This window comes from Haliotis asinina, chromosome 2 (genome assembly GCF_037392515.1).
Source record: "Haliotis asinina isolate JCU_RB_2024 chromosome 2, JCU_Hal_asi_v2, whole genome shotgun sequence".
NCBI lineage: Eukaryota > Metazoa > Mollusca > Gastropoda > Lepetellida > Haliotidae > Haliotis > Haliotis asinina.
In genome coordinates, this window is record NC_090281.1 from 45,257,889 (window position 1) to 45,329,977 (window position 72,089).

Below are 72,089 nucleotides of genomic sequence, written 5' to 3' on the forward strand. Positions count from 1 at the left end.
AATCAGGCTTGATTTACTAAAGTGCTCCTATCCATATCTGTGTTGATAACGGAGTGCCGTCTGTCATGTTCTGGACGTGTTCTGTTCGGTATATTGCTCTGGCCAGCTGGGAACCCATCCTGTCTGTGTCCAGAAGATGGATGTGCTTGCTCTGGGATGTTCCCCTCAGAAAGAGCCATCGCAAACATCAGGATTAATCTCTTAATGACTACTTGTGCCCATCGGAACAATGACATTATTCGACCGTAGACAAAAGCGTTAATTATTATCAGTTTGTAGTAAAAACAACATAAACAAAGCAATAAAAAATATGCTATTACGTATATTGCAGAAGGATACCCGTTGACCTGATAACGCAATGTATTTCTTCTGATTATATTTTAAGTTTCTTAAGAAAAAAGGATGAGCCCAGTGACGTCGAAGCGCCGTCATTAATACTATAAATCACCCACGATTTGTCTTCATAGTTTTCAGGAAAATATCATATAAACGTGCTCAATTCTAGTTTCACCAGGTTACCGAACAACTAATAAATTAATTCAAACAAGTCTACAAAAATAAGGCAATCAGGCATTTGATAAGTTTAAATAGGCTTTATACAGTTTCTACATGAAGCCAACCTGATAGACCCTTGTATCATGACGCAAATGGTCTCCACCATTAAAACAATAGTTGATTATAGTTTGCTGAAAATAACACGTCTTAGGAAAGTACGTAAGTGAATGGTGCATAATCTCCCATCCACGAAGGAACAGACTCATGTATTTCCAAATCGCCTCCGTATAGCTGGAATATTGCTTAGTACGTCCTTGCACACCAACTGACTACTAGTTAACGGACGTATTAAGGTGTGGATGAGTTACTATAGTTTTACGCCGCTTTTAGCCATATTTAAGCAGTAGTAAAACAGTTGGTTAATCCGACGTAGTTACGGTGATTTCAAAACTTGGTAGAAAATGTCAGTTTTTTTCCACTCAGCAACATTATAGTTATATGACGGTGGTCTTTATTTAATCTGGGACCAGACAATCTCGTGATTGACGTCGTGAACATCGATATACGAAAGTGGGATCGCAAGATACGTATGAACCATTTATAAGTCCCGTCAGTCGCCTCTTTCGACAAACAAGAGTTGATGGAGACAAATTCTAGTACGATACAAGTGTGTGGATAAAATCATAACAAAAATGTTAATTCCAACACTGCATTAGTTTTTTTTGCCCGGCGCGACGATCACTGCAGAAGCAATATTCAAATGCATGCATGACAGTTTTTCGTTTTTTGACACGGACGATGTATTTTGCAAAGCAGGTCAATAGCTCGCGAAAACTCTCATCACTATTTGTAGGCGAGGAAGCTTGTTCCAACGCCCATGAGATACGTATTGTGTCATATTCGACCTTTTTTGCGAACACCTTTACTGCAATCGGTTATTGTCAGCAATCATATCGGTATACAGATTGTGATGACATTTAATGTCGTCATACCCATCAAGCTTAAAAATGCTTCATGAGGAGCACGACACTTAGCAGGATATTCTTACTTCTTCATCAGATGAAGAAGCAAATCGGAAGCAGAGAGCTATATACGTATATATGAAACAACTGCTGTGATCAGACAAGAATGCTGGACATTTCACAAGAGAAGCTGGTAGTTAAGGGGCGCTGATTGGTAATAGCAATGTACAAATAGAAGCCAGGAATATTGACAACATTTTCAGGGCTAATGTGCCTTTTGGGTACAATTGAATTTGTTTCATGGTATTATCGGGAGAGACTATGCACTGGTGTTGACATTTTGAGGCGCGTCCACTTGGTACCGTCGACGTAGATGTCAGTGATCATGGTGCAGATGTGGATATTGATTCAGATGGGCGGCAGTTACATCTTTGTGCCACCATTTACCAAACTAATTACTGCTTGTATTAGATGAAGATGTGCGTGTTGACGTAGATATAGAATCTGGTGTTGATGTAGATATAGAATCTGGTGTTGATGTAGATATAGAATCTGGTGTTGATGTAGATATAAAATCTGGTGTTGATGTCGTTTTAGCTTTCTATAAACAATTCAAGGGGAACTAACTACCATTAAGATTGAGACAGCGTAATTTCTCTCGCCATCTTGTAGATATTCGGGTCAACAGACATGGCAAACCGCGGGCTGACACAGTAAGAAACGATCCTTATTTTCAATCAAAGCGAGTCCACGATGTATCCATTCAGTTTGCCGACAGTTCCTCCTTGTATCCACCAGATCTGCAGTCGGTCCCTCATTGTATCCACCAGATCTGCAGACAGTTAATAATTTTATCCGTCCTATCTGCAGGCAGTTAATCATTTGTTCGAAATGTGGCCAATCCTTCATGGCATCCACTCGATCTACAGAGAGATCTCCTTTGTATTCGCCCGATCTGCCGTCAGTTCCTCATTGTAGCCACCCGATCTACAAACAGACCCTTATTGTAGCCACCCGATCTACAAACAGACCCTTATTGTAGCCACCCGAGTCAGACAATCCTTATTGTAGCATGATTCAAACCACTCTGGTCAGACAGAAATGTGTAAGAAGGACGCCTGTATATTTCAGTGCTATAAAGTACGGAAACTCAAAACTGACTACTAAATTAATTCATTAAATTATACAAAAAACGACTTCACCGAAAGACAGTGAAAACTGGCATTTCGAACTTCCGTCGGAAACTGTTTATTACAGAGACAATCCCAAGAACAATGTAGAGATTTAATCATTGCCTATAACAGGTCGTAGGCTGGACGAGTCTCTCGATCCGCACTTCGTGTCGCCAGTTACTCAACACCATGACATGTATTTCATCAAGGGCACTAGACCGTTGGAATCATCCAAAATATCTGTGGAGTTATTCCCCTTGTTATTGAGGCCATGTACCTGTCACTATGTCCGTGAGAGACCGTGTACTTGCCACGGTGCACCCTTCAAGTCTGACTTGAAAACCGCGTCCGTGTCATGCCGTAGCAGACGTTGGCGATAGCTTCATTGTCCACTACTTGAATCCGTCGAGCAACGAGGCGGGAAAAGAGAGTTAAAAATATTAGACTCTGCTCAAACCACCTGGGTTCGGCCATTCAATTCGTCTGCAATCCGAATTTGATCAGCTTAATATCAGGAGCGTAATGAAATTTAACGTACTATTCAGGACCCTCTGGTTTGTAAAAAGCTCCGGCACGGAGGCCAATCAAGCTAATGCGTTTAAACTATCACCCTGGGACTTCGAATTCCCCTGCGCTGCCAGCAGTCTTCGCGAGCCGCCATCTTGAGAAAAGTTCCCGCCAAATTTAGCAAGAAAGGCGGGAGATGTTTCACGTGCGAAGCAGACGTCACGAATTTTCATCAAATATCTTCTTCCTGGCCATCGAAGCGTAATTGTAAATTTATGACCAGCTCTCAATTTTTGACGGCACGCTTTTGACGTGATAATTATATTGGACTCGCGACACCTCGGATTTCTCGTCCTCGCTCTTATCTAGGGAGCCTGTCCTTTGACCTTTCATTCTACCAGCTTTGCGAATCAATGGTAGCAAATGAGGCAGGGTTGGAGTTTATGGCCTTTACATTGTGAGGATATGTTGTACAGTGAGTACAGATGTAGACCACTGGCGAAGTCCGTTAATCGCGGCTCTGGTCGAGTCAAGCTTCTTCTGGCCATTAAGTGCAAGTGTGGTCATAGGCTCATACATGCTTCTAAATTCGTACCTACATATCTTCCGTGAGATTCGAATTCAGATGCCTTTGCTCTTGTAGTGAGTGAGTGGAGTAGGGGTTTAATGAGTGAGTCAGTGAGTTGTTGTACGAGAGTCTGATTTATATTTTATTTATAATAATTCGAACATTCTAGGTCCTTTTATGAAACCACATCCGAAAAGAGATCCGAAAGGTTGCTTAAGAAATAAAATGTCACGACATTTTCCCGAAATGTGGCACGCGTTTTCAAACAGAGAATTTACAAGGGTTTTGAATGAGGAAATGTGCACGTTTAAAGTTATTTTAATTGTAGATGACGCCATTATTTGAATTTAACAAATTGTGAATTTTATAACGCCACTATAAGGAGCTATCTTCGCTCGATCGTCTAGCTGACAGTACGTTTACATAACCTCAATATTCCTTGATTTAGTTACACAACACGAGGAATATTTAACCTGGGGAAATTATATTCACTTCATAATAAGCATGATTAGATTTGCTGCTACACGAGACTTCATCGAATGTTGCTTTAAAATACCCATGGAATGCTCGACCAATGATAATTAATGTAACACAGTCCATCTTATGCGTCGTATTTCGTATGCTATGACTCTCTTACCCATGCCATTAAGTCGCGAATATGCGATTGCAGCGCCATCTAGAACCAGGTGTGACTTTACAGGGCCTTAGTCCGACATAAATTATGTATGTGTGAAATGATTTCGTGCAATAAAGACTTCAAACCACTTTATCGCTTATTAAAATGCCGTATTGATTATATATATGAGGTAGTTAGAAACAGCTTCAGATAATAAACGTACTCTAATGACAGTCATCTTTCGAAAGAGGAATCATTAAGTTTGAGCGATGATTGTAGATCTCAAGTAATACGATTGACCTTTAGATTTTTTCAAAAGAATTATTCTATTTACTTTTGAGAAAACAGCTGATAAAAATATCTGTCATCATCATCATCATCATCATCATCATCATCATCATCCTTGACGTCGTCGTCATCATGTTCTTTGGCCAACACTGTTTGATTGTCATTCTAAAAGTACAAAGTAAAGAATAAGATTTCAGATGTACACTTAATTCCAACGGCATAGAGCGGCGTTTTGGTGCAGATTCTTATATATACATACTGTCCTAAATCGTTTGCCATTTGTTAGTTTAAAATAATTCCATCAAGAAATCATCACCATCGCTTCCGATAACGACAGATCAGATGTCGCAACATTATTGGTTTTGAATTTTAGAATGTAAACAATGAAATGGGAACGAAAGATATCTGACTACCCTATCGAACTAACACATAACACTGTATCACCTAAACAATGATATATTTACATTAAAGATTGTAATTTGAAGTAAAAAGCCGTAATCGATCGTGACAAGCGTGAGAATCTGTAGACAGACAAGCGTGAGAATCTGTAGACTGCGACAAGCGTGAGAATCTGTAGACAGACAAGCGTGAGAATCTGTAGACAGACATGCATGAGAATCTGTAGACAGACAAGCGTGAGAATCTGTAGACAGACAAGCGTGAGAATCTGTAGACACACATGCATGAGAATCTGTAGACAGACAAGCGTGAGAATCTGTAGACAAACAAGCGTGAGAATCTGTAGACAGACAAGCGTGAGAATCTGTAGACAGACAAGCGTGAGAATCTGTAGACAGAGACAAGCGGTTAGACGTGAGAATATGTAGACAGCGACAAGTGGGAGAAACTAAACACACAAGCGGGCGAATCTGTAGATAGAGCCAGGCAGGAGAATCTGTAAAGACAAGCATGAGAATCTGTAGACAGACAAGAGGGAGTATTTTTAGACTAAGACAAACCGGGGAATCTGTAGACAGAGACAGGCAGAAGAATCTGTAAACAGAGACAAGCGCAAGAATCTGCAGACAGACACGCGTGAGAATCTGTAGACAGAGAGAGAGGTGAGAATGTGTAGATAGACAAGATTGCGAATCTTTAGGCAGAGACAGGCGTGAGAATCTGTAGACAGAGACAGAGGTGAGAATCTGTAGATAGAGATAAGTTTGAGAATCTGTAGACAGAGACAGGCGGGAGAATCTGTAGACAGGGACAGGCGGGAGAATCTGTAGACAGGGACAGGCGGGAGAATCTGTAGACAGGGACCACCGGGTAGACGTGAGAATCTGTAGACAGGGACCACCGGGTAGACGTGAGAATAAAGAACTTGAGACAAGCGCAGTGACGCCATTCACTACAGTTCTTATATTCGTGTTCAGGATCATCTCAGTTTAAGTAAACTTAGTCTCAGTGCTATTCGTTACACTCCTACACTGGATCTAACAAAAACCTCGTAGGAGGTCGCGAAAGGTAACCTTTGAGCGACCTATGACCGGCGTCAAATGCGAAACGGATAAACGGATGTAACCAATCAGACAACGGCTGCTGTTTTGGGTTTGGTGGGACTTACAAAATACACCGGTCACTGACAATGATCTCTCAACAAACGAAAAATCCGCATATAACACTATATTTGACCTGCAGTATACACGCTTTTTTCGGTTTCTGTTGACATGCTTACCATTAGCTAATATTTCCGCAAGCTGACATCTTTGAACATTGCCAAAAACACTATTTTCAGCGACTGTTTATTATTCGCTTTGTGGTGTGCTCCATGTACATCGTCCGGAAGCACAAACCGTAGAGTGGGTAAACGTTCAAAAGGTATGTGCGAGTGTCCACTTTCGTGATTTAGTCACATTGTACACATGTGTGGAATCAAACCTGGGTCTTCGGGAGTGACTAGCGAACGCTTTAACCACTAGGCTACTCCACCGCGCTGGGTAACAGAGAAACTCTTATGTTTATATTCTATAGATTGTTTAACAGGACATAGCTCCTCTGTGTATGGTTTCAATAATGATACTGTTTACACTTATACACTAGTTAAGTCTGAACACCATGAACACTGGATACATCCTGACTTCGGAAAATCACGAACAAAGTTTATAAAAAAAATTATTATTCTAATTTGAGCGAAATAACGTTCTATCTTCCTTTTAGCATTTTCATCAAAGGTACTTCTCGTAACGAACGTTTTAGCTTTTATTGAACCCAAAGTCTTTAAACCGCGAGAAACGAAAATGGCCGCTGTAAAGCTGATCTTAGATTCAGACTGTGCTTTCGTATTCACTGCGGGAATCTGAGGAAACCCCTTTAAGTACTTTTCCATATAACACCGACAACATTGATCGTCAGGTCTCGGAGGGGTAAGAATTATCAGAATATGCTATTATCCTAACACCTATTACAGTCTCTTCAACACGTGTTAGCAAACCTCTGTTGCTCGTCTAGGATATATAACATAATGGCTTTGGTTTGATCACTGACGGGAAAACTAATTTGCACGTAGCTTATTATTACTTGATAAATGATTGACAGGGCTTCAAGTGAATTTTTGCCAATCAATAAAATCTGAGTGTGTTAGTGTTCTGTCGTTTGTTTCTTTCAGGTAAACACCCCATCTCATTAATTAAATGGACTGTATTGGTAATAGCTATTATCGTTTCTTGACAGAAAGGGGAGATAACCTTATCTGAAACATTATTTAGGACGGAGACCCTAAGCTGTTGTTATCCAACCTTTCTCGACAGCATCCTTTCATCAGTTTTGATTTTAAAAATTCAATTTTTTAAATATTACGACAATGCCATAGCTCAACGTGGGTGAGGGTTTGTGAAATTTCTGTGACCATTCTTGAATTTAAGAAACTTCATAATCTCTAGCACATTAGCAACTTCAAAGTTAAAAATAAAAAGGCCCTGATAACTCTGGAAGATATGAATACACAATGTCATTTAGAAAGTGGTTAAATGTTACAAATAGTATGTTTGAGATTAGACTTTCTCAGTAAACCACAGGTCAAATGATGTCGAGTTTCATATTTACGTGTTGATATCCGCTGATGTTGAGTTTCATATTTATGTGTTGGTATAATCTGACGTCGAGTTTCATATGTACGTGTTGGTATCAACTGATGTCGAGTTTAATACCTACGTGTTGGTTTCAACTGATGTCGAGTGTAACATTTACGTGCTGGTATCAACTGATGTCTCGTTTCACACATTTGGGTTGGTATCAACCAATGTCGAATTTCACATTTACATTGACATATTCAGTCGAGGTTTATCTTTTCATAAATCCACACTCTCGAGCGCGCCATTGTAGCACAAGTTCGGGTTCATTTGAATAAGAAAAGCAATATCTGGGGATTTAAATTTTATATGTTCAACTGTAAAATATTTCAAGGCTAAAATTATTACCAAGGAAATTGTTTGTGAAAGGGGATTGGTAACTACCAGCGTATTCTTCAGCAGATGCTAAAACTAAATGCATGATTTTATAGTTCCCCGTGTCCCAATCTAGGCAACTTGAAGCCATCATTCAGCTCCTCATTCCTTTGATTTAAAAACTTCATCTGAATTAATTATAACCTTATGGTATTAAAGGCGTAAAATAAAGATTTTAGTGATTTCTCTTATACCTTCCCAATTGCCCAACTCCGTCGTGTAAACCATCAGGGGGGACATGCCACATACACGGCTGACTGGAGGGGAGGCGTGTGGTTGAGGGTGGTCGCTGTTGGAGATGTGGGGTGAGGAGTGATATGAATATGGTGGTGAGGTGGGGTTGATGATTGTATATGGAATGGTGGCCAGTGCTGGGGGGAGAGTTGAAGGTTGATGGAGGTGCGTTGGAGTTGATGAGCGTGTGTGTGTGTGTTGGGGGGGGGGGGGGGTTGAGGTGGGAGGGTGGTCTGTTCTGGGTTAGTTGTTGAAGTGTATATTTAGGTGGGTACATAACAATCAAATCCCTGGTCCCACATCGCCAAGAGATGAGGATTCCGTCTAAACGGGCACTGGAGTATCAAGGCTGAAATATTTTCCGACTGTAGCTCCGAGATTACCATGGCGTGAATTATTCTACTGTATTCAAGGGCGGTTGCATATTTGGAATTATTTTAATTCATGAAAGAATTCAAATTGATTGGAAAGACAGTTACCCATAGGTTCTCGTATCCTCCACTCAACCGTGCGTTAACACACTATCAAGCGTAAACACACTATCAAGCGTAAACATAGCATCAAGTGTAAACATACTATCTAGCGTAAACACACTATCAAGCGTGAACGTACTATCAATCGTACACATACTGTCAAGCACTCAACATGTCAGATACTAGCCTGTAACACAAGACAGTCATCGTCAACAACAGATATATCCTCAATAAAACGTAACGCTTCATAACACTAGTCACCTAACACACCAAACACACCAGACGATCTTCCAGCACACCAGACAGTCACCCAACACAACAGGCAGTCACTCAACACAACAGGCAGTCATTCAACACACCAGACAGTCACCCAACACAACAGGCAGTCACTCAACACACCAGACAGTCTCTAACCACACCAGACAGTTAGCCAACACACCAGGCAGACACCCAACACATCAGACAGTCTTGCAAACACACCAGACAGGCACCCAACACACCAGACAGTCACCAATACATTAGACAGTCATGCAACACACACGACAGTTATCCAACAAATCAGACAGTCTTCCAACACACCAGGCAGTCACCCAACACACCAGACAGTCACCCACCATATCAGACAGTCTCCCAAAGCACCGGAGAGTCTCCCAACACACCAGACAGTCCAACAACGGTCACTCAACACAGCAGACAGTTACCCAGCACACCAGGCAGACAGTCAGCACATGCGACAGTCACTCAGCAGTTCCCCAACAAACCAGACAGGTACCGAATACACCAGGTTGTTACTCAACAGCCATCTAACACATCAGACTGTCACCCTACACACCACAGTTCCCCAGCACACCAGACAGGTACCGAATACATCAGGTTGTTACTCAACAGCCATCTAACACATCAGACTGTCACCCTACACACCACATTTCCCCAGCACACCAGACAGGTACCGAATACACCAGGTTGTTACTCAACAGCCAACTAACACATCAGACTGTCACCCTACACACCACAGTTCCCCAGCACACCAGACAGGTACCGAATACACCAGGTTGTTACTCAACAGCCATCTGACACATCAGACTGTCACCCTACACACCACAGTTCCCCAGCACACCAGACAGGTACCGAATACACCAGGTTGTTACTCAACAGCCAACTAACACATCAGACTGTCACCCTACACACCACAGTTCCCCAGCACACCAGACAGGTACCGAATACACCAGGTTGTTACTCAACAGCCATCTGACACATCAGACTGTCACCCTACACACCACAGTTCCCCAGCACACCAGACAGGTACCGAATACACCAGGTTGTTACTCAACAGCCATCTAACACATCAGACTGTCACCCTACACACCACAGTTCCCCAGCACACCAGACAGGTACAGAATACACCAGGTTGTTACTCAACAGCCATCTGACACATCAGACTGTCACCCTACACACCACAGTTCCCCAACAAACCAGACAGGTGCCGAATACATCAGGTTGTTACTCAACAGCCATCTAACACATCAGACTGTCACCCTACACACCACAGTTCCCCAACACACCAGACAGGTACCGAATACAAAAGGTTGTTACTCAACAGCCATCTAACACATCAGACTGTCACCCTACACACCACAGTTCCCCAGCACACCAGACAGGTACCGAATACACCAGGTTGTTACTCAACAGCCATCTAACACATCAGACTGTCACCCTACACACCACAGTTCCCCAGCACACCAGACAGGTACCGAATACACCAGGTTGTTACTCAACAGCCATCTAACACATCAGACTGTCACCCTACACACCACAGTTCCCCAACAAACCAGACGGGTACCGAATACACCAGGTTGTTCCTCAACAGCCAACTAACACATCAGACTGTCACCCTACACACCACAGTTCCCCAACAAACCAGACAGGTACCTAATACACCAGGTTGTTCCTCAACAGCCATCTAACACATCAGACTGTCACCCTACACACCACAGTTCCCCAGCACACCAGACAGGTACCGAATACACCAGGTTGTTCCTCAACATCCATCTAACACATCAGACTGTCACCCTACACACCACAGTTCCCCAGCACACCAGGCACCCATGTAAATAACCGCACAATCCACTTATCACATTACGTCAACCACAGAAACAGGCAACCCCCATATGTTTGCTTTAGTGTATCTGTGGCCCAGGAAATGGTCGCTTCCTCGTAGAGGGGTCCGGGCGATAAAAAAGGCACGCGTAAAACTCCCCACCCCGGGACGATCACCACGAAGGATTGTGGGTAAACTAGTCGAGAGGGAGGGATGCCTACCGCTCATGTACCGCTTTATCGCTCAGTCGATTAACTCGATTGACTAGATTTTTATTTCGTTTCGTGCGTTAGAACTTTTCATTCTTTCCAATTTACTGATTTCCCAGGGTGATACTTTCCCTTTGAAGGGAACGATCGGATCTCGCTCTACCAGCAGCGCATCTCGGTGCTGGGATAAATAATTCAAGACAGGAGACGGAGATAGGAACGCGAAACACTCTGAATAACGGAGGAGAAGAGAAGAGCGTATTTCTCATGTTCCAGATTAAAGCCACCCAGCTGCATTCTGGTTTTGGTCTGAGGGAGGACGTTTGTTCGTTCATTCTAAGACAACTGACAGAAAACTTACTTCGATCGATCGCTCTCTCTCTCTCTCTCTCTCTCTCTCTCTCTCTCTCTCTCTCGCTCGCTCGCTCGCTCTCTGTTTTGTGTAGACATTGAACACCCTTTATGAATTACACTTCTCTGTTTCGTTGAGCTGTCAATTGTCAAATAACCATACCAACCTGAAGGAAATCGTCAAAAACTGCATTGACAACGGACTCAATATATCTAATAATATATCTCGTATACACCATATAAGCTATCTGATCTCGCTAAAGATACGATGTTGACGAACCTAATACATCCAGTTGCATTCATTGTATAACACGTCATGCGTCCTAATAAGCTTTAGAAAGGAAAACCTATTTTCATTTTCATTTATGAAGAAACACGTACTCGTTATGCACTTTTTCCATGTTTCAAAACATAATTTTCCAAGAAATCGAAATGTCAAATAGTTACAACGGCATCACCGTTCTCTTGCTGAGACCTGTGTTCATCACAACGGTGAAACAGCGTTAAAATCGAATAATTCCAAACCTGATGCTTTCATTAGGCAGTAATCAATTACATATTAAACTAATTATTGAAATTACTCGAATCGCTAATTAGATCATTGACATGTAACGTACAAAAGAGTGTAGCGATTTGTGTACACCGTCGATTAAGCTTTCATCTCGCAGAGGACGGTACATACGATTCACATGTATTCCCCGTGAGTACGATAGAAAATCATCCAGTTGATGCCGCTTGGAGGTCATAGGTCGGAGTGCTACAAACAATATCCTTCAGATGGTTTTAAACGGCAACCGATGACACTAACGACTGGCGGTACAATGGTTTAATATGTAAATAAATAGTAATTTATTGTAGTATCACTCTATGTAGCGGAAAAAATCGGGCTAATTAACTATACTAACTATACTAACTATACTAACTAATTATACCAATAATGATGTAAATAACAAGTATGATTGTGTAGTTATTACTTTACAAACTATAGAGGTTATTAATCCATCTTATATCTCATGATGTTAATAGTTAAACCCCTCATGAAATACGAAATACGTATTAAGTATTATTTCATAGCTATTTCCATGCAAAATATCGGGGTAATTAATTTGTCTTAAAAGTGATGTTAATAGTTAAACTAATGAAATAACGGTTATTTCATAGTTATTACTAGATGTCGCAGTTCAGTTATAAATTTTACTTCAAGCGTAAACCAAAATTTGACCATGCAATTGAGAAGAAATAAGAAAACAGGCATATTTATGTTTTCTTGAGCTGAACGATTAATATTTTTCTCTTTGTTTTTTTATCCTTGGTAGAATAATGATCTTTGTCAAACTGTCCAATGTTTTCACTGTTATTCGTTTGTGGCCTGTTTGTAATATAAGTAAGTTTTATAAAACATCAACACATACATTTCCAAACGATCCACTTGTGCAATAAATATGACATTAAATAGAAATAAATATTTCACATGTGCCACTTAAAAATAACAATCCTCAACAAAAATAAATGATATATAGCTAAAAGAATGGCTCAAAACATAAAAGCATAATTTATAGAGGGAAAAAAGACAACAACAGGAAAACCACAATCCAAATCGATTCGGAAAACGTGAATGTTATATTGTGTTAAAGTCCCAATACTTTGCTCTGTTAGCTATGTGGTAAATATTCTCCGTTTGAAACCTGTCACCTAAGTCAATACATTGCTGCATTCAAACTAGGCAATAATGCCTCTTGCTTTTCAAGACCTCTTTCGGTGAACTAGCTGCGCAGCGAAACAATAACAAAATCGATTTTTGACATTTAAAAAGAAAACCAATACTCACTCTTCATAACGATGCAGTGAAGTATCAGCTCAGAAATAAGTTGGAAAGAGAGCGAATTCATATGGCAAAACCACTTTAATAGATTAATCCAATCCATAACACTAGCATGTCGTTTGTGAAAATTTCATGAAATTCAAATTTACTGTAGTATTTCGAATAAAGATTATCAATGTTATGAAATGAAAAGCGGGCCGAAAGCAACATCCCTACTTGCAGTTGATGGAGGAGATATTTAGGTGATTGAAATTGAATTTCGGATTATTTTTTTCTCCAAATGTTTCAAACGGGTTCGGAAGGGAAAGGCATTTTTTTAAAAATGGGATGCTACGGGACATATGTTTAAAATGTCTTTCATGTGAGCTGATCAGTGAATTGACTCAACAGTGCAATGTAACTTTTGAATGAAGTTACCCGTCTGTGCCATAAATACCTCATGTGAATATCATGTTGAGTGTAATTCATTCTGTTTCCTGAACGTCCATTGTTTCTGGTGTTTGAAAAATACGAACACATTCAATTTCCGTTCTAATGGAGAAAACACGACACAGTGGGTCTGGTTTTCATAAGTGAGAAAGTTAGAATTTATTATAAACATATTTTTGTGCATCGGTAAGAATATTCCTTATGGTTATTTAACACTTCCTTTGTGGATATGGTAATTATACTACTACTACTACTACTACAACTACTACTACTACTACTACTACTACTACTACTACTACTACTGCTGCTGCTGCTGCTGCTGCTGCAGCTGTTCTTATCACTACTGGACAGTATCAACAATAACAAAAGTTGCATTGACATGTCATAAACGAAAAATATTCATGTTTTTTAGATGGAATAAAACAGCGTTACTTACATAGTGAACACACTCAACCACAACTATTCGGCATTTTGAAACAGATCGTGTGTTTGTATTAAAAGAAAAAATCTTCATTTTGGGATTTAAACAAAGGTAGTGTGATGGCTTTATACAATTCTGACGTTGCAGTTTATGATGGTGATAATAATGAAAGATTCATTAGTCACTGTGCTGATTAAAACAACAACAATAATAATAATGATGATGATGATGATGATGATGATGATGATGATGATGATGATGTTGTTGTTGTTGTTGTTGTTGTTGTTGTTGTTGTTGATGATGATGATGACGACGACGATGCTGATAATGATGATATATTTGCGTTATGGAAATTCCCCCTTAATTTCATTCTTTAAAGTTCAAATCCAAATATAATTTGAGTGATAATTTGTCTGATTATATTTTCATACTAACGTCCACGATGAAATTCTCAAATGGCTTGTTTCAACTCATTCATACTGTATAGGGCTACGTGATCAAATACAACTGTGATGATTAAATTCTTAGTGTTTTCCGCTACGCCACACTGTGGTGTTGTATCAGTCCGCGACACGAAATAGTTCAATAGCGATTTAATGAGTCACGCAAACATAAACTGAAATGTGTTTCGCTTAATACACATTCCTTACAAACATTTTGAAACAGGTTGATAACTAGCACAAACATCATTACAAACGGTGTTAAATAAGGCTACAAAAATACATGGAGACATGGAAATACTTTTTAACTTCATCAATTCGGACATGTATAAACAGGACTATGCTGTGCTGTATCTGAAGTGGGATAGTTTATATTAAGATAGTTGATATTAGGACAATGAATTCAATCACTATGTCCCATACATCACACTGCCTGTTAATTTGTGGAGGTGAAGATTTCGCTGTGTAATGTACCCAGAAATATATCGCCTATTGTGAAAGAAACACACACAACAATTCTCATTTTATAATAAACCAACATTTTTTTCTTGATTGTTTTGTTGTCCGATTATTGCGTGGGCAGATGAAACTATGATTATAGCCATTGCTTGTTTTTTTGTGCTTGCATTTAAAAATATACGTTACGCCTAAATACTCCTGACATTAGATGTTTTATGAAATAAAATAATATTTTCCCTAAACAGTCATAACTCTTAGTTTTGCGCATTGTGATATCAAATTATTGATATGAATCATCATTATAATATTTATCACAAGGTTCCGTAGCTGCATGTGGTCTTGGTACAAATAGTAGCTCGTGATGGTGTGGAAATGCGCGAGTTAAATCTCCAAATCATCATCATCATCATCATCATCGCAGTATGGGGAGATTTCAAAACTTTTGAATCAGATGTCTCTTATATGCATCCATTACTGATTCATCGAGACAAAGAATGAATTAAACACATTTTTTCAACACTGACAGAAGAAACTGAAGTTATTTTCATATAGATAAAATACGTATATTGTTGTGTTGCATGGCATCAGAAAATACGTGAAAGTTGAGTGTGACAAACAGTTACCAAATTATTAAAAACGTGCTGAAAACAGACTCCGAAACATTGAAATCTCGTGGACCAAAACTCAGCCTGATACTCGTTTGAAATGCATGACCATACCGTCCATTTTCAGTTTGATTCGTGGCAGACGTCAACATAAGTGGGAGCATAAGTCCAATCTCTGCAGTTTATATACATAACTTTATGGATCGGATACTTCAAGATAATACAACGTCAATATTTTCAAAGATTTTATAAAAATTAAATCATATTTATTACAAAACGCGAAATGCACTTTTCCAAAGGACGAAATCAACAGAAATCGGTAATACTTATTTGATATTATAGGTTATGAAGGTACCAATACATTTTTGTAATATATTCAAATTTATGCCTCAAGAAAAAACACGAAAAAAAAATCTCATTCACGAATCGAAATCGCGTACTGGGGGGCGTATCTTGCAAATTCAGTTACGGGAGTTGTGCTGCTGAAACATCGATGGCTTTCTATCTCGGTTTGGGAAAATCCTTATTTTCCTATGAATTCCTCAGGGGCATATGAAAGCTTTGAGTTGATTACCGCTATATACTCACACATTTGTTTAGGATTTCCTTATCGTAAAGGTTAGTCTTTTGTCGAAGTTTATTCAGCTAGTGTTAGTTTATCTCAGCGAGGATATGGGACACTGTTTACCAAGTATTCGCTTTATGTCAGTTTTAGAATTGAGGTATTGATAACACTATGAAAACTGCTGGGCCGAGCATCGGATTGAAAGGTAGCTGATGCATAGGTTCGTTTGAGCAGGCTACCATTGCTAAAACGCTTTCAATTTGCACAAGTTAACGAAACTGATCTTAGTAAGAATTTTAGTTCATGATTATTTTACTATGAAGAATTACAAAACGTGAATTAGTAAATAGGTATTGTATCGAGACATTATTGTAAAATTGCTCTTTTTGAAATTCACGTCATGTAATTGTTTTTACAACGACACGTCAATATTATTGAATTCTAAATAGAAGCATTCGTTTGATGAAAACCTAAAGCAAATATGTAGTTAATAATGAAAGTATTCATCTGGTTTTACTTTTTATCAAACCGATTGAGGGTTTATTGTCAAAAGAATCACTTGCTATTTGTCATACTGGATATTTACGTAAGTATCTGTCCTGATTATAATGGGAGTCGTGAGTAACCTGTTAAGAACTTGGTATCTCCTCATCCGATGTTACCCCACGTGCGACATATTGATGATGTCAGCGATCACGTGCCTAAAATCCTCTAATCATGGCGAGGTTGAAACAAGATATGACAGTGATTTTGTAGGAAGTGGTAACGTTTAATGCATGGTAGTGGAGAGACTGTGTTGATCCTGCGCCTCGAATGTGTTTGTGTGGGGCTGTTCTCACTTGGCAGCGTGGTGTAGTCATTCCACGACAACCATTACCACTGCTGCTAATACTGTTGGCTTTACTACTGCGACAACTTCTGTTATGGCAGCCACTACTGCTGCTGCTACTTCTACTACTACTGATGCCAATGCTGCTTCTACTACTACTGCTGCTATTTCTTCTACTACTAATACTACTACTACTGCTGCAACTGTTAATCCTACAATAATTACTACTACTGCTGCTGCTGCTGCTGCTACTACTACTACTACTGCTACTGCTACTGCTGCTGATGCTGCTTCTACTACTACTGCTGCTGCTATTTCTTCTTCTTCTACTACTACTGCTGCAACTGTTAATCCTACAATAATTACTACTACTGCTGCTACTACTTCTACTACTACTACTACTACTGCTACTGCTGCTACTGCTACTACTGCTGATGCTTCTACTACTACCATTGCTATTTCTTCTACTACTACTACTGCTGCAACTGTTAATCCTACAATAATTACTACTACTACTACTGCTACTTCTACTACTACTATTATTACTGCCGCTGCTACTGTTACTGTTACTTCTACTACTAGTAATGCTGCTACTACCGGATCAGTAACCACAACTACTGTTCTACAGACACTGCGCCCTTTACTACTCCTACTGCTACTGCTATAACTACTCCTACAGCTACTGCTGTAACTACTACTGCTACTGCTACTGCTATAACTACTCCTACTGTAACTGTTATAACTACACCTACTGCTACTGCTATAACTACACCTACTGCTACTGCTATAACTACTCCTACTGCTACTGCTATAACTACTACTACTACTACTACTGCTGCTGCTGCTACTACTACTACTCCTCCTCCTACTCCTACTGCTATAACTACTCCTACTGCTACTGCTATAACTACTCCTACTGCTATAACTACTACTACTGCTATAACTGCTCCTACTGCTACTGCTGTAACTACTCCTACTGCTACTGCTGTAACTACTACAGCTACTGCTATAACTACTCCTACTGCTACAACTACTCCTACTACTATAACTACTCCCACAGCTACTGCTATAACTACTACTACTACTACTACTACTACTACTACTATTGCTGCTATAACTACTCCTACTGCTATAACTACACCTGCTACTGCTACAACTACTACTGCTACTGCTATAACTACTCCTACTGCCACAACTACTCCTACTGCTATAACTACTCCTACTGCTATAACTACTCCCACAGCTACTACTATAACTACTACTACTACTACTACTACTACTGCTGCTGCTATAACTACTCTTACTGCTACTGCTATAACTACACCTGCTACTGCTATAACTACACCTGCTACTGCTATAACTACTACAGCTACTGCTATAACTACTCCTACTGCTATAACTACTCCTACAGCTACTGCTATAACTACTACTACTACTACTACTACTGTTGCTGCTATAACTACTCCTACTGCTATAACTACACCTGCTACTGCTACAACTACTACTGCTACTGCTATAACTACTCCTACTGCTATAACTACTCCTACTGCTACTGCTATAACTACTCCTACTGCTATAACTACTCCCACAGCTACTGCTATAACTACTACTACTACTACTACTACTACTACTACTGCTGCTGCTGCTATAACTACTCCTACTGCTACTGCTATAACTACACCTGCTACTGCTATAACTACTACAGCTACTGCTATAACTACTCCTACTGCTATCACTACTCCTACAGCTACTGCTATAACCACTCCTACTGCTACTGCTATAACTACACCTGCTACTGCTATAACTACTCCTACTGCTGTAACTACTCCTACTGCTATAACTACTCCTGCTATAACTACTCCTACAGCTACTGCTATAACTACTCCTACAGCTACTGCTATAACTACTCCTACAGCTACTGCTATAACTACTACTAGTGCTACTGCTATTACTACTGCTAGTGCAACTATAATAGATGTGGCTAATAATGGCTATTGCAAATATGACGAGAATACATTTGAATAATTCTGTAGTTGCAACTACTACTACTTCTACTACTACCATTACATCTATAAAGACTACTGCAATTACAAGTGCCACTGCTAATTCTGCTACTAATATTACTGCTACTGTAACTACGTTTATGATACAGCTACTACTGCTGGTACTACATCTACAATGGCTACTGGTATTACTAATACTACGGTTACTCCTGCTGCTGCTGCTACTACTACTACTCTTTTTGCTGCAGCGGGAAATACACCTACAATTTCTACTGTTGTTACAAACACTGCGGCTTCTCCTGAAGCCACTACTACTGCTACTACTAGTACTACTGCTGCTGCTACTACTACTACTATGCCTGTTGCTGCTACTGCTACGTTAACAACTACAACCACTACTACTACTGCATCGTTGCTACTGCTATTGTATTATGGCTGTTACTACATAACCCTCCACCATTACAACCATATGAGATACTACCACATCAACCACGGTCACATCAGCTGGTGTAGCAGTAAAATTGTATCTATGTGTGAACAACTACCCAGGTTTAATCACCAATAGCCACAGAGAACACCAGCAATCACGACCTTTCATCAACCACATTATTCCTTCACGTCAGACGGAGACTACGCCAGCTTTAACAGCCGAAGAGGTAGGCTCAGCATTCGGAAACGATCGACACGAAAACGCCCTCGCAGCACATCCGAATACTCCGTAATACTACCATCTCGCCCGGACCGTCGAAGACTCGCCGATCCATACTGCGATGGAAAGCCCAAACCATTTTTACCTCCCGACTGTCATCCTGGAAGATTTATCTCATTGATTTTCTCCCGACTCTAAGACTTCGGACAGGACTGTATGTAAACGCGCGACCTACACTCGCCGGATAATGTTGTTTACTTCGTTGAAGATGAAACCGACAACATGTTCGGCGGCCATTTTGAAATCGACAAGGTTTAATATCGTAAATTTTCTCCGTTGATAAAGTTGTAAGTTCAGCGTTAGCTTGGAATGAGCCTTGCTAAGGAACGTGACCTCTGCTCTTGGACGAATAGGAATTAAGTGAATGTAAGGTGATCACCGAGGCTGTTAAACATAGAAAGTAAATCGATGGCAGGGTGGGTCCGACGGGACGTGAAGTAAGTGTAATATGATAATTGATTGTTGCGAGAAGAATTTTTCTTCTGGCCGTACAGGGCAATATAATTATTGCCGTTCAGATTCACATAAAAAGTGGTTGCCTAGCAATTGCAGTGCAGATAACTTCTCACCAATGTTCCGACGTCATCACTACAGGACACGTAGATTCTAGTTCACATATTTGACTTGTCACGGAATCGAACCAGGATTTGACGAGCAGAAAGCACACTGTACCCCAAACCCTAACGGGAAGGATGGTCCGTAGAACTTGCAGCTGAATCCGTGAAGATCCGGGTTAGAATTGGTCTTCAGTAGCCCGTGCTTGTCGTAAGAGGCGACTAACAGGATTGGGTGGTAAACGCTTTCTACGGCAAGCACCGGTTTGAGAAGACTAATTCCAACGTGGAACTTCTCGAGAGGGTATATCAGTTATAAACATCGCTTCACTATCGGTGCTAGTGGTAGGATTTTACAATGCTTTATCATAGGAACGGAGCCCAAAGCGAGGAACTGTTCGGTTCTGTGCCGCACAAACCCCACAGCAGGCGTACAAACTGTTTTCGTCTTGGTGATGTGATGACGCATGTTTAGGCAGTGAAATTGCTTGAGTATTGCTTAAAGCGGCGTAAAACTGGACTCACTCACTCTCTAGTCTCTTAAACACTTCAAAAGGTTTAGGTTTAATACGACTTTAATGTTTAGTGTCTGACGACTTGTGGCCATGATCAGCGGCGACTTCAATGACATATTTTAAATGTAAATGTGCATTTTGTCATTAGAATTTTAAACAATGACTCGGCAGTGTTTCGGTTTTGGCTTATTGTCCATAAATGTACCGTTATTTTGTGAGAAGTGAACAGTGACATTATTTGCTAGAAAGGGTATTTCCCTTGTAGCGTCAGTCTTGTGTTAGATTGTTGCATCACTGATGCTCGCGTTTTTGCAGCAGCCGCCTTCCTCCATCTTGCCTGCTCTTTTCTCAACCTATTTGACCGCAGTGCCCCAGTTGTTAAAACGCTCGTTTCTTACACTCGATTCCTCTGAAGGGTACAACGTATACTCCTCTTTTCAGTGTCCTCAGCCATGGTACTGCCAACGAGCGGCATAAAACCATTTCACTCCTTCGAATTACGAAGCCTATCGTTGGCCAATATACATTTCTTCAGATTTTGAATAAATAATTGGAAAACTATTTAAAATACAATAAAATAAAAAAAAATGTTGATAAAACGCAAATAGAAAACAAGACACCCCTTCCCACAAACCTCCAGATGAAAACCAAAACAAAACTCCAAATGAAAGCAAATATAAAAACAGTAACAACACAACAAATGTAAAACAAACACATACAAGCAAAATAATTCAAAATAACCGAGCAACCGAACACACACTGTCGCATGAATTCTGTGTTTGAGTGTGCGCGTCGTGTGCTGGTTCTCATTCACAGTGTGTAACTGTAACCAAGGTTTGTGTATAGGGATTATATTTCTCATAGTAATCATAATAAAAGTCGCTCTTAGACGACATATTCAAATGAAACGACCGTGTCATTTAATCAGTGATACTCGGACAGGGATGACAGAAGATATACAGAGCTTCAGCATCAGGCTAACTATTCTCGAAACGTTCGTAACCCTACGAACTTCTTAAGTCCATTCTCAACACATTGGCTGCGATCAAAGTTAAGAATTCTTAGGGCTACGAACGTTTCGAGAATAAGGGCCCAGGGATGGGATTGTTGTTACTAGGACGGGTAACTTAGATACCCGGGATACTACGGGTGGGTACTGAGTTGGACCCGGGTATGCTGGAGAGAGAGAGAGAGAGAGAGAGAGAGAGAGAGAGAGAGAGAGAGAGAGAGAGAGAATGGATGCAAGTATTCTGTAAGTTGTTTTAGAATGAACGAACGAATGACCCCCCTAAGACCAAAACTAAAATGCAGCAGGGTGGCTTTAATCTGGTGAAATACGCTCTTCTCATGTCAACAAATATCCCACTGCCACAGAGGTCGTGTGTTCATGCCTTTCTGTTATTCAATTTCAGTGGTGCTACTACCGGTGTTTATATTCAGGCAATTGATTGGTTTTTTTAATGGAAATAATGTAATTTTCGATACAAAAATATAGACCTGCAATATTGGGTCATACTGAGGCCATATTAACAGGTTTTAGAGTTTGATAAAATAATGCACTTGACATGCTGGGTTTTTTTATACCATGGCACAGAAGGCAATATTTCGTATGTTTCTGGGCACCTTGTAAACAGTCAAGCCTGGACCAGACAAAGTTGTGATATTTGACTAAAGGCCCACACCGAAGGGAGTGAGTGAGTTAATTTAGTTCTATGCCAATATATCTCTCAATATATCAGCTTTATGGCGACGATCTGAAAATAATCGAGGCTGGACAAGCCAGTGAACAACGGCATGAGCAACGATCTACGCAATTTCTCACACCGTAAGGGTGCGATAAATTGCACTCGAGGAGACTGACCACTCGATCCACATAGTGTCCCCTGCCCCAGACAAAATAGATCACTACAAACCTGTCTTAATCCTTAATTGGGAGTTGTGGTGAACCTGCAGCCTAGTCAATTTAGTCACCTGGTTCAACTGATGTAGTCTTGTTAGGGTCTGTTCTTTACGTTGAAACATTACATGGGTATTTAGTACAGATGCAGTAGCAAAATCGCAATAGCAATGATCTTCACTTATTGTCGGTCTTGCTATCAACCATTCGTTTTCTTACAGACCAGACACTTTACAGGTCGCTGTGTTCACTCGACCAGTGCAACAACTATCACCGCTAACATGAAAGTATGTAGCATAATTTTTTTATGATAAAAAAAATGAACAATCTTAAAACTAATGTAATCTCATTTTGTCAAACTTCATTCGATGTACAGCGTGATGATGATGATGATGATGATGATGATGATCCTCAAACAAATATTGCTCAGCCCACAGTTCCAGTTTGCAGTCAAATGCATATCACCGAAGCATAATTAAATATCTGCTAAATTCCCATAATCGACCTCATCAAATAAGGTCTTTTGTCTTATGCAAATTTATGATAAAATCGTTACATTTAATAGCTGAAACTGGTAATATTCTTCCTAACCCAACATATGGCATACAAGCCCGACCCCTTTAACTGTTTTAGAGCCGTCTCGCTACTTCTTTTGTTGTTTAAGTCGTGTTTCTGTCGCAAAATTCCGACCGCTGCTAATGTAAAAGAAGTCAATTCCTGACATAAAGGTTTATATCATTTACTTCTGGAAACAAAGGCAGCTTTTATGTCCGCAGAACATATAGTCGTGGATCGCTGCTCAAAATCTGTCCCAAATCTGTCCAAACTTATCCACAGCACGCGAGTACTTTATGAAACAGCTATTGGGAATGAAAGGTCGGTGAAGCGCGTCGGATAAAATGATAGCGATTTGAGCGGTTTGGTTTCGCATGAGTAGTTCTTCCCTGAACGGTTTGTTTACACTCAAATCCCGTACCTGGGAGGTTTAGAAGTGAAGGGATTCTGTCGCTGGATGTGTCCGTGATTGTTGACCATCAAACAGTCTCGCGATCAAGGGTAATTAAGGGACATTTGTATGCTGGTGCAACCATGTTGACGCATCGAATACACCCAGGCGCATCACTCCTACTTTCTTTGATAGTTGCTGAAAATATTTGTGGAGCAAACACGCTATCAAATTTAGACAACTTCCGACAAAACTGTTCGTTGACAATGTACACAGACACTTCTGCGGTGTCGTCTGCTGGAAACCCGGGTAGTGTCGTCTGCACGAGAACACGACCGGCACTGACGTCTGCCGGGCACGTGCGCGGCTCGCGAATTGCGCGCAAGGAGGGGCCTCAGCTTGCATTGATATAGCTTTGACGGACTGGTGACATTAGCAGTTGAATGTTTTCCCCGCAAGGAGGTGTGTTTAGGGGAAGCAAAGCTATTGTTAGCCGGAGAAGATCGATCGCAGGGTCATGAATATTAATTAATTGGGTCACGTGACACGCGAGAGCAAGATATCCCAACCGGTTGGATGAAGCGAGTATGACATAGGCTATTAAGAATTGAGTTAGCTTCCAAATACCAAAATTCTTGACTACCGACCTCGAAAAGTCGACCATCGTGGAGAATTCAGTGTTCAGGGAAATGGCCCATTCGGATCTAAGTCCACAGCATACTCGAATTCATTCGTGCAGCCCATCTTTGAGTCCTCCACCATCGACACTCGCGGATATGATCAGTCGAAACAAGTTTCTAGAAGGTAAACTTTTAGTCTTTAGCTCATACATGTCACAAACAGTTATACACTATTATGAAAATTTGCATTACAGAACGAGAGCTAAATTAATTGATTCGGAGAGCGCAGTTCGTTTTTGGCTGTGTGCTAGCGTCGGGCTATTAGCTTGATTGTTCCGATGTAATTACTTTGGAGTGCAAACAGTCGAATAATATTTTGTATTAAAAGTTCATGAGCCAGGAAGATTTGATTTGCGCATTCCCCGACCTCATTTATTTTACTGATTTGATCTAGGGACCGAAATTCAATATTACGCTCGGCCATGTCGCAAATAACAGGATCGCCCCTCAGTCTAGTTCCATAAATTTGAAGATAACTTCGATTGTGTTTGATTATTTTGGTCGTTGCCAAATTAATAGGAGGACTTTAAGTATATGTAAGCAGACTAATAGTCACCGGGGATGCTTGTTTCAATTCGAGGGATGCCCCATTTCCATCAGTCGTTATTTTGAGATAGGGGAGAACAGTTTGGACGGGGAGGACATTCCACATTCGGAGTACCTAACCTGGCGCAAACTTTAGTAAGTTCTTAACTCTCACCACTTGTCATTGTGTTTACATGCTTCAGACCTCGTTTTACCTCGTTTCTGATGATAATAGTTTCGTCCGTTCACTGTCAGTTATAATTATTTGAGAGTTCAAGTTTTCTTTTTTAATCATTCTCACTTAGTGTTGAGAACTGAAAAATTCATCCACACTGAATGACGCCTATCTGCTGAGATTGTTCATATCTTGTAAACTTGGTCAGTAGGATCCTGTACTGGAATCGTTCATACCGTGTCCAGTATATCATGATTTGTATATATACATGTATAGTCATATTCTCATATAGTCTAACAGAGTATGAATGCCTTGATGCTGAACGAAATGACTGTAGGTTTGTAGTGATAATAGTTGAACTACATAGTCAATTTGTTTTGTTTCACTGTAGTATGCCTATATAATAGAGACATTTCTTATGGTTTGATGTCGAGAATTAATAGTAATTTTGTAAACATTCACAAAACGGCCCATTAACTCTTTAATTTGACTCTGAAGGACATGGCGCAGTGTCTAATACTTGCGGAGAAGTCGCCTTAAATTAATCTGATACGGAAACAACTCGCTGATGCGCCGAAATTACTTTTATTTGATAGGTTATAAAAAATGTGAAACTGAACATGAAATTACAACCCATTTTAAACAGCGAAAAATTCTGACGGTATACCCTGAGGACGTTCTAGATCACATCAAAAGGAATCCGTTAACTTTGGTATTTAACTCCATTCCGTAAAATATCATAAATTGGTTCTGTAAAAGTTACAATCAGAATTAAATATTTCATCATACCGTTCTAAGAACAGATGTTGTCATCTGTCTTATAGATGATGATTTAAAAGTGCAAAACAAATAATATGTTCCTTGTAGAACATGAATAATATATTGTATAATAACTAAATACACATGCGTGTTTTGCTCTCTTATATATGTCTTTTAAGTTAGCTTGTTATTAAGACAATTTGTGAACATACACCGCGTGAAATGAATATGAGACGTTTGCCTTAATATTTATTAGTAATACAACTATTGAAAATTTGGTCTGAATCATAATTTACTTGACTGACCTGGATTAGGGTATTTATCACTGCGAGACTTCATGTTGAACATTTCCGAAGGATCCATTACAGATTTTTTTGAAACACGATGACCATAAAGGCTTACTCCGACAATACGAAATTATAATTTACATTTTCTTCAACGTTAGCAATAACAATTTATCTGTTATCTTTTTTCACTCGCTACGAGACAATTATAAGTTAAATACTGGTCTGAAAACGCTTTAATTTTCGCAATACACTTTAATATTTGACACAACACTTAACTGTTATTAATTTTACTTTTTCTTATGTAATATAGCTGACTGAAAGTAAAGTAATTCCCGATTAAAATAATTTAGGTGGTTACGTTAACTGTGATGATTATACGAGGATATATTTTCGAACGAAATTCGTGATTACGTGCTTTAGTTGCTGGTTCGGCGTCTATACAATGTAAGTAGCTCTCATTCCACTGATATATTTGATACACTTCTTTGCAATTGAATCAAACTTAACTGAGCATCATAAAATATCAGAATATATGTCACATTCGTCACATTTTTTGGGTGTAAAAGGTTTGTGTCTGAAAAATGTTGGGATTCTGTTCAAAGAGAGACTTGAGATTCAAAACCTGCGTAATTCTATTTGAAACTTTCGTGTCTCAATAATCAAATATAGTTTTTGCATAAATACAACAGTACTGTGTTAAATTTAACCACTTACTGGAAATAAAAGCACACAGAGTGTTTTAGATTTTTCATGTAAGAATGTTCACAAAAATATGACCCCGTGATGACGAAATGGTCAAATTGACGCGTAATGAACTCTAAAATCGAATTGCACACAGACTGACCGGGACGGTGCCACCTGCGAAATATACACATGTATATTACACCGACCTGCGCTTAAACTAAGAAGAATAACAGAGATTTGTTAACGGTATATTTCAAAGGCTGTCGTATCACTTTCCCATAGGCTGTAATTTTGTTTCATAATCGGATGAGGTCGAGCCGTGCATTACAGTTAACATAACAGGTGTACGGACGCGTTGTGAGTCGGACGATATGGAATATTATTTCTTTTGAAGATACCGCCAGGTAGACGCTTCCCCGTGCTCGCTCCCCCTCCTAAACAAACCCCCTACCCTAGCTACACCTGCTGTGTCCAGCGAGGCGTGCGACGCCCCAGGTTCAGCACGTGCCACATGTTCTCTGTGGCTTTCGTTTTATGCGAACGGTTACGTAAATTACATTTATGGTTGTCTTGTTGCCTATTCTTCTTCTGTGGGTTTTGATATTTTATGGATTTGGCATACGTCAATTTCAGCAATGACATGTTTACTGTAATTGTTTTCCTTTATCGCGGCTTGGTTTGCGGAGTTGATAACACCTTGGCAATTAATCGGTATAAATCTCAAGTACGAATCCTTTCAAGTTATGATAAGAAGTTGATGAGGTTTTGAAATATATTAGCAAGATGGCTCTAATCTGCTCTTACAGACTTTCTAAAATATTGTCACTGTTTCACTGAAAGTAACTTGAAGCGAATTGGAATATTTGTTTACTATTTACTTTGGGAAAAGTGTTCCACAAAAGTAGAAAATATAACCTCAAGTAGAGCGGGTTCTAAAACATAACAGTAAATGAAATTTATCATTTGTAATTGTGCACTTTACAAATAAATATTTACTGTTCACTTTTCAAATAGATATTTACTGTTACAAATTATTTTGTCGCAAGGCACACCTTTGTGGGAACTGTTAGACATCCCTATCTCCCAAGAGCAGACGACCGTGCTGGGCAAATGTAATATTTTTAGCAATATGGTGAAAGACGGAAGACAGCTATGAGGACTTTTCCGAAATCGGATCTGTAAAGAATTGTTATGAAGAACGGATCAGCAAAAACAACACTACGGTTGCCATGGAAACAAACCTTAAAAGCTCAGCAGAGTAAAGAAACCGTACAAAAATCGGAACTGGTAGGGAAACGAAAGCCGAAGCGACTGCTTGCCCATTGTCTTTAACCGACGTTTAGCCGTAGAATCCTATAAGAGGATTCCGACTAGCGATTAGCCCACAATATTAGCGGATTTTAACTGCTCGAATCTTCCTCAAATCGCTTGATGACTTCTAAGTGAAGTAATAGGATTTGAGGGAGAGGGGTTTTGACAGGCTACGTCAGTCTATCGTTTCTAATTTCGCCCTAAATCGTATCAATGCCACAGTGAAAAAGCTACGATACAGACGAATGAGAGTTGGACATGAGGGCGAATCGATGCGCTGTTGAATTGGCCTGGAGGGTTGGTTTTAAAGGCATTGCCACCTAGAGAAATATTACAATAAATGTTTTGAAAAGAGTTCTGCGTGGAAGGGTTTTAGAGGTTTTAAATTGAGAATGTCGCGTTTTAGGCGAAATGGTGGTATTTCTTTGCAAAAGCCTTTTTGAAAGCTAGTTTTAGAATATTCTTCTTCTGATTTCGCGTTCTTGGTCGTTCTTGAAAATTGCTTTATGCTACGCGTTAAAATAGGATTTACAGTGAATAAACACTTATGCGGCGTCTATATGTGACAAGACATGGGTTTGCAGAAAATTATATCGATCTACTTGTTACCGATAATAGTTCTTGAAAAATCAGATCGATTTGCTGGTAACCGATAAATAAAATCTTTCATTTCATTATGAATATCAAATTGTCAATAATAATGGCTCTTTGCAAGTCGTGTCAATATTGTCAGATTTGATCATCTTGAACACTAGTGAAATGTATGGTTTCAAGTGAGGCATTTCGGCTGGGTTTTAGAATAATGTAACATATTTGGTTGAAGTCCACAGATGGCGATCACGTGTTTCTATGAATATGAAGAAAATTTTTATTTTCCCCATTCATTAATCGTCCCTATTTCTCGTCTTTCCGACACCCTTTAACCTCTACAGCACGGAATTCACGCAATGAAGACACACGTAAAGCACGTGCCGCACGTGCGACTAGCAATCCATTTGATCATTGTGAATGGAAAAGCTATTTCTCAAGCCGCGGCTTTGGGGAGAGCACGCGGGTGGGAATATCTCCTGGTCCATTCCAATGTTCGATTTGACTTTTGTAGTTCCTGGAAATGTATGAGTTTAAGGTCGAGGACGACAACTTTACAATGGCAGGTGTCACGTGATATATGCGCGTGCGTCGTCGGCGCGTGCCGGATGGACGGACTCGCTCGAGCGATTCCAACGCATCTGTCGTCCGATATATTGCCAGGAGTGCTTCACGCAATACTTCTATCTATATTTTCGACCACCTGGCCTGTTTTTCACCTGGTGTGGGTTTCATTATGTCAGGAAGCTGTCAATCATAAGGACATAGTTCACTGTCGCAGGATGTATGAAGCATTAACTGCTACGCTGTGTTGTAAATTCTCGGAAATGCAAAAGTTCAACACCGTTTTGTATGATAATTGCTTTCGGAAAACTTGATAGCAAATTGCTAATGGATTTGTCGCAGAAAACCGCAGTCAACCATTATAATTAACGAGCCATCGTCGCATACCTCGGAATATATTTACATATTTATCACCTTGCGAAAACTCACTTTTCATAGAAAACCGATCGTGCTCTGATGTCAATATTCTGCGTGTAAACTCGATGTCTATCTCAGCGGTAATGTAGTTATATTTCAGTTAATTTCCATGACAAAGAAGAAGGTGCGTCACCTAAAAACAGCCCCACAGAACAGCACTGTACAATTCAAAATACTGAAATCGATACCAGTTTAAATTTGATACAATGTTATTAGCAGTGTCAACCAACTAAAGATGGGAATTGGAAGAAAATTAGAAAATAAATTCAAGAATCAAGACAAAATGACAGAATTTCTGCAAACGCATGTTTTTGCGAGTCGACCCTCTGTCAAACAGTATGTAAAAATGTTTATGAAGCACATAATGCCTCAAAATATTTTTGATACTACTCAAACAGCAACTTCTTAAAGAGCGAGTATATAAACTTTTATTTTGTCCTCAAAAGTCGGGTTGGTATTTACCTAACTCGTTTTTACACTTTTTTTGCAAAACAACTCAAAGCGTCATCTTTGATAACCTGCTGACAACATTTATCACACTAAGGGAACAGGTGTTTCTCACGCTTGATTGGATCGCGACACGTATTTCAGCTGCTGCTTGTATATTGCACCCGATAGTATCAGTGTCACTATCGACGTGTTAAAGACCAACGTGTTAATTGCATGTCTATATCAAGGTTAATGGTCCCGTGACGTCAAAGCTTAGACACTACGCGTCAAAATGCTAAGGTATTTTCATACGTACATTCATCCATTATACTTTTCGAGGAGGAGATAAATTATATCTGTATTATATTCAAGCAGTGATAGTAAATTCTTTATTTCATCACCTGGTTCATTTCACCTTTATGCTGCTCTTGTGCTGTCGTTTCCGTGGATAATCAGTCAAAATTCTTTATTCATAATATCGATGAAACTACAGGCTTGTACACGATCGTCGGTGTGTTACGAACAAGTTGATTACATGATTACATTTCTTAAATCCATTGATAAATACCTACATAGATAAACAAACGTTTATGAAAACATAAAATTCCTACTCAACATAAACAGAACGTAGTTGTTGCACGGACCTTACTTTTAATAAGTATGATCGATGTTGCAATACTTCAGTTCAATATTTAATGGTCTGTTCAGCAGTATATTTTAATGATGGATGACAAATGAAGATATTACATTCAAGACATTGTCAATTCAATTTAATCTCTTTCGCGCCAGGTCTCTTATAAATAAAGTCAAGGATAGTTGTATAGCATAGCTGATGTTTCTCGGATCTACTGCTAACAAAACACAATCAATATATGTTATCATGTCACGATCACTTGGGCGTTTTTCACAGGTAACGACATGCGTGACAACGTGACACAGTGTGACGTGTTCAAGCATATTTTAAGAGAACAGTTCCGTGATCCTGCAATTTCAATTTCTTCAACTCGACAGAGTACTAATTTAACAGATTAGATTTTTCCTACATATTCCCAACATAGAAAAAAGGGTCAGAAGTTGGATGAAATTACATTTCAAGGATTTTGAAAATTCCCTTTCTGAGGTGAGTGATTTCTCCAAGGGACATGACGAAAACAGCGCCTACATTTGTAATAAGATTGCAACAAAAACCATTGCTGTGATTTGGAATATATTTCATTACCGGTGATTAGGTAATAAAGTACCTCCTAACAAGCAGTACCAGGGGACCAATTTCCTCCCGCGAGTTGTGTCCATATTGTTAATCTGACCAAATAAACTAACCGTATTAGAAGGATTTGGTGACTGCTGGGTGATCGTTGCCTAGAACAGCCTGAACGACGGTGGAATATTATGCTTATTTTGAAAGTGGTGTTAGTTTCTAATATTCATAATTTATTGCAGAAATATACGCTGTCAGTATTTAATTAACAGAATGATACATGAACACAACTGATTATGGAATGGAAACATCATAATAATATCTTGCCGCGGGAATACACCGATTTGTGTGCTTTCAACGACTTAAAAAATCAGAATTGGTTATTATATATGTGTATGTTCTTTTAAAGTTTACAATAGGATCTATATTTTTGTCAGTTGAATTTGTATAGATGAAATTCCTTTTTAGAATCAAGTACAAAGGCATGATGTCACCACAGCGGTCTCGTTAATAAGGATATTGGATTCAATGAAAACTCAGTATTCCGGACAGAACGGAAAACGAAGTCTGGTCTAGCAAAGTTATAGCGTGCATATTCCTGTTCTTCAGTCAAATGCTGCTTCGCTGAGGATATATTGCTTTTTGTGTTAACCGGAACTTTGTGATTAATGGTTGTGGATGTTCATCATAATGTTTTCATAACAAGACTATTTCTGTTGATTGCAACTATTGTTTGACAGCATATTATATGCAATACAAATCATTCCTGCAACGCTGTACATTAAGCAAGGACAATGCGTCTGTTTGTTTGTTGTTTACAATCTAACTTGTCAATATTCAGCTTTATGGAGACAATGGAGTGCCACCAGCATATGTCTGCAGTTGTCTGTGATGCTGCTAAGTCACGCTGGTTGATCACGTTGTCACGTTGTCATAATATCAACCACTACTCTGTCGGACCGTGCTGCCTCAAAGCGATTTTAGCACTAAAGAAAACCGTACTGTAACATGGGGTTGTAAGCATCATAACCCTGAGATCGCTTTACGGAAGAGGGATTAGCTATGACACTCTTCACGTCTTCAGTATTGTGGGGCGGTGGGATCGCTTCGTGGTTACAGCGTTCGCTCGTCACATGACGAGGGTTCGATTCCCTACATAGGTATAATGTGGTAAGACCATTTCTGGCGTCCCTCGTCATGATTTTTTTGGAATGTTGCTAAAAGCGACGTAATACTAAACCCACTCTTAACTATTGTAGGTAACAGCAACCAGCGACTGCAAATTCCGAGATGATGATGATGATGATGATGATGATTTTTACTGATTAATTGCTTTATCGTCATATCAAGTGCTAATAAATCAGGAAGACATAAATGAGAATGCGATGACATATAGACAGATTATGGATATGACAAACAAACCATGGCTTCACAAACAAACACTGTTACTGTTGTAGAAATGTTGTCGAGTGCAGTCCAACTCGGAACAACGTCTTCCGAAAGGTACACCATGTTATGCTTATCAGTAAACACTGGTGTTGATGGATAGGTGACGTCCGACTTTTGTCATTCTCGTTGGATGAGTCAGTCAGTTTTTGTTTACAACGTCATTGATATTAATATTTAAAATCCAATTCCACTGATAGAGTCTACCTTGAGTTGCAGGCACTGTGAGGAGCTTGTTAATAGACACAGGCGGAAGTGACTGTGAGAGCTGTTTATTAGATTAATTAAAATTACTAGTTCACTGCCAATTGCACCCTTGCTTGCAAATGTGACGTACTTAATTTGATATGATAATTACTTTCTCAACTTGTTCAAGTTTTCATTTAGAACTTCCCCGATCAGTGAATTTGAGGTGTGTGTCCTTGGGAATGAGGGAAATTATATTTAAATTTGTCGACAAATTTTCCACTTCACAACTTGAGTTCATTCGTCAATCTGAGTTTAATGAAATATGTTAATAATTTATACCAGTTCGGGTGAAAAAAACGAGGCACAAGGAGCGGCAAAGCGATTTCGATTTCAGGAACAGTTTCAACTTTCTGATGACTTTAGCTGGTGGGAAGTCATCACTTCTTGTGACCACGCGATCTACAACATAAGAACAATGGCTGGCAAAATGTTTGGTCATTGTGTTCAATAAATTTTTAACAATAACATTTAAACATAAATACTTGAATATTCTTCTCATCAATGGTTTAGACTCACTAGTGTAAATGTAGCCACTTACTTCAGTTAACTGTTCTAAACTAGATTTTGAAATTTCCAGAAATTTCATGCATGATCCCCTGCAATTCATCCACATACGCTTTGCAGTTGGTTTCCCCAAGTTAGTGGGGAAATTTCATCATCGATGTAACTACATACATATGCATTATATATAGTGAGTACTTTATGTGAGTCTAAACTTTTGATGGGTAGTATATTTAAGATTTACAAAATTGATTTTAAGTGGTGAAATGTGTCAAAAGGGTTTTAGTGTTTTAAATGAGGTGATATTAGTGCCAAGAAGGGTTTCGCGTACGCTGGAGAAATTAATTTTCGTTGGGAATTACACATTGTTGGTTACTGAGCTACCAAGGTCTTCTTTACTAATAAAATTGATATCAGCAGACACTGAGTTGTTACAATACTTTGTCAACAATAGCCGTGCGCAAACGCATCCCCTGTTTTCTCTCACCCTTACCCATATCCGATCCTTACCTCACTCCTACACGCACAAATGCATCGCTTCTACCTAAAGTATAAACAAGTCCCAAATATGTATTAGTATTCGATTGATTTATCACGATGAAGTTGAATTACTGAGGCGCATCGACGTAATGCCGACGATCACGTAATTATAACATTTCGAATCTTTAGAGGCGTGGTCTGAATCAATCGCCATAAAGCAAACTGGGAAGCAAGATTTATTTAAAAATATTTTCTATGGCACCTGATTTAGAAAATACATGGATTATACGGGACTAACGGGAACTGTTTAAACTGCGTTGATTAAAGGAGTGCGTTGTTTAGACTCCTATAATCACTCTTTAATTCTAACACCATACTGATCCAGGATATTGAGCATATGGGCGGGTAATACAGGTGTTTGAGTTCTTGTCGTTGTCAATTGCATGTCCCGTTAGTAATTAAATATTCTCCAATATCTCATTAGGTCAGATCAAAGGGGAAGGGAAGCGCCGCATCTCTCCTCCGATTTCAATGAAGCGAGACAGTTGCCACGACCCTTCAAACAAAGATGGCCCCTTTCCTGGTCCACGTGACCTAACCTGACCAATTGCAACACCCATTTAGGCTAACTTCGCCGACAGATGGCGCTAAACTAGTTCGGCGTAATGGAGGACGTAGTATCTCCGTATGAGCTTTAATTGATAATACTTTCGCCGGCGCAACAGAAAGAGCCCACTGCGGGGGTTCATATATGGACTGCAAGGGAACACTGGGTAGACAGGTTACGCTCTGGAGGGATGAAAATAGCACAGAAGTTTTCATCTTAAGCGCAGCGATGCGTACGCACGCCGAGACCCCGACCGAGCATGCACGAAAGAGACACACCTGGTTCAGGTACAGCAAATCGACTAGGGTAGTATAATTTGTAAAACCACGCAGGGGGTCAGGTGTCAATTTGGACTGGGATAAACGGATGGGCTTTGCCCACGGGGTGTAGTCAAGCGTCGCCTGTTTGAATATTGATGTTGATAATTGATGTAGATATCATTATGCATTATAGATTTCCAGCTTTCTGATAATGTTTTCGTTACCTATTGGCGGCGCCTTTGATGGCGTGATTAAACATCTGTTCTTCCACCTGAGATGGACATTGGGCTGATAACGGTAAATTCGACGGCAATTAAACACGTGTTCCCTGATTTTATCACCACTGATTCTCGGTTGATCAAGTATCAATTTCGACCTTCGAGCACTATAATTTGGCATGCGTGGGTTACAAAATCTTTCATATGTATATTTATTATAAGAATGAAGATTTTTATGGATATCAACTTCTTTATTATGAGAACACAACGTTTCGGAGTTAATGGTTACTCCTTCATCAGGTTATGTTTATACCACGCAACGGATTGTGTGAACACTAGCAGCAGTTCTTTCAAGACGGTTGTCAGATCCATTGGTCGCGTCACAACAATAGATGCTATAGGCTGGTACTTGTTGTCGCCCTGCCTGGTTCTCAGTTTTAAGAGGACAGAACAAGGACTGGGCAGCTCGTAGCCAGTGTACATTGGCTGTGTGGGGTATCCATGCTGAACTGATATCACGGTGGATTAACGCTACAGGACTAACACGCGCACACACATACACCATAGGTGGATGTAGAGGTGTGTGTGCGTGTGTTTATGCGTGTGTGCGTCCGTGCGCATATGAGTGCAGGAGTGCGAACCTCTTTTGACCTGAAATTGTATTAAATGGCAACTGAAATTCTCGTGAAAACGGGTGAAAATGAACTGTGCCAATTGCTGGTGCCATTGAATTCGTTATGTACAGCGACAGGTCACTGCATTCCGTTATTTGTTACAGGGTTGTTCAGCTGTTGTGTTCAATACTTAATAAAGGTCGTACACACGAACTTAACAAATCAATGTGAATATTTTCGAAACCTCTTCAAGTAACACATTTATCATGGTCGGTCAACGGTATCAACGGCGGTGTAACATTTAAAACGGACACAAAATATACATCTCCGACGCAAAACATTGTTCACATTATCTTTCAAACCACGAACCGTCAACCTGGACCTTATACATCGCTGTACGGTCTGCAAAACAAACACAGTTATTTAACTCTCCAAAAAGTTATCTCACAGAAAGAATTTAAAAATAGTAATAATGATCATGTTTCTTTAATGCAGCGAATGTTGCATCGAATGTCGCCATATAATCTGATCCATCGTTTTCTCGACGACGCAATTTTCTTCAGAAGTCGTTTTTCTCCCGTTCTTTTTCCTTCATGAAGTTTAAAACACATGAAGTGAAAACTTGTTTGACAAAAGGCTGTCTGGTTATGGATCGTCTTTTGACAATCAACCTATTCGCGATTTTAAGTATTTATGGGATAAAATGATTTACCACAAACGTAACTTGCACCGTTAAAATAGGCGTTGTTATCGATGTGTGCTGAACAATATTGATAAAACATTTCCATTATCTCATGAAATCTCTGCTAACAGCCGACAGAGCGATTCTGTGGATACTGTAAACATGGGTTTATGACTTACTGTCTAATAGTGCTGATACCAGGTGTTTGATACATTGTGACCGTACCACTTCCCATCCGTCACAAACTCATGCAAAGTCAAATCAATTAGTAACCTAACAAAACGTACATTATGTATGCGTGAGTCAATATAGAGAGTTGCATTATGTGTTTTAGCGCGCACAGAACAATAGATTGATTGCTGCGCATTATATATGATCATCCTCCTCTTCATCCTCATCCTCATCATGAAACAAGACTTTTATCACCAATGCCTCATTTGTTTAAAACGTGATTCAAAATAAGTCTTGCAACATATGCAATACTTACATTTTGCGCAATATGTTACTTTCAACGATTTAGAAACATCCATAGACATATTTTTGTCACTGGTGCTACTTTGCAAAATAGTAAACTGGATTAAAAATATATCTTGCAAGATATGTATATGCGAAATACACTTCTTAAAAAGTGTTTGAAATTCGTCAAAACATCACCAAGCAAATCTCAGCCTGGAAGTTTCTGTTTTAATTAGCATAAATCACAAATATCTCGTTTCACATTACGCTCAACAGATGGCGCCCGACTGTCATCTTGTGCGCATGCTCGTCACTGGCGTTATGACGTACGCGCGTATAGCTTCGAGCTACATTTCGTTTTTGAAGGGTAGCAATTTGAATAGCCATATGTATACAGTTGAGCGATTTGTTTTCGTTTAGACGCAACGTATTGTGCTGTTCTGTATTGCCCCCGGTTGTAATTAGCATGTAGTTATCAATCAATCAATGGTTATTGCGTGTAAGTAGCACTTTGGCGACCGCTGTGATATCGAATGCAATTCACAATCTGGTGACGAAATGACGACAATTGTTCAAGCCATGTTCCATGTTTGGTTTAATTTGTGTTTGGTACAATAACGCGAGCACATGAGACCTTTGAATACATTATCTTTCTTCCTCTGTTGAATATTTTAAACCAAGTTCTTGAAATTACAACAGTGTTTGTTTTTGTTAAGCATTTGAACCAATATGAAGTTTTCTCATTGTTTTCGTGTTATTTTAGCAATTCTGATTTTATAACCGACAAGGTTAAGCTGTACTTTATACCTGCTGTTATAATACGTGCCATATCATTTCGGCTATATTATGGCTTCAACAAAAGCATCACATCTACACGAACACCATAACAGTAAAACATGGGACAATGATACTTTACTGACTGTTAATAACCTATCGGGATTCTTTAGGAATTAGAGAAAGAACGCACTGGTCGGATCAAAACACTGAAATAGATTTGTCAAGTATTTGATACCTTTTAACGCTAATACTGGTGTGTTCAGCCACGAAACTATTCAAAATGTTGAAAGAAGTTTCACCAATGCAAATTTTCTAACAAAGACAATGCAGCAATCTGCGCCTATAACACCACAACGAGAGGGATAAAGACGAGCCCCAAATCAATCCCTTTTTACTAGTCAGTGTGAAGACAATTCGACAGTTTTATCACGCCCACATCCGACCCCGACATTTTCTGTTTAATGTAACGGCTTCTCTGATCCCCAGAGGCCCCCTGTGTGATCCCAGCCCCTCGACTGCGTAACTTGTCCCTTTTCAACAGTAGTTCCGTGTAACAGTTCGTGAAGGCTCCGGGGACGTGGTTACAGATCATGTTACACCAACGCCGACCCCCTTTCGGGGCCCCCGGCGCTCCGTGTTAACAAAGTGGGGTATCAGTTTCAAGTCTACTCGATTCCTTCCCCGATAATCACAGAGCAAACGAGAATTTTTTTGAAAAAGATTATAGCTGACGGTAATTACTCCCACTTCCCACCTGACGAAACAATTTCTCACCATATGTCGGGCTACAAAAATGGCTGAAATTTGCGTTTACGGAGCTGCTGTTGTAACCAAGCCAGTCTCTTTAAACGGCAGTCTCGGATTTTGTTGATTTTAGCTTAAACAGGCTTAAACAGAACATGCTCAAACTCACAAGGATCAAAACTCAAATCGTATGCACTCTTTATGCTAAATATCTATAATATACAGTCGGATGCACATAAAATAACGTACATCCTTTAAATTGTCAAGTCATTTTGTAACACCATCCTGGACGCAGTCAGCAAGACCTCGTTTATCCGTAACTTTGGTTTCGCAGGCAATCGGATTTCAGAGTTTCATCTCGTGGACCTGGGGCCAGTTTCACTAAGAGATCGTAACGCTAAGGTGATCATGACTCCCATACTCTAACATCGACTTACAACAGTCGTAGCACTAGGAGATCGTGACTCCCATACTCTAACATCGACTTACAAGTGTCGCAGCACTACAATCACGTTGTGAGACGGACCCTTGTACTTTAAACACATTGTATTTGTATTTTTGTACAGCTGAATAGTACTAAATCTTCGACGTCTTTGGAAGTGACTTCTCATCTTCCTCGGATTTCGGGTCACTACACCTTGAAAAACATTAACAATTCTTTTCGGAATTTTTTTCAGTTCTCATTTCCTTGCAACTCAGTTCAGATATTTTGTAAAGGAGGTAGGTAATGCTGTAGGGCCGACAAAGACGAACATCACTTCCGGAAAATTTATGATATTTGTTTAACGTCAACAAGATCAATACGGGCCAGTCGAGAGTTATTTTAGACGAATTTATTGCCATGTAAACCGTTATGTCGGTAAATGTCAGCTTATTTAACCCTATCATTCGAATGATTATTGGTATAGACAAGTTTAAGCTCATGGACTTCCAATGAAAAACAGTTATAAATGATGTTATAGACTTGAGTGTGCACGTAGATAGGTTAATCTAATAACAATTCCAATTATTGTTCGTGGGTAATGGTCCACTTTGAAAACTTGTGTACATAGATCACTTTAATGGTTGGAATTCGAGAGTTTGATCGACATAACCGATGCAAAAGCTATGAATGCAGAGGATTCGAGCGGTTTTTCTCAAATCCGAGCCTTCGTTGCATTGTTTAAACATGTTTCGATGTTGGGAATTTAGAACACCAAGGCATGGTTTTCGATTACGAGCGAGCCTCTGTCGTTGTCTCGTTATCGGATTGTTTGAGTCTGTTTCTTCTGCCAATATGAGACGCGTACAACAATTGATTTTCTTTACAATCGTTGAGATGTATTTTATGGCTTAAAGAACAATTTTATGAGGTATCTAACTGCCGAGTTTGAAACAATGACACTATTTTATCTCTTTAAAAAGCACCATTTTCGAGACCGTTTGAATTTCAAAGGGAGGTAATTTTTGGCACCACTAATCTTCAAATTTTGGGCGTAGCTTCAGACAGAAAAAGAAAAAGGAGCTTTTAATGCGTTATAATGAATTTGATAATAGGTAGACTGCTGAGCCCCACATAAGGTATTACAGCTTAGAAAAGTAAAAACTTATGTATATATAACACGTTATCATATTTTATATTTTCAATACAAAGCGCTCGATTCCATGAAGGTTATTGGCTTGCAAATAACATTAAGGTGTAACGAGATTCAGGGAAATCAGATATCAAAAGTGCGTCAGAGAAACTAAAGGCTTAATTTGAGTCATTTCTAAATCACGTCTTGCTTTCTAGCACAGGTTTTGGATGTCCCAGCAAGGCTGCATGGCAAATCTAAGCTTGAAGTATCGCCAGACTAAAAACGCCAATATTTATTTATGAGATTTCAACCAAAGCAGTCTATCCTTCAGAACAAGAGCGCCAGCAATTCCCTAATTACATAGATAGTGAATATACTGCCGGACGAAGTCTCTTCTTCGTCGCTGTTTATAATACAGCCAACACTACTTCAGTCTGTTCCAAAGAGATACAGCTGGACCGGCCCGCGTCTGATCCGGGATAGGATCTTGCAGTAAAACCCGGATCCAGGGAATGAAATTCTAGAATCCCTCTCTTGTTTGGTTTCTTGGCCCAGAGACGTCGGGGAGACGACTGGCTTGAGTTCGGCCGCTTGTGGCACTTCTGGGTCTCCCCCAAAACCCACAGCTCTCTCTTGTATTGACAGTTACAACCCATACGTGGGGCTGGGATCCATGCTAAGGCACGTAGCTTGAAAACTGGCTCTTGCGCTGGTTTCATGGGCACGTCTGCCGCACCACCCCGCGCACGTTTAGCACGAGAACACCGCACGCGTTCGAGACGGAGTATTACCTTAATTGGCTTCACCGCATTTGGTTGAGGCGCTAATTAAATTTATTTTGATGCAGGGATGTTGTGCCAGTCTCTCGGCACCATCTCACCCCAAAGCCTAATTAAATTAGTCCCCAAATCTCCAGTTTAATTCATTTAATGCCGAACGGCAGCCGATCGCTCTACTGTCGTCTGCTACCATGCCTGTCCGCCATTTTGCCGCTTGGGTTGCTTTCCAGCACCACCCAAGGAGCTTCGAGCAGAAGTTGACTCGCTTTATTTGATTTTGGCCTTCAGAAGTGATTTCTCGGCGGATGAAGGGTACTAAAATGTTTTGAGGTGCTTTTGTTTTGAAGGTTATGGTCAGCCATGCGTTTATTAGGACTGCACGAGAATAAAGGAAACGATATCTGTCGGTCTGGTCTCGAGTGCTTTTGACAAAGATTGAAGAGGATTTCGTTTTCTTGCAGCATCTGTGAATGTTTTGTTTTAGATCCCAACTTCTATGTCTGGCACACACATACACACACACAGACACGCAGACACACACACGCACGCACGCGCGCGCGCAAATACAACACCTAAAAATAAGACACACGGACACATGCAATACCAGTTACTGATCGAAAACACTTTTTGAAAAGTTGGCTGTGGCCCTCCTGCTTTGAATAGTGTCTTTTGAATGGCGTGCGGCTGGTTCACTGGACCAAGAAAACGTTTCTTGAACAGCCCGTGAAGCCATGTTGGATGGCCCGCAGCTTTCCTCAAAAACTCCACTTCTGAAATAAATAGGACAGCTTTAGTGCTTTCATTCATATTACATGTCCGCTCAGTCAGATGTCTCCGAACGAAAGGTTAATGGAGTTGTCTCAGTTATTTGCTGTCCAGTTGAGTAGGGGTCTTATTCTTAATTATGTGTGTTCGTTTGACCACGTCTAAGGCTACATTCGGCGTTAATCCAGATGTAGTATGACGTCATATATGACCAGACAATCTCGTGACTGACACGGACGTAGGTCAACACATATGGGACACAATGACATTTATCAACCAAGTCAGCAAGTCTGACCACCAGATGCCGTTAGTCGCATCTTGCGACATAAAGGGTTTCGCAAAATCTGTTCTTATTGTGTTTTTGATGGGGGCGTATAGGATGTCATATTATGTTGTCTTATAGATGACAGCTGACAGACCCATAATGATCTGTTCTGTAAATGATAACAAATGAAGATCAATGAAGTATAATAATAACAATGATAATAACAAGTACAATTCTTATGTGTTGTCTATACCGGAGTGTCATAAGGTGAAGGCCCAATGAGGTTTCACATTTGGCACGTGACATAGCATATATTTGAACTGGCTTTTGTGTTAATGCCTCGTTACAAAGCATTGGCCCCCATGTGAAAATACTCCCAGACTCTGTTAATGGATATATTCATTGCGGTATGTTTTAAAAATATATCATTTCACTGTATACACATTCATTGGCCTCCCATAAACGTCAGTTTCGAGACGATATTATATATAGCATGGAATATTCACCAGAGACATACTGTTATTTGTTGTCCATACACCTCAGTCCTGATGTACATTTCATTTGTAGTGATGTGTGTTTCAAATATAACGATGCACAATTTCGAATATAGCGATGTACATTTCAAATATAGTGATGTACATTTCGAATATAGCAATGTACATTTCAGATATGAAGGTTTTTATGTTTACGTGTGAAATTTGTACCTCTTACAGCCTTGTATATTTTATCTTTTTGTTGTAAATTTCATATATTTCATTTCGTGCGTTTTGGCTGACTGGAGACCGTTTCATGTTTTTGCTCGTCTATCAGTGACAATATCTCGTATAACACTGTATATTTTACAAATGGCGATGTCTATTTCATGCACCCCTTGTCTATTTCAGCTGCTATTCCCAAGTGTGCCGGGTGTGGCGAGCAGATACTGGACAGGTTTATACTCAAAGTGCTCGACCGTTCCTGGCATTCAAAGTGTCTAAAATGTGCAGATTGCCAGGCACAACTATCCGATAAATGTTTTTCAAAAGGAGATAAAGTGTACTGCAAAGACGACTTTTTCAAGTAAGTATACAACCATTATACCCAAAACAGCGAGTAACGATGGTGCCTGGCGAAGGCATGTTTTGTGTTATATATACAATCAGCAAACACCTCATGTAAGAGATAACAATGATTAGACTGAATACGTCTAAAATCTTGCACACATTTGACAGACAAGATACAATCGAGCAGATCAAAACTCTTCCCGTCTGAATCTTGAACATCACGTTCAGGGCATTAAACAGATTTCATAGTATTCCCTGTTCTCCCCCGAGTTTTAGCAAAACTCCCATCGACATCTGTACCGCATGAAACTGTTTCTTAAAATACAATCTCCTCACGTACCCTCTCTCCTGCAATCCCACTGCAACTGATATTGGCACGCTCTGTAAACATGGACCTACAACGGAGGATAGCCAAATTTGAATTTCACGGACTCAGACTCGCGTTTTGAATTGGAACCATCTGTGCAAGAAAATGTGCAGGGAAACTTTCGATTGAAACTGTATACGGAAAGTGACAGGCTTATTTAAACTTTATTATAGTGATCGGTTTTCATGCTCTACAATTAAAAAGTCTGAATCCGTCGAAAGGAATATATATAACAGAATGTGGTATGTTTGTAAATTAAGTTTCATTTAAGTAAACAACCAAATAAAGTGCATTACGTCAAATTAAGTCAACACTGAATGCGTACTGATGTGTGTTTATTTCTAGTTCATAAATTTATATTTCCTCATGTAAGGAATCTCAAACAGATTATTTTATAACTGTTAATTCCATAATTGATATACGTTATCTTTGATAAGAGAAGTTTGGTGAATATGTCAAATATGCTATATATGTCGTAGTAGTGAAATTGTATCTGTGTATGACTATTATCGCAGAAGAAAGCATATGTATCATTGAAATTGACAATGAAATGTACGGGTAATAAAGTAATTACTGTGTTTCAGGTAGCAAGCTTTTAACGTTATGAGCGAACTCGATTGTTAGGATAAACTTTAAAGGCTCTACGTTATTTATTTATGTTTCTCTGTTTACAATCCACCTGCGTTTGACAAGTATTTCCTGCAGTTCGCTGAACAATTGATGATAGCTATTAACTATATCACTGACAAAAACATCTCTTACGATTAAAAAAAGTAAATTGCTTTACAATCTAGCGACAATGGCCGACTGAATAATTTAACGGACGGGGATACGTTCTTAGCAGTTGGCCGAGACTTAAAACCTGCACGTTACAGTCGAGTGATTTTCTAGTTTTGCGTTGTGTTAGTATAGTTATATTTGAAGAGGACAAAGCTATGGGCTCAAAACACCTGCAGTATGATGGACACACGAAATGTATTTCTTAATTATTTATGTTTTTCTGTCCCTACACGCTAAAAAGCCGATTGTTTTTTTTTTCACAAGAGGCGCACTTCCTTAGACAACAATCACCGACATACTAAAGGTGAAAAAAATAACGTTATGAATCATTTATGTTTTAAGTGCTTCGTCGTTGATTACAGTTTGTTGAAAATCTGAAGTAGGGTGCTAAGAGTACGAGAATTGATCTCAAAAGAAGTAAAGTGGGGGATCTGTTTTGTTGTTAAAAATTGATATGTATTGCGAATATGACACTAAATCGTTGAGAAGTGTTTGATGAGGTTGAGTGTGGTTGGTTGTGAAAAAGGTCGGCCCACTTCTCGAGGGGTGGTCAAGTGGTGCTTACAAATATGATCCACAGCCAGTGATTTAGAAATCATGATCATAATTATTGGAATATCATTACTGTTATTGTATACTGGAGCAATTCCTGGTTTCAGTATTCCAGCGATGTGTTTTTAAGACCCATGGATCCATTTCATTGAGAGTTATAAGCACGCCGACGTCGTAAATCGATGTCGTAGTATGAAAGCTACGATCGCCTTAGCTTACGAACAAGACTCTGTGAAACTATGACGGAGAAATCTCACTTGATAGTTCCTAATAATATATAAACTACTGCATTAATATTGCTGGCGAAACACATTTGGGTTTATTTAAGACGTTGATAATCAGCTGTAATTCTACAACCGGAATGGATTAATAACGAATGACGTACCTTTGCGCAAGGTGTGTCACGTTGGGTTTTGAAGTCAGTCTTGTGGTAACGTAAAACAGACCCTACTTGAGATAACGGAGGACAGTTCCTCACTGATCGCTGGCGGATGTTGTCGTTTGTAAGATTAAACACCAACTGTCAGGATAACCTCTTTCGATTTTCCACCGAAACAGATTCTAGTGGGTGAGTAAGTGCATTTAGTTTTACGCCGCATTTTATACCAATATTCCAACAGTATCACAGAAATGGGCTTCAAATAATGTACCACTGCAGGGAATCGAACTCGGCTAACTACTTGGTTACCCCACCGTCCCTGAGTGAGTGAGTTTTGTTTTACTCCGCTTTTAACAATATTCCGGCAATATCACGGCGGGTGACATTGAAAATGGACTTTCACACATTGAACCCATGAGGGGAAGCAAACCCGGGTCTTCGGCGTGACGAGCGAAAGCCTTAACCATGAGGCGACTCCACTGCCAGTGAGCGTAGGAGGAAATATAGTGGTGAAAATGATAAGAATGGATCATTAGTGATCCGTGATGACTGCATGTGATCATGACTTCGGGTGATCAGTGATGACTCAAGGTATTCATGAAAGGGTTACACATTGGTTTCTCTTGCCTAACGTTAACCAGTGATGTAGTTATTTGGTTATAACGAGGTTTTTACCTGCCAGTCACGTGGCAGAGAGTCTGAACCAGACGCCTCAGGGACCCAATAGCCCAATTAAAGGTTTTGTTGACACTAGGAATGATATGTGAACTAATTAATTATATTTCCAACTCTCCAAGTAAGTTTATCTAACTGACTCATATTGTTTTCTAACTATCACACCTGAGACTTGTTACAAATTTCGAACTCATGAACTTTTAAGACAATAATAGGATAAGCGAGAAAAGGACGCATGTTTATTTCAGTTACACGTTGTCAATTTCACCTCCAAAGTTGGTAAAACACACTGCTATTTCATGTAGGAGCCGGGTATGTACCATCCTATAAGTTACACCGAAAGGATCCGGCCTCGCGAGACCATATCGGCTTGTTTCAGTTACCGTCAGTTTACATGCGTTTCAGCACTGGTCCCCGTATGCAATAACCTGAGACTATGAACATACGCATAATCAATAAATGACAGAACTCTAAAGGACTGTGGTCATTTAACATTTGCTGCAGTTCGTAGAGGTAGTTTTAAATATGTAATCATATCACCGTCTTGCTATCTCACTAAACAATTACGGAAACATCATTGCAGCGATAGAATTACGTAGCGGTGATATGAGATTGCTATTTATTTTATATCCGATGATGAAAAAATATTCCGTGAATAGAGTACATGGAGCAAAATATATATACCCGTGTGTAACGAGCGGAAATGAAAGAAATAAAATATTTAGTGGTGATTGGTATATTTTGGTATCCTAATCGACAATACACGCGTACAGTACGTATCGCTGAAGAATGATGGCAGTACTGTTTTAGAGTACTTAGTATGTATTTCTATACAGGAGCCTACCACAACACTTGAACCGTGAAACGAAATATCACGAAATAGCCGTCCTCAAAGAACCAAGTATCATAGCACGGAGTTGCCAAGATCGATGCTCATGCTGTTGATCACTGGATTGTTTGATCCAGACTCGATTATTTACAGAAAGCCACTTTATAACTGAAGTATTGATTAGCGGCTTTAAAAAACAAACAATTAAAACAAGTACCATAGGAATAAATGGGTGACGGTACCGGTCTGGTACAGTGTTTTGGTACTGGTAGAATCGATCTTTAGAATCGATATTTAGAATCGCCGCATCTCCTGTGCGTGGTCAGGCTGTATGGGGAAACGAACCACACCTCACCTCGCGTGGCATCCAAGACATCTGTACATAAATAGTGTACATGTATATCGATAACGGCGGTTCTCAAACGCCAAAAAAATCCCGTAATCCCGCTTTTGTGACGTCACGGCTGTCTCCATCTCACCCAAAAGAGGCTTTCGTATCTTAGTAGGGGATCATGTGCCGACAGTCGGGCCCGGGCTAACGTCAGTGTCACTGTCACCGACAGAATGGTCACCCTCACGTCAACCAGGTCGCGTCTGTGAAATTGACATAGTGAAAAACACACGTATTACAGTTCCCAGATATCAGTTTCGAAAGAGAAACGAAAGTCTAATTAAAGCCTTTGGCTTCTTGAAAAGATTTTCTTACGAAAGAGGTACCAGAATATTGTTTCGAGTATCTTTGGATTTCTGGTATGTTTTCAGTTGATGTTTTGTACATAAAGCAGATGAAATGTTAAATATTTCATGAGTGTTATGTCTATCTCTTAAGCTACAATGAACACGAAAATGATGAAAATTATAGTTTTGTATATTAATTTAAAAACTCACAGTGATGTTGATGTAATTTTGAATTTGATGCAACATGTAAAACTGTTTTCGTCTGAAAAATAATATCTGTTAATATAAGTAAATATTAATAAATAAACATGAGTTTATCATTATAAAATAACATAGTAAGCGGCATTCAAAATCCAAACGCAGCGTTGAACTGACAACAGCTTCCCCCAAAACATAAACACACACACGCACACCAAATTCTGCTCCTGCTTGTAACATAAACCTAATGGACGGCTCCTGTTCCCGTGTTTTTCATTCGGCTAAATCAATTTTGGCGTGTCGCATGACCCCTTTCAAATACAGACGAGAAGAATTCTCCCCGGGTTTCCATAATTTGTTATAAACTGATTTCCCCGAATGATGCCATTACCGTCAAACTGATAACAGTTTAACATAAACTGTTTGACTGAGAACGATGTGAGGATAACGCGCGTACATGTTAAAGAAACGGTAATAATTTTACAATGCATTTTTAAAAAACTAAGAATCTCGAATTACCTTGAGTCAAGAGCTAGATTTCAGTTTTAATGGTGTTTTGTTTGTCATTTCAAATGTTTTGATAATTAGAAATTAAAAGTGAGCTTAGTTCAGCTAAACCCAACAAGACACCCGGTAGTCAAATAATTACATTTGTTACTCGAAATGCCAAAATTATCTCCGCGAAAATAGCCACGCATTTATAACTAACAAAAATGAAAACCATTCGTTATCTCGATATATGAATATAGGAATAAATTATGATGGTGAGTGTAAGCAAACTAAGAAAGAAGTGGCGAAAATATCAAGTTCTTAACAGTGATTATAAGGAACAGGCACTTCCTGAAATGTCAGTAACTTTCACGTTGTCAGGTTTTAAACATTATAGTTGATTTATCGAGTCATATTTGTGTTACTAACGACCTGAGAATCATTAGAGGGGTCATAAATTTTAAATAACGGGGTAATTTTGGAAGAAGGGATTGTAAGAGTTGTCGAAATGATGAAAATTGCACGTCTATTTCACAGCTAGTTGAACTCATTCACGTCGCCACGTTGCACGTGCATCCTTCAGGGGTGTTTTAAAGTCTTCATAACTGATACGATCCGATTTCAAAGGCACGGAATTCTCGTGATATTTACAAGGTATGTCGCGTGCGACACGTGCAGGTTGTCTCGTGTCTCAGGGACGAGTCTGATCGCATGCCTTGGCCAGATATTCCATGCGAATATAGACTTTTTGATCGCTAAGGTTGGCCTCAGTTGAAATGAGCACTTGTCACGCAATTCGTTCGGTGTCAAATAGTCCCGTTAATCAAGAGGCTAGGAAATCAAAATATTAAATATTGAAAGATTATTTTCAAACCAGGTCGACTATATTGAGGTTTACGCAAGACGACCTGTTACTGGGGACTCTGGATGAATTATTTACAGAGTGAAATGCACTGATGTCAATAGCAGATGAAATATATTACGTTGGCGCTGGGCACATGACACAATCGTTCCGCTTGGGCACACCCCATCCCTGTGTGAGTCAAGTCTCTGGCTTCCCTTATGAGATTTTTGTACGATAACAATACTAGCAAACAACAAGAGATTGCAAAACACGTGAATGTTTACTGAATATTTAATCAGCTTGATTTATCACGAGTTAGAGAACAGGAGAGAATCGATGCGCTATTCTCACCTGGTTTCCCTGTACAGCGGTGTACAGCAGAACACCTTTGATGTTCGTAAGAGAACAGGTGTAATGGCGGTATATGCCAGCTACTCTGCGCACATCCATCCTCCCTGCTGAGTTATTAAGTAGCAGACATGCGAACTGTGAAATCAACCAGCGGTTGATATAGCGCGTTATAGGTACTCAGCTCGGCGTCTCTGAAATTAACACGGCCTCCGGTGATATCGACACCACTCCACGTGAAATGGCTTCGCTCTGTGATCATGAATCTGAAAGCCATGTGAAACGGACAGCATTTGGTACGGCAGCATCGTAATCCGACATTGAAAAGTATATGATATCAACCGCAAACATAAAGCAAGGCAAAAAATACAGCAATTGAATCACTTTTGAATGGTTAAGTCGCATCAAACTGGGAACGACGTTCGAAAGGACAGCAAATATGATTTATTGCTTAATTTAAAATATAAAAATGAATATTTGTGTTTTATATGAGATACGGCAGCCAGGGGTATGAGAAACATTGTGTTGCATTCAGTATTTTAAAACTTAGACGGAGTATTGCATATATGAAACATGGTGTTCTAGACGATAACGAAGAGGGTGACAAACAGGACATGACGTCACAATAAACCTATCTGCCTATTATACGTATTTTATTCCAAACACGAATAAAGAGTGTACTCATTTCAGAAACTTATACTTTAATGATGCAGTCAAGGACAAAATAATTGAAAACGACAAAGACACGCTTACAACAACCGCACCCCCTATTTATTTCGGAAAGGTATGATGATAATAAACTTTCTTTTTTTAATGAGGTCGTGGATAAACTGTAGATTAACCATAGAATGAACGACCAAGATACGTAGATCCATGGAGGGGGGGTGAGGGGATTTAGGGAGGGATATCTAAAACTGATTGATTAAAGCGTTGAGGAAAGTTGGAAAGTTTAATTGGTTTTGCTTTTTTTCACCCATCGTCCGCTTCCTGTTGGTGAACATCTATCGTGCTTCCTTCATGTCGTGTTCTATATTTCCAATTCATCACGAACCGTCCCCGATGGAGCCTTATTGACAAGGAATCATGAACGCACCCAAATCAACCTTCACTTCGCGAATGGTGAAACGACAACTTCCAGATAGGCAATATACCTGCGCGCGCAGAACAAAGAAATCACGCGAGATCACGAGATTTTATCTCGTTCGCGAATGACAGATTCGACATGGTCGAGAAAACGAATTTCTCTGCTAACAAAAAGTCCCATATGGACTTTCTCTTCTCGGTGATTTTTTAATTGTGGCGATTTGTAAAAAATCTGTTCACTCCTGTGCTTAGTTTCAACATCAAAGAAACACGCTCCGGATAACTTTTTGAGTATAACTCCGAAAGGGAAAAACCTAATCACATCTGAAGTTCGTAAGGGACGGTAAAATGAATATATTGAAAATTTACTATATTTATTTGGGTGCACTTTTAAGAAAAAAATACGCATTACCATTCATGTATTTCAAAAACGATTCTGAACATCGTCTTTTCAAGTAAATACATTCAAGAATTTTTTTATTGCCTCACATGTATTAATACTTCTTTATCAATTGGTAATCAGTCACCGGATTGTCTGGTCCACACTCCATTAATATCAAACCGTCGTTATATAACTGGATTAATGAGTGAATGGTCAATACAAAACATACGAATAAACACAGAGATGAAACAATGCTATCAATCGTATGTTGGATCTAATAAGAGTCTAAATTTACCCAAGTTAAAGTCACGTTTCGGGTAAGTCAGCTGTTTTTCAACATCTAACTTCAAACTTAGAAGTTAACATCAATACCAAAATCCTCTGTTGTCTAGTAGTACGTAGGATACGCAATGTGCACTGTAAGGACCCACACCCTTGTCCTAATATAGCTGATGATATGTACTCGACTGGCAGTACTTCGGCCGCTAATCAATATACCAATCAATATTTTCTCGTACTAATTAGTTTACGACACGGTTGGAAGCACCGGGGAATGCTTTGTCCATGACTACGTTGTCTCGATAGCGAAACAAAAAAGAAACAGAAATAATTTTAAGCGGCTGCGAGTATAGAATGTTCAGTTGGGAATTCGTCTTTCATTTTCAAATTCTAAGACTTCAAAGTAACTTCAATATGTTGAACGAACAGTATTACTTCTAAATATTCTGCTTATCAGATTTCCTGGCACTAATATGCAGAAGATACATCCCAAAGATTTCAAATATCAATTCACACAGACATAGTTCCACGTATCCATTTCTTTTGAATTTAAAATAGGACGGGTCAAACTTTCAAATTTCACAGTTCGATCCCATACTCACAATTGCAATAAATGAAAGGTTTCAAGACTCGCTGTCTGTCTGTGTTGCAAATCAATAGAGAATCTAGCCATATCAAGTCAGGAGTTAGTAGTTGGTACGAACTTCATTGGTGAAAGAAAATTAATACTTGTGTGTGGCCTCCTCTTAAAACATTAATTCCAACAGGGTTACCTTATGTTGAAATGATCATATGCTTATTACTGAAAAAAATCCCATATGAATTAGTCAAACTGAAACTAATGTGATATGTACAGTATGATGTTAGCACATTGGAGCGGCGGTTGAGTGGCAGTGTTCATTTCAAAATGAAATGTACACTCACATCATCAATTTGTCATATCAAACAAGTGCTCTCCGCGTTTGGCTGTATCTTATGATTGTGTCACAGGCACATTAGTTACTCAAGCGGAAAAAGTAAATTCTAACCACGGTTTTGATGTAAATCATATATCGTTTTCTAATCAGATTTCTAAAGAAATATACACTGAAAAAGACATTGGACACCCACATTCTGATTACGGCATTATTCTAATGGAATCGACACACTTTGAAGAATAATATTCCGCTTTATTTCATGACGGCAACACAAACTACCAGGAAAAATGAAATATGAACACATTTCATAATTAGATTTACAAGTACAAAATTTATCGAAACGTCACTGGGCTGAAAATGGTGGCTCTGACAAAGTTCCGAGGCTAAGGTGGTACACATATGAAATACATGACCGTTGAACAATTCCATTTTTGTTTTCACGTTTCAGTAAACGTGTGTGTCTGTAGCATTTTGTTGGGAAGTTAAAACACGTGATAAAATATTCCAAAATGACATGAAACCCTTGTAGCGTAGACACTTGTTCTCTGAACGTTAACGTTCTTGCTCAACCACATGTGTGTGTGGCCCGTCCAAGTTAAGGGATGGGTAAAACCAGGAAGCTAAGCCGTAAATAGGATTTGTGTAAGGAGAGAAGGAAGGTCGCCCTCATCTTTAAAGCTTATTACTCGATTTAAGAGATTACTGGGGAAAAAAGTGTAAAAGCCGTATCGATCGTCCCCTCGAGGAACCCAGTGTGAAATACACTACGTCCTATAATGAAGCGGATGATGGATGAGGAAGGGGCGGGGCAATGGTCAGTTGTGGTCAATAGGTTTGGTCATTATTGTTAATATCGATGTTTCTTGCGGCATAATAATTCCTCGTGGTTACCACCGACGAATTACACAACATCTCAACTTTTACAGGAATAATACGAATCTTGCACCCACTGAGTATCTTATGTTCATGAATCACAATGGCATTCTTTATTATCTGTCTTTCAAGAAATATTTGTTTTTGTTCATGTAGTATCCTACTTCTATTAAAACATAACTAGAAATAGACCATCTAATGATATGATTGTTTACGTTGTTTTGTTTGTAGAAGAAAAAATTCCTGGTAAATAGTAGTGATTGCCGGGCAATAGAAAGTAGCCACTTGAAAAGTGGGTTTGGTCAAACATCTCCCCACCCGTCGGCCAGAATTAGAAAAATAAATGATACCAGAATCAAATATGAAACACGTCATTGTTAATTACAAATTTAAATTTTTTTATCCATAATACTAAAACTAGTTACATCACTTCTTTTGCCACTAACTGTCACGACACAATAAATTGGCACCACATAGTTTCATATAAAAAGACAACGTCCTTGTTTGTAGGTATCCCAAGTCATTTGAAAATTATGTCAGCGCTAATATTTCATGTTACACTCTGAATAAGTGAAGATCAACGCGGATAGTGTCTAAATTTGTACAGAGATGTACTCCTGACCTATCTTTAAACACACTCAATGCCTTTCTTTGGAGTACTGTATTCCGCCTGATTTGAGATCAAAATTAACGGGATTAGTTTTGGACTAAATGTGAGACAAGTTACATGGAATTACAAAATTGCCATGGAAACAGTTAGGGTGGATGTTTGCGTCGTCGCGTATGTTTGACAACGGAACATTCAGACCACGAGAGACACCAGAAATAATCACACGTTACCTCTACAGAAATATGTCAAATTATTAAAGATAATTATCCACATATCCACGAAACGGAAAGAGAAGTTGAGGCATATTCAAACAATTTGTTCTCTACTCCTTTCTCTCTTCACTATATGTTAAAAGGACGGAAATTCAGATATATTTATTCAATGAATCAAAAATATGTATGTTTTCATATTTTAAAAAAGTTTTCAAATTCTCATTTGTGGACATGAAACATTTGGAGTTACTGTAACAGGCAGTGTGTCTGTGTTCATGTAGTCATCAGCCCTGCTCCGCTCTCAAACAGCACCAGCGACAGCCGGCATTGTTCGATGAGGATCGTTTGGCTAAAGCGATAAAAACCATGCCATCCTCTTGTTTTTGTACTGGATTCAGTTCTAAGAGCACGCGTCATGGGATTCTGATGCTGGAAAGGCTCATTTGTCAAATTTTGACAGTTATTGTATTCCATACTTCGCCGATTAGCTTCAACTTAATAACCGACCGTGTCATCGCCCCACAACGAAACTTAGGTCAATGCTGCGGACCGAGCCTCGACTTCTCGGCGCTGAATGCTGGCAAAACCTAACATTACATGAAAGGTTTTATATCATTTAGGGACGTTTTTGTCAAATATTATGCTTCCTCGCTGGCGAGTTTTTTGCCTGGGAAGAAAATCGTATTTGTCAGGAGGATATTAAAATGCAAAAATTTCTGTGATTGCAATATTTGAAAAGCTGCAAATATGTCAGTTTGCTTTCGTATATCTTCTGTGATGAACTGTTTTGGAAGCATAATTCAATAGCTGCTGAGTCGAGGAATTTGTTGGGTTTTTTTTAGATCAGTTGGGCAAAAGTATGTTGGGTGTAGCTGTTTTTCTACTGTTCATTTTCACTGAAAAAAACCAACACACATAAAAACACATGCGCGTGATAGTGATTTAGATTTGGAAGAGTGACAACAGGCATTTCTTTGTAAATATTTTGAGATGTAAGTTTGGAGTGATTGTAAAAGCAGCCTATGAAACACAATGTAAAAACACGAAGAGTAGACATGGGTTGTCAGTGTTATTTTTGATTGATACATATTGCCTCTTGGCCGTATAGCTGCCTTGAACCAAACTTCCAGTTATACCTAAGGACACAAGAAACATTACTCTGAAAACTGGAAATGATCGAAAAATAGAAACCATATAAAAACGTTACTAACCTGCAAAAAGTCGCCCAAACACTGCAAAATTAGTTCCAAAACACATGTAATACCTGTATCCACAATACCAGTTTATTTATTTATTTATTTGTGTATAAATCAATATTACCATCATTTTCTTCTTTCTGGAGCGGGTATAGAGAGGAGAGGTTCAGTACTTTACTATTACCTTTACCTGCACATATATACTGGTACTATTTTATAGTAAATTCATGAAGAGCTGAGTTCATCCCGTTAAAAAATAACATTATTTATTTATTCATTTACTTCAGACTGTTTGGGACTAAGTGTGCTGGATGTGAGAAGGGTATCCCCCCGACAGAGGTGGTCCGCCGTGCTCAGGAGAACGTCTATCACCTGGACTGCTTCGCCTGTCTTATGTGCTCCCGGCAACTCAACACAGGAGACGAGTTCTACCTCATGGAAGACAAGAAACTAGTGTGCAAGACCGACTACGAGGCTGCAAAAGCTCGAGGAACTACAGGTGTGTACATTTTCCTCACCCTAAATTGACCTCATTTTCACGTTATGACGTCATTTGTGACGTATGTAAGATGGCGGCGTATCTTATGCAAGCTGCTCATTTTATACTCATATAGTTGCTTCAATTCGTCGGATAAATGTCATTGTTCTAGATGCATGGACATTTGTCTGTTTAATGTATTATCTGATTGGATTTAATACTTTCTTTTGTGGATTCATTTCCACAAATGGTCGAAATGGAATTAAAAACGTTAATAAACAATCATATCTTATGTAAACAATAAAGAAAAGGGTTAGACAAGACGGATTTTAATGAACTAAAGGGTCATATGTTCCTGCTATGAGCTGTTATTCTTTAAGACTGTCGTAACATATTTGTAAATATTTTTGTGAAGTATCTTTCAGTTTGCAAGAGATTAGACATAATATATTAATAATATCGAAGGTGTTTGTAAAATATCTGTTTTCTCTTCAGATTTCGAAATGGACCCCTCAAATAAACGCCCACGCACAACTATCACAGCAAAGCAGTTAGAAGCGTTGAAACGAGCATACAATGAAAGCCCCAAACCCGCGCGTCATGTCCGGGAGCAACTGAGTACCGAAACCGGTTTGGACATGCGTGTGGTTCAAGTGTGGTTCCAGAATCGGAGGGCTAAAGAAAAACGGTTGAAGAAAGACGCGGGGAGGCAAAGATGGAACCCTTATTTCCGTCAGATCAAGCGAGAAGGCGACCATGACAGTTCTCTTAGCGCCGACGATAGATCGGATGACGGACTTACAGACAGTTCATTTCAGGGTAGGTCCAACTGTTTTGTTTCTTTGTTCCTGTGTTAATAATCGCCAGACCAAACTAATGATTAATATTATGAGTTAGCAATAACCTAACAATATCATGGTGGCGAACACATGTCATGTCCTTGTCAAGTTTTACCAAAACGAACCTGGGGCATCGACTAAGGGCCAGCTCTTTACCCACAACCCTATCCAACAGCTCAGTGATTTAAAAGTCTTGTTTTATTTCTTTCAGGCAGTTTGGATGACCTAGAAGGCCCCGTCCATTCGGGTCGTTTGTCCGGGGACCTTTACGGTTCGGGTCCCGTGGACCACGAATCATTGGGGATGCCAGGGGGCCCTCCAAGCACACCCCCTATGGATGCATGGGGTCACTTCAACGGTCTGCCTGGAGGTCAATTTATCGGCCGCCATTCACCAAACATTCCATCAAGCCACCCTCAAATGTTGCCAATGGATTCTCTTCCGCTAGGTGGCGGGCAGAACATGGTTCGAATGATGCAGCCCGATGTAAACGACACCCCTTCTGGCTTTGTAGATTACCCGCCAGTCACCTCACAGAATCACGTGGAAGTGTATTAGTCATGTGACAGATTGTGCTGTTCTTATTGGACAAAATGAAACAGAGCCATGCGGAGAAACGTTCGTAGCCGCATACCGTATCCAGATTCAAATGAATATATTTTTGTGACTTGCCGGATACTAGTCGTTCTGTGTAGAGGCACCATGAGGACAAATAACAATCTTTGACGAAAAGACTTCGTCCATGTCAAGTGAAAACACTCGAGGGCTGTTGCATTGTCCATTTGATGCTGAGGGACAGATCTTTCGTTCATTCGATGTGCGATTTATATTGTTCCAAGTTCGTGAAGTCTGTATCGATTCAACGTAGCGTTGGCCGTTATAGTAGAGCGGACAGATTCCTTGCATGAGTTGGTGCTCCAGAATGCTTCGTTATGATCAATATTTATCTGTATTATTTGGAATCAAGTTGTTAGCTCTGACCATGTCGCTACATATCAAGCATCATTATTTCCAAGAAACGACAGGCTTTTTAATTATTCCTCGATCTCAGCCATGTTGTATTTACGAACTATATTTATTGTCTTTTTATTTCATAAATCTCATAAAAGCTTCATGATATCCTTCTTATTTATTCTACTTAAAAAAGGGACCACCCGTTTGTTTCAGAAACTGAAGGTCAAAAGAAACTATACCGAGTTGTGTCGTTGACAATTGACTTGAGTCTTGTTGAATTAAATAAAGTGTCTTTTCAACATCACTTATTTGTGGAAGTCATTCGCGGCGGTGTAATTTTGTGTAAAAGTAGATTGGTCTACTTGAGGTAAGGAATTACTTTTCAGTGAAATGTCAATACCGTGTTTGCGTGACTGTACATTTGTGCATAAATTTTTTTTTTCATCACTAAATTTTGGAAATGGTAATATTCCTACATTTTACAAGTTATGTGTAAAAACCCGAAGAACCAAGTACTCACGCGCCAATACGTTCTTTGGTATATTATATCGCTAGCCCGCAGTCAACGCAGAGGTAAAGTTTCTTTTGTACATCAGTTTATACCTGCAGTCAATCTGTCGAGTTGTCCTTGAATACTTTGAGTAGTATTTGATAGTTTATACAGAATTACATTGGCAGTGATTACATAGAGTTGTATATACATTATTAAGAGGCTGGTTTATTGACATATCACATATTTTATTGAACAAACGCTACTTATGGGCCAGATTGTGTCGCATATCAGCCCTAAACGTGGATAATTTGGTCACATTTTACCAATATGAGAGTTTTCTCTAGTCAGTCATAGCCGGGTGGGTTATGACTTAATTCCTCTGCTTGTACATACACAGTAAATATATCAACGTTTAACAATCTAATTAATCATTTTGCCCAATTCTCACCAGTTTTACAGTTGATATTTGATTGTACATGACATCATGACCTATGTTTTACATTGTTTTCGTTCTTTAAACCTTATTTAATGCCTTTACAATGTTATTTATTACAGAGTTATCTCCCATTGGTGTGTGCATAATAATGTCTTATCAAAATGGCAACGTTTTATATTTCAAGGGGAGATAACTCGTGTTGAGGGGAGGTAATCCATTTCGGGCGATGTGCAATGTCTCGGTTATCATTAAAATATTCACATATTATTGAAGTCAACCATGCCTTTTATGATAATTTATCTTTATTTATTCTGTTGTTGTGATTTTAAAGGTTATCTTAATTTATCCGAGGTTTTGTTCTCAGTAATTGTCTCATGTGCATTATTCATGTGCATTGTTCAATAAAACATCCAGTTTTATCGATGTATGTTTTGTTGGTTCTTTTAGTTTTAAAATGAATGCCCAAAATGCCAATAATGGTCTTGGCATAAATATCATTGGGTCACTGTTGTCCAAAATGTCTAAGACTCTGGGGCGATGAGTTAGCATAATAGTTGAGACCCGGTTTCGATTCCCCATGTGGGTACAATGTGTGAAACACCCCGCCGTGATATTGCTGGAATTTTGCTAAAAACGGCGTAAAACTAAACTCACTCAGCCCAAGGTATTGTGTTGCTGTGCCCTTGGATACGGTAGGATCCAGTGAATTCCTTGATTTCACAGTACTTGTGATCTGTTCCGAGTGAATGACAAAACACGCTGGTGGTGTTTTCATCGTTAATGAACTCCCACCCCTACCTCCCGACGCGAGTTAGGTCAGCTGATGTAGGGGTTTGACGCTAGGTGCATGGCGCACTTGCACTTGAATACCCCTTCATACAGATTCATCACTTAATGCTCAGTGTAGCGTTGGGGCAACCTAGTAGTCTAGGGGTAGCCTAGTTGTTAAAGAGTTCGCTCGTTACGCCGAAGGCCCATGTTTCTCACGTAGGTACATTGTGTGAAACCCTTGCCCCCCGCCACCCCTGCCGTTATAGTGTTTGAATGTTGCTAAAAGTTACGTATAACCATATTCACGTACTGCCGAGTGTCATGAAGGACACGAGATAAGCATTCGGTTTCCATCGTTGGGTATTTTACTGTAACTTCACATCAATCGTTTGTATGTGAAGTGGCAAGTTGTATTTTCCCCTTGCTGCTGAGAGGCGTTAAGTGTGTAATGGTAACTGATCTCTAAATTGTACGTAAGGATTGGAAAACGCATGCAGGTACTTTCAGAAACAGCATGAAGATTTTCGTTCATGTAGAACCCAAATCGTTTCAGGTCTTAAACCTGCAGATCTCTTACATTAAATCAAGTCAGCAATATAAAAACGAAAATAAACATAGAAACAGCAACAGCAATATCAACCAAACAGTTATATTTTCTGGTCTGTAGAATAATATTACACTAAAATGCAAAGTTGCAAAAAATCGAGTCATTTGGGGACAAAATATTTAATAAATACCTCTCAAATAAACTTCGTAGAAGCATACCAAGTGCATTTTGAACAACGTACACTTCAGTCCTCTTATCTATGGATTGATCCCAAATATATGACATCATGTTGGTTGGTGACGCTCCGAGTGATGTCGGAAATAGATTGTTTCTGATTCCCGAAAGGTTTGGTTCTTAAATACACCATTTTTCTTATCGAAACATCAATTGCAGGTTTTACTGCTGAAAACATCTTAACGCGAATAGTGACATTAACATTAATACTGATAATTATTATAATGAGCATAATAACAACAACAACAACAACAACAACAATTAGTACCAAATGTCGGTGATCTTGAGTTTGAAGATTCGTGTGCTTGGTTTCATGAACGTTGTTTGTTTGTTAAGATAGTCATCGACCGCCCATCCCAAGCGTTGTTTTTACATAAACAAAGATAATATCACCGTGCAATTTTTATCGACATTAGATTTCTATGCGCATGAAAACACTTTTTGCTTCAAATGCGAAGACCTTGATTCCAGAACGTGCCACAATATATTCACTTACCGAACACGTGTGTGGACCGTTATCAACCCTTTGACCATAATTTGGTAGGAACCCATCGAATCAAACCTTAACAAAATAAAGATCCAAACAGTATATACACACATATACAGGACGGTACATATACCTAGGGAAGCGAATTCCGATGCAGTTGTATTGTGATTCTGATTCATATAGTAGTGTTGTTCTGAATAGAATATTCAGAATGTCGGAAAACACAATGGAACAGTCCACAGGTGTGTGTAGCTGTATTTTTACATAAATATAATTTATAGGAGCAAGAGAGAAACAGTTACATCTCGGAGTGTTATGTGGAGAAAGCTGTAGACTGTTTGGACCACGTTTAACTTGGGTCTCGACGTCCTTGGACTTCATTTTAAGGCTTCTTTGAACGATGACTGTACCTTTATGGGTTTTAATGCTGATGCCAGTCGAAAGGAAAATCAGTGTCTTTGCCTTTTTGGGTGCTCTTTGGCATTTTACTACTGTAATGATAACGAAGGCTCTCAGACGTTATATGTGTACTTTAATATTTTGCAGTTTTCGTCGCTAGCTTTGAATAGCACTGTGAGAGGAAATCTGAGACTGGATAACGGAACACTGACACAGAGTGCTGTCCCCTTACTTGTTTTCACCGTATATACTGGGATCATTTTATTGGCCCCGGTTATAACCTAGCAATTAGGAGGAAAGAGAGGAGGGGGTCTTGATTGTTTGTTGTTTAACCCCGTATTGTATTCCGACTATGTAAATAATCTGTAAATAATTGAGTATGGCCTAGAGAGTTTAACATTATGATCATCGGTGTCTTGTCAGGTCCGCAAGCCCGACCATCCGGTCCTGTTGGTAGCCTCTTACGTGAACGGATGGTCGGATCTTTACGGGTAAGCCGGCGAGGGACCTTTAGCTGGCATACCGACCCTGTCTGTGAAGGTCAGGATTAGAAATGATCTTCAGTTATCCATGCTTGTCGTAAGAGGCTACGAAAGTGATCGAGTGGCGAGGCTTGTTGATTTGGTTGACACTTGTCATCGAATTCCAGTTGCGTAAATCGGTAGTCATGCTATTGATCACTGTAATGTCTGGTCCAGACTCGATTATTTACGGACTTCCGCCATATAGTTGGGATATTACTGACGCTGCGTCGTAAAACTAAACTTTCACTTAAGGAAGACTAATCAAAGTTAATCAAAGTTTGGTCATGCCAGCACCTGTCAAGAATATATATGCATAAATACACACAGACAGACAGACAGACACACACACACATACACACACACACACACACACACACACACACACACACACACACACACACACACACACACACACATATATATATATATATATATATATATATATATATATATATATATTGTATCTTTGTGTTCTGCCAAACATTATGATACAGGTTATCTGATAAACTGTAAATTATATATAACATTTTTTGCTATTCTTAAACGAATTAGACTGAATAATACCAAGGACATTACCCACATCAGTGCTTGCTGCTTGCAAGATTGTATTTTATAATTCCTTTGAAACATCCCAAGGCAACGACACCATATCAAGTAGGCTAGTTTATTACATATACATTTTTTCTTTGCTCTGAATACTGAAGTGTATAACGTTGAAGCAGATCGTTCACAAATCGACATTTCCCTGTGAAGTTCAACATTTTAACTTGCCTCTTTTCCATACTGGCTACAATGCGTCATCATTTGCAGCAACATGATGGATGGGAACGACCTTTTACGACATGCGGAAAATCGAGTTGACGACTTGCCGATTTCCGGCAACAAAGAAAACATGTTCCGCCATTTGGCGGCAGCGAAAACTTCCCGACCCAGCGCAGGAGGACTCTCAAGTTTGACTTTTTAAAACTGGATATCCATCGATCTTCTTCGTCTAAACCGTTAAACAAAGTCAGTCCCCCGACGCTAGGCCACAGGGTGCTCGGTAACTGTTTTAACTCAATTGAAAGGAATCTGTTAAACATGAAATACTATCTCTCGCTCAGGGTGTCCATATGGTAGGGAACTTTTTAACGACGCGCATCATTACGCCTGAACAAGTGGCCCATTAACCGCCCGATTGCGCTGTAGAAACGAGTTCTGTCGTCCAAGTAAGGAACCAGATGTTAGAATGAGGAAATTACATAAATGTATTGATGTACATTGCATTATATATTGTATTGGGTAATTAGGAAATCTTAATATGGCAAAGGCTAAGTTATAGACACATTCTCTTTGTATTGCATTTCAACACGGAAGTCGATATTTATGTAGATAATTTGTAAATAATCCGACTAAACACCTCTCTAGTAGACTCGACGAGTATGCCAATTGGGATGAAATTCATTTCGGCCGAATTCAATTAACAGACACGGGTCATCTCATTTATCTATGTTGAATTTTGTTATTCGTGATTTGTGTGTCCGATCGTATCGGTCGATGAACGAAAAACCGATGATTATGGTGCTAAATCGACATGGCTATACAAACTGACCAAGGTCGTTTCAAAAAGATAATCCACGCGGGTATGTGTTTACAGCATTGTTACGGGTGACAGCAGGTCCGACTATATTGTTTCTTTTCAGATTGATTCATACACCTTGAACTATATCAAGTAACTGGCTGATATTTCCATTAAAAGTGACCGAAATGAAAAATCTATGCCTGTATCAACATTCCTCAAGAAATACATTGATTATAACATCGGAGCAGTGACTGAGATTTAAAGAAGCAGAAATTCTGCCAGGAATACTCAAACACAAAACCTTGAAAGTGTTAGAATTTTAGAATTCAAGAAAAGTTTTGTGTTTGAAATTTTGAAAAAATAAACCTGTCATTCAAGGCAATATCAAAATTTAATATTTTCCTTCTAAACCAAGAGAATGAGGGCACAGGACAATCAGCTTTTGAAGGTATGTTTCGAATGAAACCATGAGTTACCATAAGTCGAGCCATATCACATATATAACTTTCGAATGCTGTACAATCAAACGTGAATATAAATATTTATGTTATACGCAATTGGGAGAGAGCTGTGATGTAATGTTTATTCATGTATTAGCATACTAAATACAATGACAGCTTGAATACACGTACTGAAGAACAAAAGCGTACGAGTTCATTTGTTTGGATGGATTAATTTTGTAGCCTAATTACACCACAAACAATCCATCCGCGCCTGCAAAGTGTAGATTGGCGGATTGATTTCTAAGATAAGATGAACACATTTGTTTTCTCGTTCAAGCCGACTGCCTCGCTCGCTGGTCTGTAATCAGGCGATGGGATAGCGTTTTACTGAGGGACTATTAATTACCCAAACCCATTTATTTTTTGTTTGTAGTAAATATAGATCAATTGGCAGTACAGTGCACATGTCGTGTTATTAGCTTCACACTTTAGTGCTGTTTTAGACGTCAGAGCTAACCATACAATCAAACGATCGACCTATCAATAAAAAAAACCCGTTTCATATTGGGGATAGTCGCATTATAAAAGACCTGAGGTTTCTCTAACAAGTAAATAAACGACTAAAGCACTCCTGCGTTTGAAGTAATGAAAATGTGAACCAATATGCTGGAGTATATTGACTGTCAAGGGTGAACGGGTTAGAGTATGGCTGACAATAAATGATCAAAGTAAAATAAATTACATAGATATTTTGAAGTTCAAGCAAACAGACCAAAGGTAATTCTTTGAATACAATATGATGGCTTCGGCTGCAGCAGGAACATTTCGTCGAGCAACGGGCGTTATTTAACTTCAACTGCGAATATAAGGTTTTTTTTTCATTTCTACGGCACGTGAAGCATGCTCCGTCACTCATGAAATAAAACGCTTGATGTCAACAACTGATGCTGTATTAAAGTGTTCAATATGTGCCGGGTCCTTTGTGCCCTACTGACTTTGCAATTGAATCAGTGACTTGTATTTTTCATCGCACTCAGCAATATTCAAGCTATATGGGACGGTCTGTAAATAATCGTGTCTGGACCAGACGATCCAGTGACCAAAAGCAGGAGCAACGAGCTACCGCTTTAACCACTAGGCTATCCTACTGGACCAAACTACATAGAAGAGCAGTTGATTCTTGATGGAGAATATTTGCTTATATTAAAAGAAAGCGAACGGCAGAATCAGTGTAAAGAGAGACTGGTTGAGTAATAGCGCATATATGCAGCTTTGAAAGGATAACCGACAACTGTGACATTACAGCGACATGTATTACTGATATTACATTATTCGTTACTCGGTGTTTTGAATGGATGCACGGTACTGTACGACAATTAAATTGTAAATTCCGTAATTATAGAGGCCATTCAGAATCAGACAAATACGAATTTATCATAAGGTTAATAATGGATGGTCAAATATATTCTTGGTCTAGCAGGATCACTGAGTGAGTCGGTATGGTTTGCAGTCGCTTTCGGCCCCCGCCCACTCCTTTGTTCTCCCCCCCCCCCCGCCCACACACACATAGTCGGTTACAGCCCGTGAAAAGCACATTTTTGCCTCATGTAGGTAGTGTAACACCTTTTACTAATTATTTATGATTATTTTACCAATTTCTTTGAAGCATTTTAAAGGGTCACGGGAATTGTCTTTTTGTCCATTTCTAATATCTGAAACTATTGTTGTTGAATGATCATTTATTGCACGATTATACTTTTAAACATTCACATGTGTGACGTCTAACAACTCTTTCCGTTTCATGGCTTTTTAAAGCAAACTTTATGATTAAATGTTCCACGTGTGTATTTTTACTGCTGTTGCTTTGATTTGAAGTCGAAACGTCACAATAAATTCTACATTTTATCTAATTTTTTGTCCAAACGTCTCTTCTGATGCAATCTATAAAAAATTATGAAAAAATGGTTACAAAATATACAAGTAAAAGTTTCTAAGGAGCAAAATTGCTCTTTCATTCATTGACTCACTAGCATGTATCGTTTCAGAACAAATTCTATTTATAGGAATTAAGATAATACAATAAAAAAAATACAATACGCGCAGAGACCACAAGATTTTAATCCACTGTGATCAATGGGTAACGCTTATTTAAGAAAGAAAAACGGTAATGATTGCCTTACAAATCGTAGCTTTCGCGGCAGCTAGGTTTGAAATGTGGTATTTGAAATGTGGCTTTGACGGCAATAGGTATTTTTCAAATGTGGCTTTCCCGGGGGGACACTGTGTGTTCAACGATAAAATAATCATACAAACTGAATTACCAGGATCACTGGCACCATTGGCAGTGTGTATTGTGACACATATTCACTTGATAGGAACACTTACAGCAGGGACCGTGTGCCTTCAATAACGTCTTTTTTCTTTATTTAAAGAAAAAAAACCTTCAATAAAGTCATATGTATCCAGTATGTGATATAGTTTCCAGATTTTGCTGGCCAGTCGGGCTAGCTTTGCCTGAAAGTTACTAGCCCACAAAATAATTCACTTGCCAGAAATGTGAATGTAGACAGACGTTTCATTGTTAAGCTGCTGATATTATTAACGTTTTTTCAGCCCATAAACTTACACGATTTAACAGGGTGTTATAACTTAACAAGCCGGAGCGAGTGATATATTTACAAAATGACCCCAGTGAAAAATTCACTGGCCAGTCGAACCGGTGATGTTGAAATGTACTGCTCCGACTGGATCTTTACTTGCCGCAGGCTAGAGTGCCAGTGACTATGTATCCATGTTGAACGACCTTTATCATTATTGACAAAGGTTGCAGTGATAACAGTTGTATCCAGATTTAACGCCATCACAAATATAACGCGCACTCACGCACGCACGCACGCACGCACGCACACACACATACATGGATGGACGGATATATTTATAGTAACATGATCATTTACAATGGCGTCAAGATAACAATCACATCCATACTTAAACAGCATATCGTCTTAACATTTTGACACCTTGAACTGAGGGAAGACAACAGGTAAAGTAAATTCAACCAAACGCTTATAGAACGGAAACTGAGTTCCGGCTGAGCTATTTTTAGATCCGATCGGACATGCGCCAAGCCATACAAGTCCGAACTTTATAGGTTGCCGTGATCTAAAGAGACCATCTGAAGAAATCTCAAAGTTGTTTGACTAGATACAAGGCTGCGGAACAGTTTGGGAGACGTCGCTTTGACATTGCTACCCGACGGTGAAGCCATTTAAGACAAGATCGATGGCGATATCGTACACGTTATTATTGGTGGTAGTGGACATTTTAAAGGAGCTCTTTGACTCGTTCGCCCTTTCTCCCAGGCCTTTATGCTCGTAAACTAAATGTTAAAGTGTCATTCCCAAGAGTTGGAATCGATGTCTGTGGGTGTACGCTTGATAATGGAGTATACGTCGACCGTGTGTCTCCCGGCATGGACGGAAAGGCCTTCGGAGGAGCGTAGAGCGAACTGAGCCTTCTTTGTTCTTTGTGATAGCATGGTTGTAAGGTTGTGATGGACTTGTACAGTGAACTTTGTGAACTTTCAATGCTTCACTTGTATGGCATCCTAAAGAGCATTAAGAGCGTACTGGGGCAATCAAAATGCGCTGTGCTTCATACAACTCCTGTCTTCTCTTGAATGGTAGTATAGGTGTACAAAAAGTACAGTATGGAAGTTAAACGTGATGGTGATTTCTTTATTTTTTTTCAATTCAATTTTGATTTATAGTGGTTAGTGTTGGTTGGACTCGCACACGAAGACGCGACTGTATCATACCAACTCTGAAGATGTTGCTTTGGTTGGAGTCAGCCAAAGATGTTGATATACGTGTATCTTGCATAACACTGCCCCAACATTTCTCAAGAGAGCGTCATTTCTTATGAGCCATCGCGATCTCCTCGATGACGATCTGCATCTCTGAATTCTGTGTCCCCGACGCCAACTGCTATATATGTTGACAGGTGTTTCAACGAGATTGCAGCAAGACTGTGGGTCGATCTACCATCTACCCCAAGAAACTCTACATATTTTTACATTTAATGTAAGGGCGTTAATACCCGTTTCTTTAAATCAGCCTTGACACAGTGGCATTTGTGACTCTTTCTGTGACGCGTCTAAGACTAGTTTATGTTCTATTTTCTGAATCATATAGGATGCGATACAACGCTTCTTCTAGGTTTCTTGAAACAAGAATGATATCGCCACTATTAATGGGCTTCACTCATTGTGACCATTTGGGGAAGAGAACCCAGACCTTTCAGCGTGACGAACCCGGACCTTTCTGTGCTGTAACCACTAGGCCTCCTCACCAGTTTGTGATAACACCGGCATGTAAGAGCAAAGGGGTAACCAATGCAAGGATTCCAAGCCTGATACTCCACTAGTTTCCCGGATGCTTCTACGGTTGGCCAGATATTTGTATTATCTCTCATGCTAGCTCAGCCTTCTCACAGTAGCCAATCAGACAAGCCGTTACAATCGGGCTTGCTAGAGTCAACAAAGATGAAGGCAACAGTCGCGAAGGTTTGATCGCTGTACGACTCAGATCTAGGAAAAGAATCATACAGACAAACTGACAGGTCTGAAATCTTTAAAAATATACACATTAACTCCTACCTCTTTCAGGGTACCTCTGCAACAAGTGATTTATGACAGAAACCTTGTGCATGGTAGGCTCAACCTCCTGGCGAAGAGACCTGATAGGATACAAACCACGCAAAAGGGAGGTAACAGTTATCTGTCCGAGTCGTAGATGGATCTAGTGTACTGGCAGAGACTGATCAGAACGTATACCCTGGAGATTATCGACGATGTGTTTCGTCCGTGTCGAGGACAAACCCGTTGGTACGTTTGCTACTTTGCAGCTCTTCAGAAGCAGAGTGGTCGATTGAAAAACGATGCTAGTCAATATCCAGCTCCTCCATGGACTGTCCTTGGGACTCTGTGTTCACGGTGAATTGCACTGGACCAAGAACGGGTTCTGTGGAACTCAAGTAGACAAAGACCGCCATCTGTGATGGTGCATCTTAGATCTGTAAATTCTGTCTCGTGCATGACTTCAACTGTCTGGCAAATCTTTGCTAAGGATGTCTTAAACTATCTGTCGTCTTTGGCTTAATCTGTCAGGCATCTCTCTGATAGAAACTGTTTGGTATCTATGGTAGATATGGCAAACTACCTATATCTAGGTAGCGGTGGCGCGGTAGCAGATATAACCAACACCTGGTATGTCGGTCGTAGATATAACCAGCTACCAGGTATCTCTATGGTAGATATAACAAACTACCTGGTATCTCTATGATAGATATAACAAACTACCTGGTATCTCTATGGTAGGTGACCTTTGAAGATCCGGGACAGAAAGGCCTTCAGCAACACATGCTTGCCACATGCTCGGGTGACCAGACCCGCTGACTTGTTTGACACGTCATCATACCCAATTGCGTAAAAAGAGGCTCATATTGTTTATCACTGGATTGCCTGTTCCAGACTCTGTTATTTAGAGATTGCCGACATATAGCTGGACTACCTGGTATCCATATGGTAGATACAACAAACTACCTGGTGTCTCCGCTGTAGATACAACAAAGTACCTGGTGTCTCCGCTGTAGATATAACAAATTACCTGGTGTCTCCGCTGTAGATATAACAAATTACCTGGTGTCTCCGCTGTAGATATAACAAATTACCTGGTGTCTCCGCTGTAGATATAACAAATTACCTGGTGTCTCCGCTGTAGATACAACAAACTACCTGGTGTCTCCGCTGTAGATATAACAAATTACCTGGTGTCACTCTGACAAGTGTTACTTAAACAGAATGCCACCTCTGTCGTGGGTATTGCTTAAACTGTTTGGTATCACCCTGGTAAGTATGACGTAAATTGTCTGTCATCGTTATGATGGACATGGCTTAAACTGTCTGACATCTGTCAGGCAGTATGACTTAAGCTGCTTGGCATATCTTAGGAAAGTATGACTTACATTGTCTGGCATCTCTCTGGAGAGAGTGAGTGAGTTAATAGTTAACGTCACATCGGCAATTGCAGCCATATTGTGACGAGAACGTTTAATTATAGAAATACAAATGAATTAATAGCACATACATTGTAAACACCTGCCAACGAAGGACAGTAAAACTAACTAGAATAGAACAGAGCAGAATTTAAAACTAGTGATTAGACCTAAAACAATGCATCTATAGAGGACAATACAATATAAAAATGAGCTATAGGTTGCCAACAACTGAAGGTAGATCACCATACAAAGCATCTCTCTGGAAGGTATGACTGTAACAGTCTCGCATCTCTCTGGAAGGTACTGAAACAGTCTCGCATCTCCCTGGTAAGTATGACTTAAACTGGTTCAAGTCTCTCTGGCACCTATGACTGATTTTTCCTGCTTTTCGGGTCATTTGAAAATGTCATTCTAAAGGACACCTGTACTTTCCTCAAAGACGTAGATAACGGAATATACATTATTTGCAGAACGTTAAACACTGGAATGCCTTTAAGTCGATTATAAATGTTGTCTGTGCTCCTTCTGGTTGTTGCGAGTGAACGACGTTTAACATATCTTCGCACGTATTATATATCCAATATGATCCGTACATGATCATATAATCACGGTCCCCGTCGCAATCATAGCCCAAGGTAGTTATATGACAGGTTCATTTGTACTTTCATAATTTGCCACCCAATCTTTAGTTCATAAAGGTGAAATGATTGTTTTGAGCTGTGTCATTTGAATCAAACACAGTGATAGCGTATATTGTTCGCCTTTTCGTAGCTTGATACTTCAAAAAGGTTATTAAGGCTCTACCAGTTTTTATGGTCCTTTATATACCAGACGCTTGGTTGAAAAATTAAGAAACAAAGATGTAATTTCAATTTGCTTCCTTGAAAATTAAAATTATTTAGTACAAACGCCTTTGATATCTATCCTTTGCTATTTTTGAAAATACAAGTTATTGAGCACTGAAGCTGGATATATTGAAAGTTTTTAGGTTGAAAATAATAATAGGTTGACATAATAGATAAAAGTATCACGGTTCCCGATAAGAACGGTGTTGTCCTATTCATTTGCGAATTTCCAACAAGAACAACGCCCCCCCCCCCCCCCACCCCTCCCAATTTCTTTATAGTTTAACGCCACCCCCAGCAATATCCCAGATATATGACGTCGGTCTGAAAATAATCGAGTCAGGACCAGATAATCATGTGAGGGTACCCTGCAACACCCGTGTCACATGTGAGTCCTTGGCTGTTCTTTAATGTCGCACTCAACAATATTCCAATTATATAATCGATTTTGAACCAGAACATCCCGTGATAAACAGCACGAACATTGATCTACGCAATTTTGATACAATATCATGCATTAACTAATCCAGTGCATCTCGACCACCTGAAATTTGTCGTTTCTTCTCGCTCTCAAGAATCACTGATCCCTGTCTGAATACACCTTAGACCCATGTCTTTCATAATGCTACCAGTGCTCAACGTCACTGACGTCAAATACCCGCTTTCCGACGTCATGAACTACGGTTCAAAACATCATAATACTGTTCAGTAACTTACAATGGGTCATTATATCTGTAACTGGAGCCACCCACAAACTATCTGAACAACATAAATGACAATTTTGAAAATGTCATTCTAAAGGACACCTGCATAAGGGCAGGCAATGGCTTAACGCCAATGTCCAGAGCAATTAAACATCGATCAACTAAGCCATCGAGTTTAGGCATAAGATGTTTTAAAGGCTTGGCATTTTTCTTTTCTTAGATTTAGTTTTTAACGTACAAATTCTGGGCGTTCAATTTCATCCAAAATGTATTTGATACACGAGCCTTCGCAGGAAGCAAGTCTGCAACCAACGGGCATGTACCACCGTAACATTTAGCGGGGTCTTTAAGAGACTCCTCTGTTGGTTTCAGTTGCTTATAGGCAGACTGTGAACATATTCGCTTCTTCGGTTACAATTTGAATGCATTTGAAACGAGGACATAATGAGGAGCTGTCTCGTTTCAAAGGTGATTTACAATCAACGCCCTTGGACATGAAGACACAGTGATGCAGTTCAAGCTCGAACCACAATAGCACAATTTGGGTCTTCCCACTGAGCGAAAAGCATTGAAATTTCAGGGCTGTTTGGGGAAATGTCGTTAAGCATAATCAAACTTTTAGATTTTATCAAAAATACATATGGCTGAAAATGTAGGAAAACATTTATCCGCATATTACTCACAACAATATTTCAAAGGGGTCAAAAACAGTTCGGTATTTGTGTTTGTTAGCTTTATTGTTTAAGGCCGCTTTCATCAACAAGGCGGTGGTTTGTAAATAATCGAGTGTGGACCAGACAATCCAGTGACTGATATCTTGAACATTGATGTACGTAACTAGGATATGATGACACAATTCCTGAGATTTATGTACTTACACCAACACGTTTACGTACTGGTTTAAACTCCATGAAATGAATTCATCGAGATGCTCAAAGAGAGGTTAGAATACTGTCATGTTATATGATACGGAAGAAAAATACGAAAAAATGAACGAATTGGAAATGTTTAAGCTATTTTATTACCTGAAAATATACTCCTTTATCAATTCTATTATGAATTCTACACACGAATTATCAAAATGGGGACGCTGTGGGCGAGCTGGATAAAGCGTCAGGCTAGTGCTCCAGAAGAGGTTAAGGTGTCGGATGTAAACATCTTGGATCCACCTTTGTATGCAGACTCTTTCAGCGTTGTCACAGCCCTTAGTGTGCAGTACACAACCCCGTGCACCTAAACGAACCCACGAATCAGTTGGTATATGGCCAGATGGTGGCCACACGAATACACGCAAACACCTAGCTGCGGGTACAGCAACGTGCATGAAGTTGGACAAAGTACTGTGACTAAGTGTCCCAGTCCACGCAGCTTTTAAGTTCCTCGATAGGATGCGAGAGACACTATAAACTCGGTGCGCCTAGTGGCAGCAAGGGTTGTATACTCCCCAGGCAGTTGATAAATTTTGCATGCTACTTTCATGATCAAATATTCCGGCAACCTTTAAACCGCTGGATTTATTAGCAACACAAACTCTGTTCGTTTCCTGAATTATGGAGCCAAATTTAAATTTGTAAAGGACAGTGAGTGAGTTTAGTTTTACACCGCTTGAGCAATATTGTTGTAATATCACGGCGGGGGACACTAGAAATGGACCTCACACATTGTAGCAATGTAGGGAATCGAACCGGGTCTTCGGCGTGGCGACCCAACGCTTTAATCATCTGGCCATGTAAGCGATAACTACAGCTGTGAACGCCACCTGTGTGGTTCGAACTATAGACATATGACGTCTTAATTGAATAAAGACGTCATATGCTTGAATAAAAATATTTGAACACGTGAAGATCCTGGTTAAAAGTATCGGTCTTGAGCAATACATACTCATAAGTGAACGTCTAACGGGATCGGGTGGTTACACTTGCTGGTTTCTTTGCGTAGATCGATGCTGACGCTA

At 39.5% G+C, this 72,089-nt stretch overlaps 2 protein-coding genes across 2 annotated transcripts; both read left to right on the forward strand.

The window, feature by feature from the left end:
• The first annotated feature begins 16,877 nt into the window (after nt 1–16,877).
• Nucleotides 16,878–18,926, forward strand: LOC137271830 (uncharacterized). Its single transcript, XM_067804227.1, has 2 exons — nt 16,878–16,912; nt 17,618–18,926. The coding sequence occupies exons 1-2, from the start codon at nt 16,878–16,880 to the stop codon at nt 18,924–18,926; spliced, it is 1,344 nt and encodes a 447-aa protein (XP_067660328.1).
• Nucleotides 18,927–24,163: 5,237 nt separating this feature from the next.
• LOC137273799 (LIM/homeobox protein Lhx3-like) lies at nt 24,164–57,986 on the forward strand. Its single transcript, XM_067806657.1, has 5 exons — nt 24,164–24,417; nt 42,514–42,688; nt 54,651–54,862; nt 55,337–55,660; nt 55,892–57,986. Exons 1-5 carry the CDS (start codon nt 24,303–24,305, stop codon nt 56,236–56,238), a joined length of 1,173 nt encoding a protein of 390 aa, XP_067662758.1. The 5' UTR covers nt 24,164–24,302; the 3' UTR covers nt 56,239–57,986.
• Nucleotides 57,987–72,089: the final 14,103 nt, after the last annotated feature.

What these genes read in the sequence shown, in the direction of transcription:
- LOC137271830 (XM_067804227.1), top strand. Translation starts at nt 16,878, where the DNA reads ATGGCGAGGTTGAAACAAGATATGACAGTGATTTT. An exon ending in CAAGATATGACAGTGATTTT is followed by an intron (nt 16,913 to 17,617) that starts GTAGGAAGTGGT and finishes ACTGTTCTACAG; the next exon opens with ACACTGCGCCCTTTACTACT.
- LOC137273799 (XM_067806657.1), top strand. Translation starts at nt 24,303, where the DNA reads ATGGCCCATTCGGATCTAAGTCCACAGCATACTCGAATTCATTCGTGC. An exon ending in TCGAAACAAGTTTCTAGAAG is followed by an intron (nt 24,418 to 42,513) that starts GTAAACTTTTAG and finishes TGTCTATTTCAG; the next exon opens with CTGCTATTCCCAAGTGTGCC. An exon ending in TACAGACAGTTCATTTCAGG is followed by an intron (nt 55,661 to 55,891) that starts GTAGGTCCAACT and finishes TATTTCTTTCAG; the next exon opens with GCAGTTTGGATGACCTAGAA.